The sequence below is a fragment of the Anabrus simplex genome, chromosome 1, assembly GCF_040414725.1.
Source record: "Anabrus simplex isolate iqAnaSimp1 chromosome 1, ASM4041472v1, whole genome shotgun sequence".
NCBI classification, from domain to species: Eukaryota; Metazoa; Arthropoda; class Insecta; order Orthoptera; family Tettigoniidae; genus Anabrus; species Anabrus simplex.
Genome location: NC_090265.1, coordinates 325,411,269 through 325,483,357, shown reverse-complemented (window position 1 = coordinate 325,483,357; position 72,089 = coordinate 325,411,269).

Here is a 72,089-nt window from a genome sequence, read left to right as displayed (position 1 = left end):
ATTTCAAATGTTATCCCATTAAGAATGTAAGTTGGCTTCTTAATTTACTGCCCTGCCGGGCATTGTGGCTCAGGTGGTAGAGGTGGTAGGTTGGCGTGTTCTACTCCGGCTCAGTCATTCGCTCTAGAACAGCAGGAAATCAACCTGAGCTGGTAGGATACTCCCACTGTTCCTTGCTGTATGGTTGTGAGGCCCTCAAACTCCTTATTCAAAATTACAAGTTTCCCAGAACAAGACGCTCAGAACAATGACTAATGCACCTAGACTGAAATCTAATAGAAAGATACGAACCGAACTTCGTATTTCGACTATTAGATCTCAGATCAATAAAATAGTAAAGATGACCAAATGTAGAATCCTCCTAAGCCATTCAATAGACCCTGGCATCCTAATCTTAAAACGGGTGGCAAGGACCAAGAAGCCGAGCACATGTTTTAAACACCACGGTCCTTGGCTCACATACGACCTGTTTTAATAGGAAATCGAAATCCTTTCGGCCTTTTCCAAATTAAATCCTCTCATAACTAAATTCAAAATTAAACCCCTGAAAGGGGCCGTTTGTTACGAAGGAAGGCCTCTCCCCTACACCCCTAAAGACTCTCCGTCTCAACATTTTAAATACAATGGCTCAGCGATGAGCGGGTTTCTTCTCTGACGGAAGGCCAGGTCGATTTTCCCCCGCAGTGTAAAATCAGAACTTTTCCCGACTCATCAGTACTTCTCGGAAACAGATGAGTACTAGGGCATACTTTTCGCCCTGGGACTCTCATTTACTCGCCCTCAACAAAAAATGCAGTGGCTGCCATGGCAAGCACATTCTTGATAGTCATCTTCCAGCTTCATCTATTTTGGACTGCTTTCTTCAGTAGTTCCATCACGACCTCATATGGTTTCTCTGCTTCTGCTTAGCTGATCCACGTTTTATTCGTTTCATCCATCCTGAAGATGTGTCCGAACCAACAGAGTCGCGTCTCTCTAATTTTATCCTTGATGATCGGTTGATTAGAACGTATATTTCTATCTGTGAATTTCGCCAACGGTCTAAAAGCGAGATGCCATGAATTGTACGTAAGCATCACATTTAAAAAACCTCCAGCTTTCGCAGGTCTACAGCAACAGCATCCAGGTTTCGCAACCATGCAGAAGGATTGAAACAACAGCACCATATTAAACTCTCGCTTTCGTCTTCAGGCTGATGGTTTTTCTTTTCCAGCTTAATATGGTGGTGTCTGAAGATACTCAAACACGCCAGCCTCGTATCGGTAGATGTATCAGCATGAAAAAAAGCATCCCTGTAGGATTATATTTCTGGAACCTCGCTGTCTCCGAAAACTGTCGAAGCAGTTAGTGGGATGGTTAAACTATTATTATTATTATTATTATTATTATTATTATTATTATTATTATTATTATTATTATTATTATTATTATTATTATTATTATTATTGTTATTATTTACTGCCCCTATACCATACTGCTTCTACCGTAAAATGTTAATTCTCGATGTTTGAGATAAGCGAGAGTGGCTTGACATTTAATCACTTAATCCACTTCATAGAATTGTGTGAGTGGAATCAATAATTGTACTTCTTTACGTCTAACAGCAGACCAGTTTCCAATTGCAATAACAATCGAGTAAAGCGTTCAGTCAGTGTCTATCCACTGAATAGTGTGTCTTATATTAATAAATAATCTTCTCTTGTCAGATGGCAATCCTGTAACCTTCAAAGAACAGTTATATTTTATATAACATGCTGGAAGAGGAGGTTTTGAACAGCAATAGTGATCCATGATTATACTCCCATACTCCTTTATATCGGAAGTTCAGTCAGTGGATAGTAAGAGGAACATTAAAAGTAAGAAAGGCCAGATAAAATGAAAAATATTATCTCTCCAACGGATGTATACTCCAGTTTTCTACCAGTATATTATTTGACAAGGGTTCTTGGTATTCGAACTGACAATCTCTTTACAACAAGAAATCGACAACGTTCAAAATTTGGTATTTTGTATTCAGCAATTGTAATGATTATACTGATTACTTTGATGTACTTTTGGATTACGCATCATTACCCATTTCAAGAACGAAGACTATTTACTATTATCCACGTGTGTGTTCAAACTCTGGCACTTATAACAGCCGTAATGATCCTGTTGCAGAATGCTACTGTGCACTCTCGCGTCTTGGGAAATATTTTACAGAAAATTGATAACATAGATCACTACTTGTTGAGAAGTAACCACATGTTCTTTCGTAAAACTCTGCATCATGTTATCCTTCAATTATTCGTCGTCATAACCTTGTTAATTGCATATTATATGTTTATAATAATTAACATTAATTTTCATACTTCGCCTCACTTTTCAACATACGGCATATACCTTGCACAATGTATTATTGTGATCAACAACGTCGAATTCATAAATTTGTTATTAGTTTTAAAAAGTCGGTATAAGCTTGTGAATTCTAGACTCCAAATGATGAGCGATTTTGAAAATATGGCTTCAAATTGTTATAGACAATCTTTTACTAAACCAGCAATAACTGGATCAGGAAGTTATAGGTTCTGTCACCAGCCTTGCAAGCTATTTCCTTCTACATCGACAGGAATTCTACTTCAATCTCATGGACTATCTGCTGCTGGAGAAACAGATCCATCTGATAATCCACCTTTTCCGCATAATGAAAACACTTTGGAATCCGAGTTCCATAACTTACGATTGATATACGCTATTCTAGTCAACGTATCTGATTCCATAAATAGCCTTTATGGATATAAATTATTCTTGTACATTTCCTACTCCTTCCTGACGATTCTTGATTCTACTATCAACGTGTATTTGAATGGAAAACTTGTTAATGCGAATCCTATGGACGAGACCATTCATCTTCTGTGGACAATTTTGCATACTCTGCAATTAATTGGTCTGGTTTCAAGTAGCCATCTGACGGTCAAGGAGACATCTCGTACGCTTGTTTTGGGAAGGAACTTGTTACTATTTCAGTCTCCTGGAACTAGAGTCGCAATCGAAGAATTACAACATCTCTGTCTACAAGTTCAAGAGAATTCCGTGCGGTTCACTGCTGCTGACCTGTTCAGTCTAGATCCACGTCTTCTTCTTGCTTTCCTTGGCACTGGCATCACCTACCAACTCATCATCATCAACAGCTTCTAACAGTCCAGTGATGTATATTATATTACAGAACCTTCTCTTTTTAAGTAGCAGACGGAGGAGCATTTTTGACTCTTTTGTTATGAACTAAGCACTCTAGTGTAGTGGTATATTATTACAGATCTTGCCAAGGCTATGTAACATTTTTTCATTTAGGTTGTATTTAAGATCCCTGTTGTCTTGATGGATTCAATATTTTTGGATGTGTCATTCGACAGGCTAGAGAAAAATGTAGTTTCCACTGAAGCCTCAGTCTCATTTATGGTTCTGATGGTATGGAAACTGTTGGGGTATGGGTAGTGCTGAGTAATGACATACTTAGGCTAATCACTAACTCTTGGAAATACAAGATTATTAGAAAATAAACTGTAATTTTAGTAGATTTATTATTGATATTGTGAATCTATATATCTATGGTTTCTGAAATTTTGATGTGTCTATACGATTTAGAAAATAATATTAGATTCAGAATATCATAGGGGCTTTCCTTCATTGTGTGAATACGAGTATATATAATGTGTACGGTTGCAGCCGAATATAGGACTGTCTATGCGTATATCAGGCGTACGTTAACGAGACATACTCTTGTTAAGAGTATTGTGCTCTTTTAGAGGCTCACAAACTCTCATGCACTTCAGTCCCCAGCTTTCCAGCACACAAAGGTCCTGATTTATACTCGTTGTGTTTATTAGTTTCCTTACGGAACAAAATAGAGGAACATAGAAAACTTTAATTAACGCAATATTATTATACATGTTCTTGTATTCGCAGCACAATCCGAAGATTGGCCAGTACTGATGCAGACGCCTTTGGAATGCCTCCATCATTGCGAGACGAAGCTTCGGACCCCCACCTCCAAGACGACGATGGTTAGACTCAGTTTCTAATGATTTAAAGATAAGATGTATGGAACTAAAGGAGGCCACAGAGCTAGTTACAAATAGAGGATTGTGGAGGCGTTTAGTAGGCCTACATTCATAGAGACTTGCCGACTGAGCGCTTAATGGCATAACATTCTTTAATGAAGTTGTATGTACGATGTCATATTATTATCATTTTTGAAATTTAATATGCTGGCGGAGGATATTTTGGCACTAGGAGAGATTTTTCATGTCCCTTATAGGGATTTTCTTTATCAAGCCTTGGCAGTTAACAGGCATCCGTCAGTGTAGGGAATTCAGTGTGAAAGTGAAGTAGCTGTTAAGTTCCTTTTTGCCTATGTCTTTAGGTTTAATTGTTAGACTATGTCGCAAGGACCGCCTTTGCTGGCAGGACCTAGTGTTTACAGTGCACTATGTCTTCTGGTATAGGCTAGAGCAATTTTGTTACTTTCATAGATCTGTCTCTGTCTTATCCTTGGCTTTGACAATATGGAAGTGACTGAGGTATGAGCGATGTTAGTAGTGCCATTCTTTATGAAGCCAGTCCCTGTTATGAATGGTGTGAAAATGTTGCTCATAGGGTCGGTTGGTGTTTGCATTTCAGAGGGCTTGGCAAACTGATATGTAATAGCAACTCTGGCTCGGTGAGGAAAGCAACGGGAAACTACCTCACTCCTCATTTCCCTAGGACGCCTCTTCAGTGATGCCTAGGCCATCTATGACAGCTGATGGCAGAGCTGTTGAGGATCCCACCAGCGGCATTGCTGACGGACTGAACATACATATATACATACATATCGCAAGGAAAGTGCCAATATAACAAAGTTTTTTAAGATACTTTTTCTCTACTAAAAATCGCGGAAAAATACATTTATAAAGCTTTCTGCTCGGTGTCTGGGAAAAAGAAACAAATGAAAATATGATGTTAAGCAACACATAGAATCACATATTGAATGTTCTTCAGTTTCTGTGGCAAGTAAATGGGACAGTTTCTTCACCATAAAAGAAATTCAGAGCTAGCGGTAATTCGATTTCATAGATTTCTGTTTTGTAAACTATCCAACCGCGCTCCCAGACAACGGGACTGCAGCGCTGAAGGGTCTTGGCCTACCGAGCGACCGCTGCTTAGTCCGAAGGCCTGCAGATTAAGAGGTGACAAGTGATGAGGGTGACGAATCCTCTCGGGCTTTATTCTGGTTTTCCAGACCAGGGCCGCTATCTCACCGTCAGATAGTTCCTCAATAACTGATCTCGCGTAGGCTGAGTGAATCTTCGAGGTAACACTCAGATCAGGGTAAATATCCATGACCTGGACGGGAATCGAACCCGAGACTTCCCAGTAAGAGGCACGCTCGCTCTCCCTAAACGATACTATAATAGTGGTAATTTCTATTTCATCTCCAAATGTTTACAATGTCTTATACAAGTGGCAAATATTATATTCTGTTTGATGTGAAGATATCTAGTTACCCTACTCAGGGGTCATTTTTGGTCCTTCCATCCTTCTACTTGAAGTGATTCACTCCGTCTGTCTAGTGCTAACCTATCTTGGTCCATTTTACATCACCTGCTATATAACATATAATTTTTTCAAGAATGTACTTTATTACTATAGCATTTATAAGAATGCAAATAAAATTGTGCCATCCCCCCTATACAGAATAATTATTTAAAACTGAGCTCCATAAAATATTTTTATTAATCCTAAAAATAATAATATAGGTACATTTTCTCTTTAACTACCGTTTTCAAGTGTAAATTTACTACTACTTACTCTACTGTATTCTCTGTGACAGTAGTCTATATAGTAGCTGAGAATGTATTGTTGCAGTCTGTAATGCATGTCAACGAATAAAATTACATTTTCTTGTACTTCCGTTTCATTCAAAATTATGTCACTTTGCTTAAAAATAATGTTGATGGATGGGTCTGTTTTCCTTCTTAATTCCTAATTCTTTTCATGCATGCCAAGACTGGATCTGCATGAACTGTAAATAATATTTCTTCGAATAACTTAAAATCAGGTGCTTACCATATTTGTTTCATGCCACTAATCATATTATATTATATTATATTGTTATATGTATTATTTACGCTACTCCTGTGCACTATCACTGAATAGTGTATTGTGCACATGTATTCTGCAGACTACTATTAAGGAATGCAGCATATGATTGTATAGAATATATATACGCGTTCCGGTTTTTGCAGAGATATTCTCAATTGAGAGGAGACCGAAAAGAGTGATGTAGAGGGAGGTTGCCGTATTAACCGTACCACTGACAGTATGTGTTCATTTGAAGCAACCCATTGGATACTACTTGCATCGAGCAAGCACATTCGAGCTACTTAGTGTACCTTTTCTATCGAGCAGGTGGCTCGGGGTTTGGGTCATGTAGCTATCAGCTTGCATTCGGGAGGTAGTGGGTTCAAACCCCACTGTCGGCAGCCCTGAAGATGATTTTCCGTGGTTTGCCGTTTTCATACCAGGAAAATGCTGGATCTGTACCTTAATTAAGGCCATAGCCGTTTCCGTCCCACTCCTAGGCCTTTCTATCCCATCGTCGCCATAAGACCCTGTCTGTGTCGGCGCGACGTAAAACAGTAAAAAAAAAAAAAAAGGTAAAATATTACTATCTTTTCTCTCTGAAAATCATTTTGATCTGCCAAAATTACGAAGAAACATTTCAGTAGTGATATAATTTGTAACCAAATTTAACCCTCAATTGGTGTGATTTGTTTTGTATCACAAATGGTGTCGTGGGGTCGAAAGTGATGCCACTTTGCGTGGCCCATAAAAACACTTTATTTTGTTACTAGCAAATGTACCCCTGCTTCGGTACGGTATACGGATATCGAAGTAAATGACTGTACGCGCTGTGAATGAGATTTTTAAATTTGCCATGCCACTTAGCGTTATACACGAACAGCACGGGGAGGTTCTCATACGTTGTTTCCAATGTAAAGTGCGAGTTGCAGAGTTGTGATGATAACGGCAGGCTCACTTGCCTACTGCCATTCACAATAGGGATGTACTGAAACACTACCGATAGATGTCTCACGTGTAGTATTCGGTATGCGCTTGTCGATCGTCACTTGTTTGTATGTGTTTTTTATGGAAGTTACCTAGTCAAATGCTAAAGTCAAAGATTTAATATATCGTTACGACAACAAAGACGACGAGAAAATTGTGATGCCTGACAATTGCTCTGTCCCAATGTCCCAAAATCAAGGTCGACCGTATTCATACCATCAATTTCCTAAGCAAGATGCTTTCCGTAAAAAGTGGTAGCATGCGATTCGTAGGCAAGACATACGAAATAAAAATAGGACTCCTAATATCAAAGTCTGCTCGAAACATTTTACAGTTGAAGATTATGTCATTACTGAAACTGGTAAGTAAGCTAATTAGTACTAATTGAGAAATAATTTTATAATAAGGTACCGGTAGTACATTCTTAAAAGTTAATATGACCTATTTCAATAATTGTAGGCGAAAGACGAAGACTTAAGGAGAACGCTGTACCTTCGATATTTTCATGGTGTGGCACCGGTACCTTGGAAATAACTCCGAGAGCAAGAATATATAGAAGTAGGAAAACAGCCATAACACCGTGTGCGGTACGGTACACTGAATCATACAGTGACCTATAATATGACACTGGAGCACCATCAATTTCAGACTTCCTGAACAGGAAATAACTCATTACTTCCAAATTTGAAATTTTTATACCGGTATTTGTCTTATGGTCCGAAACAAGATCCTGAAACTCGTGCGCTACACGGAAATGAAGTTAAGTCGTACGGTACTGGATATAGCCCCAGGCACTGCTGTCACACCAATGTCGTGCCTTATGTACGCCTATAACCGGCAAAGAAAAGAAAAAATACCGTATTAGGAATGTTTTCAAAATGCTATTTGTACTTTAAAAATTCAGTCTAAAAAAACGCTAAAAGAAGGAAATGCTGCATTTATTCCTTACTGGTACCTTTCAATCAACTCTTGCATTTTTCCGGATACTTTTTCGCCCCTTTTCTTTAATTCTGCGTCCAAATCCGCAATCACCATTGCACCTATAACATTTCCCGTCTTGTAGAAAACATTAGCAGAATATAGTAACTCCATTTTAGTGCATTTAAAGCAAAAGTTTCGTTTCGATGATCGCAAATGTAGGAATACTCCATATAAGTCTCATGTAAAACAATCGAGCAGCGGAAAGCGCATACCGGGTATTACCATTACGCTGCCTAGCGGACAAGTTTTGCGTGATACATCCCTATTCATTATAATTGGAGGTCCCATTACCTACTGCGCGGTCACAATCGATTTTGGGAGTTTTCGTTACAATGGAGGCGCACTTTCCTACTTCCAGACAGTTTACAGTTGAGGAGTTTTTATTATAAAATCAGGCACCTTCCCTACTGTCAGTCAAAATTGAGTTGTGCTGTTATCATTATAATGACAGGCCCTTTTTCTTAATGACAATCACAACGAGTTGGTAAGTTTCCATTATGATACTGTAGCAAGAACACTATGCCTAATGCCAGTCACATTTTAGATGGGTAAATTTGTTTATAATGGCGGGCACACTTGCCTACTCCCAAACACAATCGGTTAGGGGATATTTGAACAAAATTGCATGCTCTATTGACTTCCGGCAGTCAAAAATAGAAGTGAATTATTATTTACAATGGTAGTCACTCGTTACTAATGCTAGATACAAAGGAGTTGAAAAAGGGTCCCATTCCTACTGGCAGTCAAAGTCCATGTGGAGAGTAATGATTACAATAGCAGACGCCCTCCTGCTGAGAGTCACTATCGATGTAAAATATTAATTATAATGGCAAACACACCCTTTATACATCGCTACAAACCGACTTCATTGAATATGCCTATATATATATAGATCGGCATAGGAAGTATATGCATGTTTACATTACTGCAAACCTTCATTTACAGATTAATTGCTGCTTAATGATACATCATATCGGCAAACGGATTGTACTACAAGACGCCTCATTAAGCGGTCTAAATGGCTGATCTTAAGATATTTTCTCCTGTCTCATCTATTTATAGGTGAAATTGAGTTAGAAACGTTGAATAGGGTGACATTTGGGTAATGTTTTCTCACAGTACCTTACTTTTGGGTACTAATATGACAGCTACAAACATAGAATTTGGCTCACGTATGGATGCTGGGTGGGCCTTACTCGTGTATAATTAGATGATTCTACCTTTCATATAAGTGATTCGAACTACGAATTATACGTGTACAAAGAGCAAAATGTAGGTATAATCGAGAAATAGGGACACATCTAACATATAAGGAATAGAGATACATCGAAACGTCATAGGACCAAAGTTGTAGATCACTCCAAATTGGAGATCGTGCCATCCGTTTTGTGATACAACTTACGGTTTAGCTGCGAAATACCTCGAAACGAAGGTCTGCATCGTCATTAAAATTGCCTCAATATTCCGAAATTTTTCGGGGGGTAACAAATAAAATATTTAAAGATCTTGGAAGCTTTCCGTCGATTACAGGTTAAGGCATATAACTTCAATTTCAAATTTCAATTTTCTAGCTCGTCTGGCAGATTGTGCCTCAATCGTGAATTGGGGGATTGGGTCGGTGGGGGGGGGGGGAGTTAAAAATGAGGACTATAAGGAAACTACAGCTAACAAATATGCAGATTGTCATTATTACACTTGAAACAGACAGCTGTACGAAAATTTAGCCAGAAAGGTCAATGTACAGACACACGGTCTTTACGAATTTATTTATATAGGTAAGGAATCTGCTATCCGTAAACCACATTTTGGGCTATGTCCGCTGGACTAAGCTGCAAATCAGACCGTTCATGATATCTCCATTATTAATTCTCCTACCGAAAAAATGTACATGAGAAAAATTTTAGAAATGGATTTCCATCAAGGTTGGTCGATTTCCAGTCAGAATGGTCTTGTATATATTGTGGGAGAGTAAAATCACAGTTTCAGTTCCCTATAAACTCCCGGTTTATTCTGGGAATTTGACATGGTATGGACCTAAACTCTTACATTTCGACAGATGGATGCTAAATATGAAGTTTGGTTGAAATATCTCCAGTAGTTTTCAAGTTATAAGAAATACGCTTTACACGCACCCGCTCTTGAGTTAAGTCCGATGGGACTTGTACAGAAAACCGGTCCGTTAATGATATCTCTCTTATTAATCTTCGTATCGAAATTATGCACATGAGAAAAAAGCTTTAGAAATTGATTTCCATTAACGCAAGTCGATTTTAATTAAGTTTGGTTGTGTATATTCTGTGCGAGTGCAAAATCACGGTTTCGGTTTCGTATAAACCCCCCAGTCATTTCAGTGATTTAGAAACAATATTGGCCCTAAAACCTACCCAAGAACATGTGGATTCTAAATATGAATTTTGGTAGCAATATATCCAGTAGTTTTCGAGTTATAAACAAACAGACAAACAAACAGAAAAGCAGACACCAAAGCTAAAGATAGGCAGATGGTCATTATTACACCCGAAACGGATAACTGTACGGAAATTTCGCCAAAATAGTCAATGTACAGACACACGATCGTTACGATTTTATTTATATAGAAGATTACCACAAATCTTCATCAATAATCTTTTAATTTGTATGTTTTCCAAAATAAAACAATAATATAGAAAATGGTTAGATAAAATCACAAGATGACATTAATTTAAAACAGCCCTTTGTAACAATGAATTGAAATGGGATACTATTTGAAAAATCATGTTTGTAGATAAATGTATACGTTGTATAAATTGATCCTACGATTTATATCTTGCCGTTCTACCGGTGATGTTAATTTAACGAAAATTAATTCGTAACAAGGAGAGGAGGAGTAGTAAATTCCTTTTACACACAGACGGCCGTATTCATACTTTCAATAGAGCCGCGAATCAGATTGCCTTTCGCCATTTACCTCAACCAACTACATGGCCGACCTGTCGAAGACATATGCAATACCGTACGAAGCATTACCCGCTCGCTTCCCGTGAGATAGTTGCCCATGGCAGTTGTCTGGGTGGCTTAGCTCTAGATACAGAACTGAAAATAAGATATAACAGGATCCCTCGTAGTTGAACTACAAGTACAGATAACGCTGCTATTTTATTTATATAGGTTTATTTCGGGACGAGATTAATATTAGGGATCCCAGACGTTCCGTTTTACCCGGGGCAGCCCTGTTTATAGGAATTTTGTCCCAGTGTCCCAACAAAGTCTACCTGCGTCGAAAAATTTCCCGTTTTCGCTAAGGAGGTGAAATATGCAATGCTCATTTTTAAATTTCCACCATCTCTAGACCTTGCCCCGGTTTGCACACTTCTGCAACCTTAGGAAAGGAAACTTTGAGCAGTAATAGGGATATTCAAATGTCGTTCTCCTACCTGAGTCTATCTGGCTTAAGTATGCTCATTGAGGGGATTTTTATCACATACGATAAATATGTGGACCAGAGAGACTTCAAGTAAAGTGCCGAGTCCATTTTGTTGTTGAAACTTACAAGGAACTTACCACTGTACCAATCATGAAATGCACTGCTCTGTACTGACAAGAGTGAAGAATGCGAAGATGTCTACCCTTTCAGACAGAAAGCTAAACTCTTTAGTATTAATCAGCTGTGAGAAAGAAATAACCTTAAAAACTTTTTTTCAGAAATCATTGATAAATTTGTTAAGCTGAAAGGTACGAAAAATCTATAGCCTAATTTTTTCTTGAATATTTTGAAGGTAATACTTCTTGTTTTCGCTTATTGGAATTACATGAAAAAGAACTCATTAAAATGGATGTTTTTATTTCCTTCTTTATGGTTAGAAAAGGTATAATATTAACTTAACAAGTTGTTTCTTAGAGAGTAGTACATGTACATGCAGCACCACCTCAAATTTTGGAGAGGGTGGTGGTGGGGTAGGGAGGACACCTGAGTTAACTCTTGCCCAGGGCACCATTAACCTAAGCCCCGGCACTTGATGAAAGTCTGAAAAGGAGTGGTCTGAATAGCTTGAACAAAATAGTTGCCCAAATAACGTTCTACACATGGACAATTAAAAAATCCCCAAAACGCCACTGTTCTGGGTACCGCCGGATGGCTACAGAAGTATAGGAAGTCTACATAACACTTGCAAACGAACGTTTGCAAAAGATCTTGAACGTATGGACGTGAACTGAGATGAAGCCGGAAACCCAGCGGCTGATCAGATTCGCTAAAGGAAATCTGTTGCTCAATACGCTATTCAGTATTGGAGGTACTAGGAATTTCTAAGCGACTGCGTTGCAGTTATGTTACGCTGAATGTAAGTGAGCACTTTAAGTTATTTTCGACAAATGTTGTATTAATTTCTTTACGGTTGCTTTCATTAGGTCTATTTTACATTACTCGTATGTCAAATGGCAAGTTTTTGTTTCAATGTACTAATCTTTTATTCTTCTTTTTATTATCGTGTAATTCCTTCTTTCAATATAATTTTCAATATTTGTTGTTTATGTAATTGTCTGTTGTACTGTTGTTACGTAATACGTACATTTTAATTTCACTTCCTTGTTATATTACTATAAGTAAACATTTCCACCGGGATATCTCTCAATTACAATGCATTTGTTAATAATAATAATAATAATAATAATGAAGACGCGTGGCTTCCGAAGGGACCTGGGGCAGGTCTTTCAATTTGACGCCGTATAGGTGACCTGCTCGTCTATGAAGATGGGGCCCTAGCTATGATGAATTCTAATAATGAAGACGACACACACACCCAGTCCCCGAGTCGTCGCAATTAACTAATGAAGGTTAAAATAACCGTCCCGGCCATGAATCGAACCCGTGACCCTCTGGACCAAAATCTAGCACGCTAACTGTTTAGCCATGGAACCGGAAATAGCGATATTTTAAAGTTTCAATAGTTCCAAAAGGTATTTGTACAAGGAATACACCGTGCAAGTGGTTCGGGTCACATAACTATCAGCTTGTCTTCTGGAGACAGTGGGTTCGAACCCCACCGTCAGCTGCTCTGAAGATGGTTTTCTCTGGTTTCCCATTTTCACACCAGGCAAATTCTGGGGCTGTGCTTTAATTAAGGCCATGGTCGTTTCCTCCCCACTTCTAGCTATTTCCTATCCCATCGTCACGGTAAGACCTATCTGTGTCGGTGCTACGTAAATAAAATTGTAAAAAAAAAAAAAAAAGTACAATGCCGTACAGAATGAAATCCGTCAATAAATATTTACTCCATTGACCGTCATCTCTTGATGGGTTTCAATTAGTTAGTAGCAGTAGTATAACATGACTTCACATGATCCTGTCTGATACACAATATTTCGTCCCTTTGTTGCAGCCTTATGCTCGCATTGTGTTCTTGGTACAATGGTATCTCCACAGCCATGTCGAGTATGCGTATGCGATCAGTTTGGCTGGTTGACAGGCTGTCGTGACATCTGTACTCAGTCCACTTCAACTACTCTCATACCACCCCGCGTAGCAGAGCGGGATTTTTCATCAGAAGACAGTAGGTTAAAACCATGTCTAGACGACGCTCCAAGGGTACTATCTCCTGAAGAGAATGTTGCAATGTTCAACAGCTGAGCAGCAAAACAACGGATTCCTGTCCACGAAGTACAGTACAGCTGACCAGTAAGACACCGACTGGTCATGTGTGCCTACTGCACTTCCACCTCCCCTAGCGTGCCTGCTGCTCAGCGCTTTCACGGTTCAGACGGGCTTGAAGTACTTACTGGCAAGCGCAATAACCAATCAGAATGCTGCATTATTCTTTAATAATTTAAATATATACGGAAAGAAAGTTTTATGCTTTTAAAGACACTCTGCGTATCTACAGGCCAAGAGCTTTCGTTAGAATGCATTATGATATCAATCAGATCAGTCGTTCTCTCAAAATCGAAATAATCAACTCAGCCCAGTGTTTTAAATATATAGATAATACAACTTTGTTCAGACTATCCCAGGTATTTCTGGGGTTGTTGGAGCTACCCAGGCTCATTTTGGTTATGACTAGGGGTTTAAAGTCAGATTGTCTTCCTGAAACCGCGCTAATAATAATAATAATAATAATAATAAGAAGAAGAATAAGAAGAATGTGGTGTTAACTATAGAATTTTCGTCATTTGAAGACCAAACATGCAACTAGGATAAGTTATACAGTTAAACCTCTGTATTTTCAGGTCCAAGCTGATTGTATTGTTATATCAGCGCTATTGTTGTATTGAGGGAACAGGAAACTGCAGGCAGAATACTATTTGTACCTACAGGTTAATTCAAGGGAACACGGAAAGGGGCTAAAAATAAAATAATCACATTTATACTTACATGCTGTATCGTTTATCTCGGTCACTACTGCACCGTTGTGAATTGTGTATCGAAGCAGGAGGGTTGCATATTGAATGAATATCTACTGAAATTAAACCATTGGACGTATTTTTTCGTTCGTTCAGTATTTCATCCCATTTATAATGTTGTGAGTGAAGGAATACACAATCGTGGAGCGGCAGCGTTGCATCTTCGAGCATGTTTAAATAATAAAGAACGTTAGTGAGACCTAAAGACGTTAATTGACAAGCGTCTTAATTACAGTGTGTTCTTGTACTGTGTATGAAGTTATGGCTGTTTAGTAAACGAACTGTGGATATTGCCTGTAAGATACAAGGAGAGTTATCTCTCTTTCCATCATATTCCTCACTTCCCCTCCCTCCCTAAAGCACGGCTGCGGCTTGTGCTCTGGCATAGCAAATGCGGCGAGTTCGTTAATTTGAATCGCGCACCGGAAGTAACAAAGTACTATCTGCGCACTTTTTAGTGATAGATTTTTGTACTCGTTGGAGAAGTAAGAAGGGTTCCGTTAATACTGCCAACTGAATGGAAATGAAATCTGAATTGAATCGATAATAAGATCGATCGATATGAATTTTATAAACCTTTATTATTTTAAGCAAACAACTGTGTCACACACACACAATATATAATACTATATAACATTTCCCGTTGCGAAACGTGTTCCTAGCATGAATTCTATAGTTTGGCTTTGCTGTGTAAACAACAACAGTATGAGTACTTAAAGTGTACGCCAGATGTCGCACAGTGATGATAAGCGATTCTTAGTTTGTGTTTCAAAGGTTGCCAATACGAATCTCGAAGATAACCGAAGTCGACCACTTCAGCACTAGGGTGTAAATCTATCACTAAAAAGTGCGCAGATAGTATTTACCTCATTTCCTCGGAAAGAAAAATTTCTCCGCCAATCCCATTTCACCATCGTTCTTAACATAACACGAAAAAACATTGCTGATTTTTTTTGTCTGTGTAGTTCCGGATACGCCGTGTGTAATAAAGTGTAAAGTAGCACTAAAATGAACTGTTACTGCACTCGTCCATTTTGAAATGAAATCCGTAAGTTTTGTTTGTTTGTACTGTAAATAGCCTCTTCAATAAATTTTGATTTACAATGATTCCAAAACAATAACGTACTCCTTTGTAAAGCATTCAAGGGAACTTGCAGCACATTGAATTTGTTCTATTTGTCTCATCATTTCTAAATACCGGGCGAGTTGGCCGTGCGCGTAGAGGCGCGCGGCTGTGAGCTTGCATCCGGGAGATCATGGGTTCGAGCCCCACTGTCGGCATCCCTGAAGATCGTTTTCCGTGGTTTCCCATTTTCAGACCAGGTAAATGCTGGGGCTATACCTTAATTAAGGCCACGGCCGCTTCGTTCCAATTCCTAGGCCTTTCCCATCCCATCGTCGCCATAAGACCTATCTGTGTCGGTGCAACGTAAAGCAACTAGCATTTCTAAATATTGCCAAAGATAGAGAAAATCCACATTTTTTGTACTGTTGTCAGTTTCATTTCATCATCCAAATATTTAAATGCTACTAATTTCGTTTCAAAACTCGTAGACTTCCGTTGAACAGAGACCCATACCGATATTAACATCCACGCACTAGAAAATAACTGGGAAAACTCGCTGTTGTTTACACTTCCATTGACTCATAGAATTTCTCATCCATGGGTAGCTTACCAATTACCATCCGCAGGAATCAGCTTATCGCTCTCCGAGATCCATTTAAGGTCAATATACATATTGTTACAACAGAGTGATTATGACTTTGCGTCATCGCTGTAATGAATAACAAGTAACGTTATTAAGACAGAAAAGATGGCCCTGCTGGTGAGATGTAGTGTTTACAGTGCACTATGTCTTCTGGTACGGACTAGAATAAATTTGTTACTTTGACCTGTCTCAGTCTGACAATGTGAAAGTGACCGAGGTATCAGTTATGCTAGTAAGACCTTATGCTTACCGAGCTCGATAGCTGCAGTCGCTTAAGTGCGGCTAGTATCCAGTATTCGGGAGATAGTAGGTTCGAACCCAACTGTCGGCAGTCCTGAAGATGGTTTTCCGTGGTTTCCCATTTTCACACCAGGCAAATGCTGGGGCTGTACCTTAATTAAGGCCACGGCCGCTTCCTTCCCACTCCTAGCCCTTTCCTGTCCCATCGTCGCAATAAGACCTATCTGTGTCGGTGCGACGTAAAGCAACTAGAAAAAAAAAAAGACCTTATGCAGCCAGTCCCTGTTATGAATAAAATGAAAATACCGCTCATGGGGTCGGTTGCTGCTTGTATTTCAGTGGGATTGGCAGATTGATATGCAATAGCAATTTTTCTCTCGGTGAGGAAATCAACGGGAAACTACCTCACTCCTCATTTCCCTAGTGTGCCCCTTCAGTGATGTCTAGGCTATCCATGAAAGCTGTTGGCGGAGCTGTGGAGGATCAAACCAGTCTTCGGGCTGAATATCCACACCGAGCTCGATAGCTGCAGTCGCTTAAGTGCGGCCAGTATCCAGTAATCGGGAGATAGTGGGTTCGAGCCCCACTGTCGGCAGCCTTGAAAATGGTTGTCCGTGGTTTCCCATTTTCACACCAGGGAAATGCCGGGGCTGTACCTTAATTAAGGCCACGGCCGCTTCCTTCCATTTCCTAGGCCTTTCCTATCCCATCGTCGCCATAAGACATATCTGTATCGGTGCGACGTAAAACAAATAGCAAAAAAAAAAAAAGAATATCCACAATACACATACAAGATAGAAAATTCACCGGGACCGTTTAATGCGGGTTTATCGTTATATCGATCTTCGTTACACGGAGGTTCGACTGTAGTTCCTAATCTACCAACATGTAGGATATAGAGAGAAATTTTCCTACTTCCTAGACTGAAAATAAACCTGTGTCCCAGGAAGCAGGAAACATACTGTCTGACCCTGTGACAAATAGAAGCTCCATTCAGACCAGCATAACCTTCTTCAACCGCTTTTCCCCCAACATTCTGGTGGAGTTACGGGTACGAACTAAGTATCACGAGTGAATTTGGCTTTCTTTTACGGCCGTATGCCCTTCCTGACGCCAACGCCAAAGGATATGCTCACTTCTGCGTGTTTTTAAATTTACATTTGGCTTTCGGTCTTATTCGAACATGTGGCCAGCCTCTATTTGTATTATTTTTCTGGTACTTGTTAATGTATCATTTCTATACAATGTGATATTTTACTACTACAGTGGATGCTTTTATATGCGAACTTCAAGGGAATTTAAACACAATTAGAATTATTCAAAATTCGATTTAACCAAGAATTATTATTTTAACGAAAATATAATACTACTGCATAAATACATATAATAAATTCATTGTAATGAATAATTATTATAGTATTATGCATTCTGACGTACCTTAACAGCTGCCATAATGTCCTGTACTGTAGATGAAAATTTTCATACGAAAATATACTGTATAAACAGTAAACACAAGTGAGTCGTCCATTTTCAAAGTGGGCCAAATCTGTTTTAACAGGATGTTGGTAAATGAGGAAAAACTGATTTCTACTATCAGTTTCTTCAATTGGACGTAAGAGTTGCTGCCTTTCATTATCATTTAGTTGTTGTTCGATACAAGACAGAATGGTGGTTTGATCTAGCGGGGGAATTTTTACGGTCCTGGAACGTTTCTTTAAAGTATTTCTCAGTTTCATTTAGACAGTCTCTGGTAGAAAAGAGTAGTCTGTTGTCATCTGTATGAAGAGTAGATATTATTTTGCTCTTCTCGTTTCTTTCTTCATTGGCTATATGATATATCTGTGTTTTCTCTTCTGCTAAGGCTGATTTAGAACACAAAAGAACTAAGCATCACTTTAGGATGTTCTCCTGTAAGGCTGTTATTCTGCGTTTAACTACGGCTATGTGACTGTTTACGTTGCAACTTGCTTGTTGACGCACCAGAAGGTCATTTAATATAGTGTAGTGTCTGTCTGTCTGTCTGTCTGTCTGTCTGTCTGTCTGTCTGTCTGTCTGTCTGTCTGTCTGTCTGTCTGTCTGTCAGGTCATCAGCCCAGAGGCTGGTTGGATCCTCAAATAGTACCACCAAAGGTTATGCGGTTATAAGGAAACCGCAAAAACGAATGGCAGCACCATAATGAGGCGTACTAGGCAAGACGAGGAGTGAGGTAGTTTGCCATTGCTTTACTCACTGGGTCAGAAAGTCCTATTGCAGCACGACTGACCCTATGAGCAACACCTTGAATGTCATTACTCAGCACCACCCATACCCCAGCAGCTTCCATATTGTCACAGCCATGGATGAGACTGGGACTTCGGTGGAAGCTACACTTTACTCTGACCTGTGCCAAGAGATGGATACAAAAGTACTGTATCCATCATGAAATGGCAGCAGGCAAATAGTGTAGTAGGTGTGTAAAAAATTTCCTTCTGTTACTTGCTTTTCCTCTTCCATGTTTCTTAAAGAAGGTTTGAATCGCTGGTGTAACCTTATGCAACCATTTGTGAACAGTTACGGGTCCCTGTTTTGTGAGACCACTGAGCATATCCGACCAAATCTGTTGAAAGTTCTCTTTCACTCGCTTGTCATCTAGCAACGCATTATTTAGTTTCCAATATCCCTTCCCGATAGCAGGTATTCTCCCAGTGGTACTGATCTTCAGTAGGATACCGCGTGGTGGTCATTGAAGGGTATTATTTTAACATTGATGTCATGTTTATTGGGTGCTAGGTCTCTGTTTATGTAAAATCTATCGAGTCTAGCGTAGGCGAGCGAAGGGAACAGACGTGTTGTGTAGTGTGTGCCAGGTGAGTGGAGTAGGAGTAGGAGTGAGGGAAGTAGAAAAGAGCGCATATCCAATTGTTTTCGTACACTGTCCTATCAAGTATCCTTTTACCGCCTTATGCTTCCTGCTTTATAACAAATCAGGTGTTGGTCTCCTAGAGAATGGATTAGTCCATAAAATAACGACTATCTACATCAGGGCCTCTCAGGGTGCATGCACGGTGCGAAAGATGACTTCGCTTGGTTGACCAGAGTGCAGACCCCCACAACTCGATTTGGAGCAATAGCGCTGTCTCTCTCTTTCCCCACGCCTGTCTCGCTCGCTACGCCTGTCTCGCTCTTCCTCACATGCTCCGTAGCGCTCCAAATCCGAGCCGAGCATAGCCGAGTAGCCCAGGGACGAAGTGTTGGCCCGAGCCGAGTGGGACCGATGCGCTGTGCACAGGACCTCTGAGCCTCAGTTTGCTTGCGCGAGATTTTGGGCGTTTGAGAGGCCCTGATCTACGTAAACAAATTGGTGAGACACTTCACACGCACGCAGTTAGCGAGTGAGGGTGCTCTACTGCAGGGCCTCTCAAACGCCCAAAATCTCACGCGTGCAGATAGAGGTGCAAGAGCTCCGTGCACTGTGCATCGCTGCCGCTCGGCATGGCTCGGATCAACGCTTCGTCTCTGGGGTACTCGGCTAAGCTCGGCTCAACTCGCCTATGCTCGGCTCAACTCAGCCCGGATTTCGAGCGCTACGGCGCAAGTGGGGGAGAGGGAGACAGGCGGAGCGAGTGAGACAGGCGTGAGGAAAGAGAGAGTAAGCGCTATTGCTCCAAATCGAGGAGTGGGGGGTCTGCACTCTGGTCAACCAAGCCAAGTCGTCTTTTGCACCGTGCACAGTGCATGCACCACGCGCATGCACCCTGAGAGGCCCTGCTCTACTGGCACATCGCAGGTCAGTTCTAAGTGGTTGTGAGAGGAGAGTCAGTCTGCCCGAGGCTCATTTTATCCTCGATAAGAGATGCTACTGCCGGCTGTAGCGCATGCTATGGTACTTTTGCAAACTAACATTATGTAAAGATTCGCAGCTTGCAGGTCCTCTTACTGCATCCAGGGCTAGCCTGATCGAAAACATAAAAAATAAATAAAGATTCCGCTAATGCAAAATGTTTTACAGAATGTTATTAATTTGCAATTTTATATCACTCATAATTATTTTGTCCGGCTCCATGGTTAAATGGTTAGCGTGCAGGTCTTTGGTCCAAGGGGTTCCGGCCGGGTCGGTGTTTTAGCCTCGACTGGTTGATTCCGATGGTTCGAAGCTTGGGTGAGTGTGCAGTCTTCAACATTATAATTCATCATAGATAGGGCTCCATTCTCACAGACGAGCAGGTCGCCTATCAGGCGTCAACACGAAAAACCTGCATCAGACCTCTCCGGGCGCCACACGTCATTATTCCCATAATTATTTTAATCAATAAAATTGTGGGTGTGTTATAGCACAGTAGCACATTAGGTAGGGCTGCCCCTGATTTAGGCCTACCATAGAAACCGAACGCCTACCGAGAGAGCTGGCCGTGCGGTTAGGGTCGCGTAGTTGTGAGCTTGCATTCGGGAGATAGTGGGGGTCGAACCCCACTGTCGGCAGCCCTGAAGATGCTTTTCCGTGGTTTCGAATTTTTACACCAGCCAAATGCTAGGGCTTTATCTTAATTAAGGGCACGGCCACTTCCTTCCCACTCCTAGCCCTTTCCTATCCTATCGTCACCATAAGACCTACCTGCGTCGGTGCGACGTAAAGTACAACAACAACAAAAATAACTGAACGCCCGCCCGTGCTGCTACAGCTTACCGGTGAGTCCCCTGTATAGTGCTGTAACTTTTCGCTGCCTCTCCTTCTAGATACGATAGGTTGGCCATGGTATCAACCTAAGCTTACTCTAGACCAGCCGTGGCGAGAATGTGATTCGGGATTACATTTTGACTCGTTGTGCTGTTCTCCTTTTTCTAAACTCCTCCAACACCCATTCCGTCCATAGCTGGCCAGCGACCTCATCTCTGTTTGTGTTTGACGTTCTGCTAGTGGTCAGACCGGTGCTTCACTACCCCTCTCCTTGGAGGACACGTTACACGTTGCGTTACTTATGTGCACAAGGACTCGGGGCACGATCGCATCTTCGTCAGGGCTCAAATTCTCCTACCTGCCGAGCCGAATGGGTCAAACAGCAGAGCCCAAGCTGACTGGTTCACAGTACTTGAAGGAGCTCAAATATGTCAGCCATGAGGCCTTCGGTTCAGAGGGACCTGGATTCAATTCCAGGACAAGTCGGAATTTTAATCGTGTCTGGTTAGTTCCTATGACTTAGGAACGGGATGTTTGTGCTTGTGTCAATACACTTCTCTTCATACACACACAATACACGGCGCTACCAACCACCACAAACACACTCAATAGGGAATATATATCTCCAGTTAGAATTGTCAACATGAAGGGCATCCGGCCGTGAGAAAGGGCCAAATCCTAATGTGGGACACAGTTTGCACCAAGTGTGGGATAAGTGGTGGGATTAAAAGTAGATATCATGAGTAAGTATTATCTAGGATTGGAACTTAATACAGATAGTAGTATAAGGTTTAAGTAAGGTCTCTGGAGGTAGGAGACGGACATCGTAACTATACATGCACGGGTATCGGGAGACATCTTTCTTGTGACGTATTCTAGTTGCTTGAAAAAATTCTCGGGACTGTATCTCGCTCACAGACACAATGGTGAAGATGTTCAAGGCTATAACAACATAATTTGTTCGGCTTTTCTTTGTGTAGAGGGTTGCAGGAAATATTTTGGCTGAAGTAGTATTGGTTGTAGAGATTGCTGTAATAAGAAGGAAAACACAGAGACCGTTTTCCCAGATGGGCAGTGCTGAAGTTGGACTGCAACAGCCTTTTATCGCTATAGGCTATTACAAGTTACTCCCCAGAGTAATACACGAACATACCGCCAAGGTAGTACAACGCATGTTAAAGATAAATGCGGTAGTTTAATTAGAAACTTGAAGCCAACGTTTCGGGTATGTATTTTAGTACAAATATCATGGAGTACAATTGCGTGGTTGTAAGCATAAAGTAGTAGTAAGCCAAAGATTTTTGCAGCAAGACGAACAACTTTGTGACTTATAGTAACATCGGCGTTTTAATTACTTTGCCTATTCTCCGCCAACTATAGACTTGCCTTTCTATACAGGCTTCAGGTCATTTTGTGATTAATTAATGTTGGTTGTTTCTAATACTAGGTATTGCAGTGATGGACGAGTGAACTCTTAACGTCCAGGAAGTAAGCTTGAAGAGAGATTCTTTTTGCCTGTCCTCCATTTCAAGCGATTATCACGTGGTTTCTGGGATAGAAACACACAGTTTCATTTGGTAAACGTCAAACGGCTCGAATACTGCTTGTTTTTGTATGATTAGCATAGTTTTGGAAGAAAGGATTAAGAAAGCCCAGGACCCAAGTCAGATAGAGCAGACCTAGTTACACCGTTGCCTACGAGATACACAAGGCCGGGAAATACAGCACACTAGACTCGTCCTCGAGATACTTCCGGCAAGTGCCGATAGAGTTCTCTTTACTGATCTGTCTCGCCCGCTCATTGTAACACGTTCGAATATATAAAACTATAAAAAATCATTAAAACTATTAATTCAGAAGGCAGCAAACAGATATGAGATCAAAGATAGACCAAGAGCAATTGTTTGACTTATTTTCTACAACGTATTTCTTACAATATGCTTAAACGAAATAAGTAATTCACGAAAGAAGCAGAGAAATCTGATAGCGAGTTTGTCACTTCTTACCGATTCCTTTAATTGTGCCTCAGAGTATCCGATAAGCGGATCGAGATTGCGGTCATAAATAACTTTGGGTTTAATCGCCCCTTCACCAATTATCAGCGATCCAATCTTTCCCTCCGCACATCTGATATTTTGACATTCATATTGAAGCCGCTGTTTGGTGAGCGATGTTATGCCCTTTACTCAAATATTTAGCGTCGTTTCACCGTATTTCTCTTTTTTCTTCCCGTAAAATTAGTGTTCGCCTCTGTGGTGTAGTGGTTAGTGTGATTAGCTGTCACCCCCGGAGGTCCGGGTTCGATTTCCGGCCCTGCCATGAAATTTGAAAAGTGGTACGAGGGCTTGAACGGGATCCACACAGCCTCGGGAGGTCAGCTGAGTAGAGGTGGGTTCGATTCCCACCTCAGCCATCCTCGAAGTGGTTTTCCGTGGTTTCCCACTTCTCCTCCAGGCGAATGCCGGGATGGTACCTAACTTAAGACCACGGTCGCTTCCTTCCCTCTTCCCTGCCTGTCCTTTCCAATATTCCCATCCCTCCACAAGGCCCCTGTTCAGCATAGCAGTTGAGGCTGCCGGGGCGAGGTACTGGTCATCCTCCCCAGCTGTATCCCCCGACCCAAAGTCTGGTGCTCCAGGACACTACCCTTGAGGCGGTAGAGGTGGGATCCCTCGCTGAGTCCGAGGGAAAATCCGATCCTGGAGGGTATACGGATGAAGAAAGAAGAAGAAAATTAAATTCGTTCTAACAGGAATAAAGCTCCTAAATGACCAATTTTAGCATGCTTTTCAATTTGGTTTGCTTTTTGGTCAAGTTCAGATACCGTAAAACTTTTTTCTGATTTCATTACCCGTATCCTACTTTTCATTTTACAGATTATTTTCTGTAACCTGGTATTTAATTTTCTCATCCGCATATGTTTTAGATTTAACAGAGATACTCGTAGACTTTCCTTGATATAGAAACGAGACTTGTACTCCTATTTTCGTTTGTGGCTGATGTATGAAGATATGGTATGTTCATCGTTATCTGAATCGGAACGTTTCCTAAATTTTGATGACAATACATCATTTTTGGGAGCTGGACGCTTCCTGCGTTTGACATTTTCCTGTTTGTGAACAGGATACACAATGAAAACAGAAGGAAGTTCGATCTAGGTACCTAAAGAGATCCTACTATGTCACCTTGCCTAGAAATAGTCTGCTTCTATTTCTCCCTTAAACCGCACTCGGAAGGGAAACTATGGAACGTCAATTTTCATGCTTATTTAGTGTCATCCGAAATACAGAGAGGTGCACAACAGTGCACCTTCTTCTCAACCTCACAGACATTCACCGACAGAAACAATATTCAAAATAAATTGCACAAAATCAACACAGCATCACAATTACTCCGCATATCACAATGTTAAAATCCGCCAAGAACAGAACGGAAACCTGTCCCGGCCTTGTATATCTCGTAGGCAACGGTTACATTTCCTGTAGCTCAAGAAGTGTCTTGAAGGACATTGTTCTTCAACTCCCGCCCTTAATCTACCTTAATATTTAGGTGGAAAGAGGATTTCTAATCACCAAACACACTGTAACTGCTGCTGGTTTGTTTTTCTGATATGTTGGTGTTCCTGCGCGGACGATGTACAAAAAGAGTGTTAGCTTTATCCTTGTTTGTATAAAGATCACTGGTCAATGATTGTTTGAGTGGGTATCCTTTCCTCTCCTTTTATTATTATTATTATCATCAATTTAAGAGCATGTGGAAAAAACTATGGCACTAGGAGCTTTTAAAAGAGGAACTACCTTTGGGAGAAACTTTAAACAGAAAGCGTTTGCTAGCTAGAACCAACCCTAACATCATGTTATATGTGCATGACGGGCTGTTACCTGGATATCCTCCATATCTTAATTTTGTTCTGTTGCTGCTGCTGATGAACCCTTTCCACAGTACAAAGCAGCATATTTATTGCGCAGCGAATGTGATGCCACTGACGGTTCATAAAACTTGCAAACGTGTATCCACTCTTGAAGAACGCATATTGAATCAACGTGATGTATAAAATATACTTACCTTCCGTATCCAGGTCACTTGGAATGTTCCCAAAAGTTAGCGACCGAGATGGCCTTGTCATTTATTTCCAGTTTGTCCTGAGTTATTCAATATTCACTCTTCTACAGACCAGAAGATGTACTTATTCATGGATGGCTCCGCACTCTCAGTGTGTGCTGCTTCCAGCCGGGAATAGTCCTAAGTTTTGAAGATTTGCGTTGTACCTTGAAACTCCGATTTATGCCTGTTTAGAGATCTTCAGATGGTGTAAGGGAGGTCTCCTCCTTGGCCTGCATTTCTGGACCATTCAACTTCACCTTCCATAAGTTAATGCGAATGGTTTCTTGATATTCTTGAAGAGCCTGAGATTTGGTAAATAAGTTCTTCCTAGCCTTCAGGTGGTGTTGAGATGGGTGGTTGAGCCCTTATTAAAGTGCTCATTTCATTGCTGTACTATAATTTACCGAGAGTGCAGTGAACATTAATTTTATTAAGTCTTGGTAACTTGGAGTGACCAGGTTATATATTTCACAATTTGACAGGAAGTTTGGCGGAAGCCCGAAACGAGGCTAGAATGTCATATGGCATGAGTATAAAGTAAGCGTAGGTGTTGCGATGATTTGAACCAATGAAAAGGAAGCATAATTTCAATATTGGCAATACACTGGTTAAAACGAGAGCTATGCCCTGAACGAGCGTAGGACAACGGCTGTAGAGGCAAATTAATAAAATTGAGCAGCGCGTGGTTTAGCTTTCTATTCGGCAGGAGTCTTCGAAATAGTCAAGTTGTGGGAAGAAGTGTCTACTTACCGCGTATGCGAAGTTAGAGGAGTCAGGTATTATAAGTCTTGATCGTGTGTTGGGACATTCTGACACTAGCTCAATATGCTCAGACTGCACTTAGTTATTCATCATTAGAAGCGAGCTAAGAATATTCTGTAGGCATGGGGGCCTGTAAGAACAATGTTGAGATAACAACTTGATCATTACGCACGAACATTTCTGGGTGGAGAAGAACTTTATAAATTCGACATTTTAGTGTCTGCAAAATTTAGGTGGAGAGAACAATTCGATATGAACATTTGCACGTATAGTTGCTTGCCTATTTCGAGTCTTTTTAGTTGCTTTACGCCGCACCGACACAGACAGGTCTTATGGCGACGATGGGAGAGGAAAGGCCTAGGAATGGGAAGGAAGCGGCCTTTTCCTTAATTAAGGCACAGCCCCAGCATTTGCCTGGTGTGAAAATGGGAATCCACGGAAAACCATCTTCAGGGTTGCCGACAGTGGGGTTCAAACCTACTATCTCCCGGATGCGAGCTCACAACTGCGCGCTCCTAACCGCACGGCCAACTCGCCCGGTATATTTAAAGTTTATAGCCGGGTGGAGTAAAGTAGATTTTCATAGGACACGAACGCCTGCACGTGTTTTAATGTAGTAAAGGGGATAGGTTAGGGTTTATTACTTAATTTCAGTAGTTTTAGCTGTTGGTTGGGAGGACCACGTCCTATCTCAGGAAACTATAGGGAAGCATGTATATTTAAAAGTAAATAACTCTAAGTACTGTGGACCGATTGTATGAGGTCACAGTCTGCCTTTTCTTTTATCTTGATTCTATCGCTGAGAGGTTATTGTCATTTTTTATAAACCAAATACTTCCTTTCAGCCATGTTTCATAATTTGTTTTTCTTTGATGTTTGAGACGCAGAGAACGTCTCTGGGCTTAATTTAAATGTAATTAAAGTCAGAAAAGAATAGATTCATTAGTCAATGGGATTTCAAAGTGTGCAAGAACATACCGTCACGTATTTTCGATTTTTTGCGTGAAGTGTGGACGAGAATGTGTGTGTTGGTGTAGCTTAGACCCACGATCTTTGTTAGCGTCATCTTCATGATAATTTGAATGTAAATATGAGTGTACTTTGTGGCGTCAAGAGCTCGTGGTCATTATTTGTGTGAATTTGTGATTGGTTCACAATTTCCTCGATCGCAGTTTCGTATTTCAAGTTCCGGATATTAGAATCCGATTTCTTTAAAATCATTTTATTATTAATGCGATTTTTCGAGTTGAACGTGTAAGATATTTCAGTAACTTTCAGATTTTCGAACACGAATTACGGTATGTCTATGGTGGTAATTTCTCAGTTTTCTTGTTATTGCATTATAGCAGATTGTTAATTTTATTTCAAGTTCAACTTAACGAGCCCGGTATTGTGTTTTTATAGTGAAAGTACGACGACGTAATGTATATTTGTATCAGATTGATCAACTTTAGGACATGTGATATATTGTGTGATGATGAGTAAGGGGACGCGTTTCTCATTCTTAAAGACCTGCATTTTTATGTTTGAGTAACTTGCCTCGGGTAGACTTGTGAGCAGCGTGTATTAACGGCTGGATCCCGGATATTTTTGCTATTTGCTGCAATTTTGGGAGGCTGAATCTCCGCTTTCGAGTCATTCGGCCATGTGGTGGTCGAGGATGATTTGTGTGCCTACCGACGAGAGTTTTGCATAGGGGCCTATTTGTGGATTTTATTTGTATTTTATCCATGTCACTGCAGTTGATGCTGTTGACGACACTTATAAATGAAATTCTGAAGCGTGTTTGCACACCTGAAAGATGGCGCCAATTCACATTTTCGCGCTCGTCGACGAAGAGTTGTGCTAGTAGCGCCATTATGACCTTGCAAAACAAGTTTGCTCTAAATAGATGCTGTACACTTCGTGAGCGTTAGTCATCGTCCGGTGTTGACGTTGTGAGGTAAGTGTGAGACAAACATGCCTTTAAGGAGGCGAAGAAGGCAGTATCAGCAGCTTACTCAGTTTGAACGAGACCGTGTAATAGGGCTACGAGAAGGTGGATGTTACCGAGCTCGATAGCTTCAGTCGCTTAAGTCCAACCAGTATCCAGTATTCGGGAGATAGTGTGTTCGAACCCCACTGTCGGCAGCTCTGAAAATGGTTTTCCGTGGTTTCCCAACTTTACACCATGCAATTGCTGGGTTTGTACCTTAATTAAGGCCATGGCTGCTTCCTTCCCACTCCTGGCCCTTTCCTGTCCCGTAAGACCTATCTGTGTTTGTGCGACGTAAACCAGCTTGTAAAAGAAAGTGGATGTTCTTACCGCGATATTGCAGAAAGACTTAGCAGGATGTATCAACAGTCCATCGATGTTGGTAAGAATGGTCACGGGAAGGCACTGTCACAAGAAGAGCGGGGTCCGGCCACACACGGGCCTCTATGGTGAGGGAAGACCGTCGTATTCGTCGCATGACTGCGGTGGATCGTACTGCAAGCATCGACAGCAGTCATTAGAGCTTCATTTGGCACCAGAGTGATACAGCGTACTCGAAAAAATCGATTATTTGAGGGACAGCTCTGAGCCAGACATCCTGTAGCGTTCATACCACTAACTCCGAATCACTGCCGTCTGGTGTCAAGCTAGAACTCATTGGAGGACGGAGTGGAGACCTGTTGTGTTCTCAGATGAGACATATTTCTGTCTTGGTGCTAGTGATGGCTGTAGTTTGGTAAGGAGGAGGCTATGTGATTGCTTGGGAACAAGCTGTCTGCGGCGCCGACACAATGGACCTACACCCGGAGCGATTTCCTGTGACAGCAGGAGCACTTTCGTCATTATGCCAAGAGCCGTGACAGCCGATTGTGCTGCCATTCACTCGCAGTATTCAAGGGGGGTCTTATTCCAATAGAATACACTCGTCCTCACACCGCTGCTATAATCCAACGTGCTCTACGAAATATCGACCAGTTGCCTCGGCCTGCGAGATCGCTAGACCCTTCGCCCATTGAGCACAATGGAACATTATTAGACGACAAATCTCGCGTCATCCAATACCAGCATTAACCGTTGGACTGACCAAGTGCAAGAGGCATGGAATTCCACATGCGGTTCCTGTATGACAATGCGTGCACGTTTTTATGATTGCGTTGAAAATCGCGGCGACTACAGCGGTTGTTAATGTACCACCAAGTCTTCTCTCGCATACTTGAACATGTGACCTGGAAAATTTGGTCACCGAAGGAGTTGTTCGGTGCACAGCTGTGAGCTTCATACTGGAGATAGTGGGTTCGAGCCCCACTGTCGACAGCCCTGAACATGGTTTTCCGTGGTTTACAATTCTCACACCAGGCTGTACCTTAATTGAGGCCAAAGCCGCTTCCTTCCCACTCCTAGCTCTTTCCTATCCCATCATCGCCATAAGACCTATCCGTGTCAGTGCGACGTAAAGTCAACTGTAAACTTTTATCAAATCAATATGTTACCTAGAGCCAGCCTAAGTTGAATTCCTCTAAACTAATGTCATCTTGGTGTTGGAATTTCATTTTCTGCTAGTATATTACGATAAAATTCAACAACTATAAATTCAATACAACTTTCGCTAAGCTTCTGTAACGGTTTGGTTGACTTCTATTTATAGCAGGTAATCATCGTTACGATTAATGTCCACATTTAACGGGCCTTGTTTCCATAGAAATAATTATCATGCAACTTGAGCGTAGATATTTGAATGAAATCAAAAGCTCAGAAAGGAAGAATAGATCTTATACGAAGGTAAACACACACAAAGAAATTCGATATGCGTATCACAACTTCCTTCTATTCAAATTCGTCCTGTTTGTGATTTAGAGGTGTGTTTATAAGCTCATTGAATGTTTGTTTGAGAAGGTGAGTTAACATCTTAACACCGACTCTGATTAATTATTTGTATGAAGAAAACATTACTTTTCTATCTTCCAATTACGTCAGCACAACTTGACGACGAACAGTATAGAAGCAAATATTTTAAGCGTCTCCTTAGCAACGACTGGAACTTCATCGTCAATTTTTTAATTATTATATGAGAGCTTAATGACATTTATTCCTTAAAATGAATTGAAACCAGTGCTGCTAACCGTAAATGTTGCACGATTATTTTTTCTCTTTCGATCTACCTATATCAGTCTTTAATATGGTCGGTCATGGGAGGGAGAAAAGGGAGGAGGAAGTAGCTTCTGCAGCTGTCAGGAAAGATAGGGCTGACCAGGAGGGGAGGGGATCAAATGAGATGGGTAGGGTTGAGGCTCTGGTCAAGGGGCATTCCATTGCTAAACATGTGGGGAAAGTGTGTGGAGGAGAGGGGACCAGGGTAGAGTGTTATCCAGGAATTCGGTTGAGGCAGATGTTGAGAGAAGAGAAGGAGAAGGGAAAAGAGAAGGTGGTACTGTTTCACGTTGGTACCAACAACGTAAGGCAAGCAGGTATAAGTACCAACATGATTGGGGATATGTGGGATCTGGTAAATGCAGCACGGGTGAAGTATAAGGAAGCGGAGATTGTTATCAGTGGAATACTCTGTAGGAGGGATACCGACTGGAAGATGGTTGGGGATTTAAATGAGACTATGGAGTGGGTATGTGGGAAACTGGGAGTGAGATTTCTATATTCTAATGGGTGGATAGGAGATAGGGATCTGCGCTCAAATGGCCTGCACTTAAACCGCAGTGGTACGTATAAGTTGGGATATTTCTTTAGAAGGATTATAGGGCGGTACATTCAGGGAAACGGGGTGGTCTAGGGAGCGGTGATAAGGGTACAGGAATCTGAAAGTCAAGTAGGGATGACATGAAAATGTTAGTGTTGAACTGCAGAAGTATTGTAAAGGAAGGAATAGAATTAAGTACCGGTAACTTAATAGGTATATACTTACCAGATATTGTAATAGGAGTTGAATCATGGCTGAGACATGACATAAAGGATGCAGAAATTTTCTCACGGAACTGGAGAGTGTATGGTAGAGATAGGATAGGAATGGTAGGAGGGGGAGTATTCATTCTGGTGAAAAAATAATTTGTAAGCTACGAAAAAGTTAAAGATGGCAAACATGAAATTCTAGGTGCAAGGCTCATTTCTAAAGATAATAGGCAACTTAATGTCTTTGGAGTGTACAGACCGGGAAAAGGTAGCATTGACTCTGATTCAGAATGATTTGATAAGATAATCAGCTGTGTGGGAAACGATATGGAAAGGAATGTGACTGTAGCGGGAGATCTCAATTTACCAAATGTCAATTGGGAAGATAATGCGAACGACAGGAAGCATGACCCACAAATGGCAAATGAGTTAATATGGGAAGGACAGCTGTTTCAGCAAGTGACGTAACCAACTAAAGTTAAGAATATTCTGGACGTGGTGCTGGTGAAACGAGATGAGCTCTACAGAGAAACCGAAGTAATAGATGGTATTAGTGATCACGAAGCTGATTTTGTCGTATTAAAAATAAATATGACAGAAAGTTAGGTCTTAAATGTGGGACAATTACGCAGTACCATATGGCTGATAAAACAGGCATGAGCGTAATTTAACTAGTAAGTATGGTCGGTGGAAAACGGTAAATAAAAATGTAAAGAGACTCTGGGATAGGTTTAAAGCAATTGTTGAGGAATGTGAAAACAGATTTGTACCTTTAAAGGTGGTAAGGAATGGTAAAGACCCACTATATATTATAACAAAGACGAAAAGATATTAAGAAGGAGGTACAGATTATAGAGTTAGAAATGGCTATGGAAGTAAGGAGAAATTGAAGGAACTTACTAGGAAACTGAATCTAGCAAAGAAGTCAGCTAAGCATAACATGACGGTAAGTATAACTGGCAGTCATACAAAATGTAGTGAAAAATGGAAGGGTATGTATAGTTACTTTAAGGCAGAAACAGGTTCCAAGAAGGACATTCCAGCAATCATTAAGGAACAAGGGGAGCGGGTATGAGAGGATCTTCAAAAGGCAGAAGTATTCAGCCAGCAGTATGTGAAGATTGTTGGTTAATACTAAAGAAGTATTAAAATTTACCTATGATAACGAAATTTTTAATATGATACAAAAGTCGAAAACTAGAAAAGTGGCTGGAATTTATATGATTTCGGGGGTATACTAAAGACAATGGGTTGGGATATAGTACCATATCTGAAGTACTTATTTTATTATTGTTTGCACGAAGGAGCTATACCAAATGAATGGAGAGTTGCTAGAGTAGCCCCTGTGTATGAAGGAAAATGTGATAGACATAAAGCTGAAAATTACAGGCCAGTCAGTTTGACATGCATTGCATGAACGCTTTGGGAAAACATTCTTTCTTATTATATTAGACATGTTTGCGAAATTAATAACTGGTTCGATGGAAGACAGTTTGGGTTTAGGAAAGGTTAATCCACTGAAGCTCACTTTGTAGGATTCCAGCAAGGTATAACTTATATCTTGGATTCGGGACGTCAAATGGATTATATCGCGACTGACCTGATCAAGCCATTTGATAGGGTGGATCATGGGAAACTATTGGTAAAAGTGTGTGCAATAGGACTAGACAAAGGAGTGAATGAATAGGTGGCTATATTTCTAGAAAATAGATGTCAGAGAATTAGAATAGGTGAAGCTTTATCTGACTCTGTAACAATTAAGAGGTGAAATCCTCATGGCAGTATTATTGGACCTTTGTTTTCTTATATATATAAATGATATGAGTAAACAAGTCGAATCAGAGGTAAGGCTTTTTGCAGATGATGTTATTCTGTATAGAGTAATAAATAAGTTACAAGATTGTGAGCAACTGCAACGTGACCTCGATAATGTTGTTAGATGGACAGCAGGCAATAGTATGTTGATAAATGGGGTTAAAAGTCAGGTTGTGAGTTTCACAAATAGGAAAAGTCCTCTCAGTTTTACTTACTGCATTGATGGGGTGAAAGTTCCGTATGGGAATCAATGTAAGTACCTAGGTGTTAATTTAAGGAAAGATCACCGGGCGAGTTGGCCGTGCGCGTAGAGGCGCGCGGCTGTGAGCTTGCATCCGGGAGATAGTAGGTTCGAATCCCACTATCGGCAGCCCTGAAGATGGTTTTCCGTGGTTTCCCATTTTCACACCAGGCAAATGCTGGGCTGTGCCTTAATTAAGGCCACGGCCACTTCCTTCCAACTCCTAGGTTTTTCCTATCCCATCGTCGCCATAAGACCTATCTGTGTCGGTGCGACGTAAAGCCCCTAGCAAAAAAAGGAAAGATCTTCATTGGGGTAATCACACAAATAGGATTGTAAATAAAGGGTAGGCCTACAGATCTCTGCACATGCTTATGAGGGTGTTTAGGGGTTGTAGTAGGCCTATGGATGTAAAGGAGAGGTCTCTGATAAGACCCCTACTAGGGTATGGTTCCACTGTATGGGACACTAACCAGGATTACTTGATTCGAGAACTAGAAGAAATCCAAAGAAAAGCAGCTCGATTTGTTCTGGGTGATTTCCGACAAAAGAGTAGCGTTGCAATAAGGTTGCAAAGTTTGGGCTGGGAAGACTTGGGAGAAAAGATACGAGCTGCTCGTCTAAGTGGTATACTCCGAGCTGTCAGTGGAGAGATGGCATGGAATGACATTAGTAGACGAATAAGTTTGAGTGGTTTCTTTAAAAGTAGGAAAGATTAAAATATGAAGATAAAGTTGTAATTTAAGAGGACAAATTGGGCAAAGATTCGTTCATAGGAAGGGGAGTTACGGATTGGAATAACTTACCAAGGGAGATGTTCAATAAATTTCCAATTTCTTTTAAATCAAGGCTAGGAAAACAACAGATAGGGAATATGCCACCTGGGCGACTGCCCTAAATGCAGATCAGTATTGACTGAGTGGTTGATAGATTTTAATATTATTTTGCTAGTGGCTTTTCGTCGCACCGACACAGATAGGTCTTATGGAGACGATATTTTGATAGATTTCCTAACATTTTTGTCCACATTCTTAATGGAAGTTTTGACGATCTTTTCAACATCCCTATCCCGAAATAACCAATAAGAAAATCTTGAAAGTCAAATATAGAAAGTAGTATGTTTAATTCATACTTTGTGTTGCATCAGGCTTTGCTGTCAATACTGTCAGCCATTTGCTGGCAGTGCCACATGCTGGACAAAAGAAAAAAAAACCAGTGGAAGCGAGTAATGGCCGCTATGTTTTTGTAAAATGATGTGAGCTGTATAAAGAAGTGTTTCTAACATTAAATTCAGTGCAAACCAATTGTAAGACTTCCTTAAATATGTTCCTGCGTGTAATGGTATTACACAACATTTAGTGGCGACCGTGACAGGATATTTACGACTTGAAGAAGGAAGAATCATCGTACCCACGAGGAACATGGAGCGCGGAAGCCTCGATAAATTACTGAAGCATAGGAGAGCGACAAGGACTTCGTTTACGAAAATTGCTAAACAGGTTAGTGATTTGACTGAAGAGGAAAATGTTAATATTACGATGACGAGGCTGATATTGACACGGAAATGGAAGGGGCTGATGAGTATCAGAAAAAGTATCTGGACCTTAAATTGCGTATTTCGGGAATACAGGTTCAACAAACTGAATATGAAGCAGGTAGTGTTGCTAGTAGGTCTAGCAACCAACAAACTAAGAAATTCAAGTTGCCGAAGTTAAAATTCCGCACTTTTGGAGGAGATTTAAAGGAGTGGTTACCATTCTGGAGTCAGTTCTCAAAAATAGACGAAGATCCCGAAATAGCTGTAGAGGATAAATTTCAATATTTAATACAGGCAACAGTAAAAGGATCACGTGCTAGGCAGGTGGTTGAGAGCTTCCCCCCCAACACGAATAAATTACAGCAAAGCAATTGAAAGCCTAAAAATCTCGTTTTGGCCAAGAAGATCTTCTTGTGGAGGTTTATGTACGTGAACTGTTGAGTTACACAAGGCCTCGCAATCCAAATCCAGAATTGCATTGTCTCAATTTTATGATCAGTTGGAAACACAGTTGAGGTCACTAGAATCGCTTGGTGTCACAACGGACAAGTGTGCCTCTATGTTATTTCCCCTTGTTGAATCGTGCCTCCCCGAAGACTTATTAAGAATTTGGCAACGCAGTATTCCATTCACCTCCGCTACAAATGCGAAAGACCGTCTGGAGGGGTTAATGAAATTCCTGAAGTCGGAGGTGGAGGGTGAACAGAGAATAAACCTTGCTACATCTGGGTTGACTTAAAGTGTGAAGGGGCAAAAGAAAAACTGAAGCACAAGGGGAAAGATTCAGACGACAACATTCCTACAGCTATGGGGTTATTAACATCAAATCAACGTAAGGGTGACAAATGTGTGTTTTGTGAGGGTCATCATACCAGTGCAGATTGCTTTTCCGCTAGAAAAATGTCAATGGAAAGTAAACAGAAACTGTTAAGGGAAAAGGGGGTGTTGTTATATGTGTCTGAAGTCAGGGCATATGGTAAAGAATTGCAAGGCAAAAAACATAAAATGCAACTCAGGAAATCACATTGGCAAATGTTTCCGCTTCGCCCAAGGTGTTGTTACAAACTCTTCGTGTAAATGTAAGATCTGATAAAAAGACTGAATGTGTTCGTGCTTTAATGGATACAGGCTCCCAGAAGTCATACATTTTGCGAAAGACGGCTTTAAAGATGGGTTACATTCCACTGCGAAAGGAGATCATCTCACATTCTCTTTTTGGTGGTGTAACAACGCAACGAAATGAGCATGAAGTTTACAGGGTGCGTGTAGGGGACCTGAACGATGAATTTCGGTGTAATTTTGAGGCTTTAGACCAAGAAGTGATCTGTGGAGACATTTCACATGTTACGGAAGGGGAATGGATGAACGAGCTAAAGAAATTGAAGATAGATATCACTGATAATGAGGAAAGTTTGGGGCCTATAGAAATACTTATTGTGGCAGACGTGGCTGGCAAACTTTTAACAGGAAGAAGAGAAGTGCTGTCGTGTGGTTTAGTTGCAGTAGAGACATTGTTAGGCTGGACTTCGATGGGAAAGATTCCTAATACCAAGAGAAGTGAAGAAAATGAAGGCTTGCTTGTAACTTCCATGTTTATTAAAGAGGCAAGTATTACTGATTTGTGGAGGTTGGATGTAATAGGCATTTCGGACCCTGTCGAGAAAGTTACAAAGAAGGAACGAGAAATTGCAGTGAAAGATCATTTCCTCCAAAGTGTTCATCGCACAGAAGAAGGTCGACACCAAGTTCGGCTACCTTGGACTGAGGGGAATCCCGCCTTGCCATCAAACCTGAATCTTGCTGAAAGAAGACTGGGTTCGATGAGTAAAAAATTATCTGAAGACCTTTTTCGAGATTACAATGAAGTGTTCGAAGATTGGTTGGTTGAGGGAATTATAGAAGAAGTGCCTGAATCTGAACGTGTTCATTGTTGTCATTACTTACCGCATAGACCAGTTGTAAAGGAAAACACTGCAACTACCAGAATCAGACCTGTTTTTGATGCTTCAGCAAAACTAGGCAGTTCTCCATCTTTAAATCAATGTCTTGAAACTGGTCCAAATCTGATTGAACTCATCCCAAATGTGCTGTTAAGATTTAGAGAAAAGAAGATAGGAGTGGTTCCTGATATTAAAAGAGCATTCTTACAGATTGGTATTCACCCTGAAGACAGGAACTTCCTGTGTTTTTTATGGTGGAACTGTTATGAAAAACTGGAGGTTAGGGTATTCCGGCATGCAAGATTGGTTTTTGGTGTAAAGTGTAGTCCTTTCCTCTTAGGATCTGTAATCGAACACCACTTATTAAGGGAAGCGGATTCAAATCATTCTCTTAAAGAAAAGTTACTGCACAGTTTTTATGTTGATAATGTTGTTTCTGGTATGGACACTGAAGCTGAGCTCAATGCATTTATGTCAGAATCGGTCAAAGTCATGGCAAAGGCCAAATTCGAGCTTAGGGGTTGGGAATGGACAAGTGACAAGTGTCAGAGTGCTCATGATAACTCTTATTCTGCAGTACTGGGTTTGTTGTGGAATCGAGAAAGTGATGAACTCAAAGTTAACATGAGTTGGATTAGAGATTTTTCTTTTTGACACCGTTACCAAGAGAACAATCCTGTCGATCTCTCACAAAGTGTTTGACCCTATAGGTTTTAGTTGCCCTGTTATGATGTGTCCTAAATTGCTCCTGCAGAAAATGTGGAAGATGGAATTTGATTGGGATACAGAAGTTGACGATACTATCAAGAAAGAATTTCTGTCATGGTATGAAGAACTCCCTCATTTAGAAGAAATAGGCATCCCCCGATGGGTACAGACCCCTGTGAATATAGAGAAATGCACTTTACACACCTTTTGTGATGCCAGTCAAAAGGCATATGCTGCAGTAGTTTTCCTCAGGGTAGAGACAAGCGACAACGTTCAGCTTCATCTGTTGGCGGCCAAGACACGAGTCTCTCCTATAAAGAAGATTTCTATGCCTCGTTTGGAGCTTATGGCTGCAACTATAGGAGCAAGGCTTGATAAGTCAGTTCTGGACAGATTGGGATGGAAAAATGTGAAGACTTTGTTCTGGAGCGATTCTACTACAGTAATTGCGTGGATTACCAGGGGAGACAAATAGATAGTCTTTGTCAGAAATCGAGTTGATGAAATAAGGAAAATCACTTACTCTGAATCTGGGAAGTATGTCCCAGGGGAACTTAACCCTGCAGATTTACCTTCCAGGGGCTGCAAAGCTAAACAATTAGTTGCTTCTAGATGGTGGGAGGGACCTGTGTGGTTGAAGGAATCACCAGAAAAGTGGTTTGCTAGCAATGATGATCCCAAAGAAGATGAGATCAACATGGAAAAGGTTAGATCCCCAGCTGTTGTGAATGTTAACTGTTTGGTTTCAGAGAACCAAAAAGACTGGTATTTCAAATACTTCTCTAATTTTATAAGAATTGTCCGCATGTTGGGGTGGTTGCTAAGGTTTATACGTAATAGCCGCTTACCTACAGATCTGCGTCAGAGAAGTGAATTAACTGTGGAAGATTATGCCACTGCAGAAAGAAGAGTTGTTCGGTTTATTCAAGAGGACTCCTTTTCTGGGTTAAGGGACGACAGACTGCCAACGCTCAGAGTGTTTCATGACCATGAAGGAATAATTAGGCTGAAAACTAAGATCACCTACCGAGATGACCATGAAGACTTTCGTCAGCCTGCTGTACTTCCATCACAACACGAGGTAGTGAAGAGGTTAATCATGACGGAACACAAGATACAAGGACATGTAGGATTGCAAATGCTGCTAAATAACCTCAGGGAACGCTATTGGATTTTAAACGGTCGGAAAGCTATCAGGTCGGTTTTGTCCAAGTGCGTCATATGCAAGAGACACAGTGAAAGACATCTTGAAGTTATTTCACCTCCACTTCCATTCAGTCGAGTACGGGATGCTGCCGTGTTCGAGATTGTTGGACTGGATTTAACCGGGCCCTTATATCTACAAGGTGGGATTAAAATGTGGGTGTGCCTCTTTACTTGCGCAGTGTTTAGAGCTGTCCATCTGGAATTGGTATCATCAGTCTCGACAGAAGCATTCTTGCAAGCACTCCGTCGATTTGTGGCTCGCAAAGGAAGATGTTCTGTTATCTACAGTGATAATGGGACGAACTTCACTTGGGCTTCTAATTTGCTTCGAACTTTGAACTGGGAGGATATATCTAAGTACAACACTGCTAGGTGTATTGAATGGCATTTTAATCCCCCCAGTGCACCTTGGTGGGGTGGATGGTGGGAGCGCTTGATACGCCTCCTCAAAGATTTATTGAAGAGGATATTGGGTAAGTCATGTCTTACTTACGAGGAGATGATGACTACATTATGTGATTGTGAGAGTTTGATGAATTCTCTACCTTTGACTTATATCATGGAAGAAGGTTCTGAGCTAGTGCCTCTCTCCCCTTCTTTATTCCTGCAAGATATAAGGGAGATTGGTGTTCTTGATCTCGATACGATAGACACTCAGAGCCTCAAAAGGAGGTATAGGTACCGACAAACTTTGAAAAGGGATTTGAGGAAAAGATTCAGAAGTGAATATTTGGGGCAGTTAGTGTCACATCGTGAAAAAGAGGGCACCCGTACTGTAGCTGGGGGGGACGTTGTGTTGATTGGGTGTGACAATCTCAAGCGTATAGGCTGGCCATTGGGATACATAGTTGAAGTTATACCAGGTAAGGATGGTGTCATCCGAACAGTGAAGCTCAGAACTAGTCAGGGCGAGTTATTACGTCCAATACAAAGGATTTATCCCTTGGAAGTGTCTGCTGATGACCCTATTGTGCTCTCTAGAAACGATGATTCTTCAGGATGACAACAGTGGTGATCCAGTTGTTACTCGAAGTGGTCGAGCGGTGAGAGTTCCTGACAGACTTGATTTGTAAACAGCAGGTTTGTATTTGTTGGTATTGTTGAGTAGCCTTCTGCTACTCAAGGTGGGAGTATGTTGCATCAGGCTTTACTGTCAATACTGTCAGCCATTTGCTGGCAGAGCCACATGCTGGACAAAAGAAAAAACAGTGGAAGCGAGTAATGGCCGCTATGTTTTTGTAAAGTGATGTGAGCTGTATGAAGAAGTGTTTCTAACATTAAATTCAGTGCAAACTAATTGTAAGACTTCCTTAAATATGTTCCTGCGTGTAATGGTATTACTCAACACGTTGAGTAGATGAGAATTATATCTGTAATGTGACCCGATGTATTTTCTCTAATATCTTTATAGGATCAGTAGTTGTTTAGCAAGTACAGCATAAAATTATAAATACATAAGCCAAAGAGTTCAAGGTACAGATTTAGAGACCTGTATAACTTCAATTAAAACATGTGCTCATAGTGAATTTTACTAAAATAAAGTTTGATAAGAAGGCACTGTCCCTAATATCAGGTGAATGGAGAATCATTTCAAATTTCACCTCTTATTTAGTTTTAAAAAATACTTTTACTGCAATATCGTCTAGTAAATCCTAGCACATACATTAATTTAAACCATTAGGGAAAGTTGTATAAGAAAATAAAAAAGTATTTCGGTAAGTGGAAGTTCTCTGTCGGGTAATTTTCGATCGTGCAAGTGGAAATATAATTAGAGATAATTGTGAAAATTATCATGGATCAGAAAGATAACCTATTATTTCTTTTCATGGAGAGCGTTCATAGACAGCGAAGCCACTAAAAACTTCAGGAGCATCCGACCGAATTTAGTGTCTGCTACCATCTCGATGTGAGGTCTAATAGGCCTATTATTCGACGACTTATCGTCATCGTTAAGATCTTCAGAAGTATCCACTTCTGGTATACGAATGTAAGGCCTCTTAGAGGTTGCATGGTTACGATCCCTATCAAAATCTCCAGAATCTTGTATTAGTATGGGAATGTGAGGTCTCGCAGAAGTTGCAAAGTTGTTGTCATTATCAGGTTCTTCAGGTTGTTCATTTATGTGAATTAAGGGTCTCTTGGATGTTGCTAATTTGGTGTCCTCATCAAGAGCCTCAGGTTGACTTTGAATGTAAAGATGGGGTCTTATGGAAGTTGCTATGCTGTTGCCATGATCAGGTTCTTCAGGTAGTCCTGGTGCTTGGATGTGAGGTCTTCTGGAAGTCACAACGTTTTGGTCATGTTCAAATTCCGCAGGTTGCCCTGATATCCAGATGTGAGGTCTCATGGAAGTTGCTAAGTTGTTTTTATCATCAGGTTCTTCAGATTGTCCTGGTACTTGCATGTGAGGTCGTCTTGAAGTTGAAGCGGTTTGGTCATCTTCATATTCTTCAGTTTGTCCTGGTAATAGAGAATGGGGCCTCCTTGAAGTCGCAATGGGTATATCATCTTCAAGTTCCTCAGGTTGTTCTGATAATAGGATGTGAGGCCTCCTTGAAGTGGCAATGGTTATATCATCTTCAAGTTCATCAGGTTCGCCTACCACAGGGAAGCGAGGCCTCTTGGAGGTCGTATAGTCGTGGTAATCTTCATCATCAGATTCCTCAAAAGTTTCCCATACGTCTTCCTGAGGCAAAACCCTAGGCGGCTCATCGAGACAGGGCTTTAACACATTGTTTTCTGATAGAAAGACTGGCTGTATTCTAGTTTGCGGTGGAAGAGTCGTTGAAGTTGACTCTGTACAGGTGTTATGGCAGCCTACCACCCACCCATTACGATCGCATACACAAAGTCGACATGGCTGCATATGTACCATTGTGCCTGGAACACACTGCGTGCGAAATGCTGCAACAAGTAGAAACATCTGCATTAGATGGAAGAAATAATAATAATAATAATAATAATAATAATAATAATAATAATAATAATAATAATAATAATAATAATAATAATAACAATAATAATATCAGCTAACAGTATCTCTAAAACATGACCTCTGGTGACTTAGGTGTTAAACAATCTGTTTCGCTATCACTGCCACATAGCGTAGGAACTTGAAATTAACTGTCTAGTCTAATAACTCGAGATGGTCCCTAACTGGGTAATCTGGATATTTCTTTAGTGATGGCCAGGGCCAGATTTTGAAGTAGACTGAATAGAGCACCACAATGGGGCTCTTACCACGACAAATAAATAATTTAAAACATTCACAATGTAAACACGTTCGAAGTTAAGAACATTAACAGCAATCATCAACACCGTATTTATAGGAGGCTAAAGATTCGTACATTTTATACCTTCATTTCCAGAGTACTACTGGGCAGATTTTAACAATTTTTATGTCATTTGAAAATTCGTGTTCACTGGATTACAAAAAAGTCTAAAAGTGATACAAATTCCATAAATTACCTCATACTTTTAAACAATTGACTAAATTCCTCCGCTACACGGAGAAGCGCAGACGCATTGATATGGTTTTTCCTGTCCTAGTATACATAGATGATGTACACTGGTTGACATGATTACCGTAGTGTCGGAAAATTGTCGACACAAAACTGTTCACACCCTAAGTTATTCGTGTTCAGATATCTTTATGTCCGACTCGTTGGCTGAATGGTCAGCGTACTGGCCTTCGGTTCAGAGGGTCCCGGGTTCGATTCCCGGCCGGGTCGGGGATTTTAACCTTCATTGGTTAATTCCAGTGGCCCGGGGGCTGGGTATTTGTGCCGTCTCCAACATCCCTGCAACTCACATCTTACATACAACACTACCCTCCACCACAATAACACGCAGTTACCTACGCATGGCAGATGCCGCCCACCCTCATCGGAGGGTCTGCCTTACAAGGGATGCACTCGGCTAGAAATAGCCACACGAAATTATTATATTAGATATCTTTATTAGTGACGGTTGATTTCAAAAACGCATCTAAAAACACTCCCGCTCTTGTTAGCTAGCAGCAGAATCAGATACTACGGCGTATGACATGATATCAGATATTTGTAATGTAACATCCCATGTTTTGCATGATTGCGACGTAATATGAAGTATTAGAGGCATTATTCAGTCAATAAGGTTACAAGGCACTTAGAATGTGCGGTTTAAGCTGTACTTATAGCAGGAATTGATTTCCATGTATTTCTGTTAAAAACTTAAGAAACAAGAAAGAACCAAATAGGGCCTAAGTCATAAGTTTAAAAAATTAAATTACTGTAAAATTTGAACATTGTAACGGAAAATCTCCAAAGGGGATCCACACCGTTTCGTATTATGAAATCCGACAACCACTTGCACAGTTTCAGTTCAAGAACATTTATTTTTCCTAGAGCACATCTATACTTCATTGTAACGGATCATTTTCCTTGTTAATAATTATCTTGAATGTAGAAATTTTTAAGCACCTCAAGATTATCGTACACTAAGAAAATACTACATAAACAACAGAGATGAAAAGTAATTGAGTGAAAGTAATATTAGCTTGCAATGATTTCCCGGTTTTAGTGAAAGTCGGAGGTTCATATGATAAACGATGTGTTGATTTCAAAAATACCATCCGTTTTGCCATAACACGTACAGATTTATGTGATTGGATATTATATACATTTCGATGTTCGAGATTTAATGTAAATTTAAGGAAATTTGAATTCATTTCATCATGTTTCAAAAATTTTGCCAGTGGTCAATATACTTGAACAACGCTCATATTAGTGTGTAGAATTCAGAGAAAAAAGCAGAAATGCTTTATCGTGGATTACAAAAATCTAATAGTGATGCAAATGCCATAAATTACCTCATACTTTTTAAAAATTAACTAAATTCCTCCGCTACACGGAGAAGCATAGAAGCATAGAAGATATCAATAAAAATTAACCTAAATTTTTTATATTGTGCTGAAATATGAAAATAATGTTATCACACACAAAACAAATATTCCAGTCATAACAAATGATGGAAAACATAATATTATGACTTACTATCTGGATAAAAAATTAATTCTACGGGGGTAAGGCACCCCTAGTACCTGTAGGTGAAAATATAGTACAACCTCAGTGATATTTTCTATTAGATATATTGGATGGTTTGGAAAATGTATAGTGTACTAGCAAATGTAGCCGTGTTTCGCTACGGTTTTCTACATTGTGTACGGATTTCTCCGTAAATTACTGTAAGAGCAGTGAGTAAGATTATATTAAACTGCATGTCTCTTAGCGATATCCGAGACACAAAAGGGGGAGAATGCGATACGTTGTTTTCGATGTATGGTAGGCATTGGAGAAGTTTTGTCGATAATGGCAGGCCACATTTACTACCGCCAATCACAATCGAGTTCCGGAGTTTCTGCTATAACAGCAGGCTCACTTGGCAACTGACATACATAGTAGAGATCGGGAGTTTTCATTATAAAGACAGGCCAGTCACAATCGAGTAGGAGAGATTTGATTATAATCGAGAAATGCAGCGTTACCTAACGTATCAACGATCGGGATACGACAACAAATAATAGGACCAAAGTTATAAATCTCTCCAAATCGAACGGCGATTGTGCTATCTGTTTTGTAATACGACGTACCGTTTAGGCACCAACTACCCAGAAACGAAGGTCTGCACCGTCATTAAAATGCATCCATATTTCGATATTTTCCGGGACCAAAAGTTATACATTTGAAGAGCTTGGAATTTTTCCTCAAAGAAAAGAGTGTCCAGCTTTCGGGATTAGTACTCGAATGCATACGGGGTAAATTAATACAGTTAATAAAGTTGAAATTAATAGAAAATAGGATTATAACTGTGGGCAGCCGGATAGGACAAATATGTAAATACCAAATGGATATATCGAAAAATGCTATTTTTGCTATTTTGCTTAACGTCGCACCGACACAGATATGTCTTATGGCGACGATGGGACAGGAAAGGTCTAGGAAGTGGAAGGAAGCGGTCGTGGCCTTAATTAAGGTACAGCCCCAGCATTTGCCTGGTGTGAAAATGGGAAACCACGGAAAACCATCTTCAGGGCTGCCGACAGTGGGGCTCGAACCTACTATCTCCCGATTACTGGATACTGGGCGCACTTAAGCGACTGCAATATCGAAAAATAAAATGTTCCTAAATAAATTGAGATGTATGAGTTACGGATACAAGAAGGCGTTAAAAGAGAAGAAATTTAGGCGCAGGGATTCTTAGGTAAGCAGATGAGTTATGGTGTTATTACCTAAGCCTAAAGAGGTAGGAAATCAAAGCGGAAAACAGAAGTAGAATGTAAATACAGTAAAAATTAGCAAATGTCAGAAAACACCTTACGGTATGAAATAATGGGCTACACTCCGCGGTTCCGTTTAAATATTAACAACGCCCCTTAGTGCTATTCGAGGACGATTGAATTCTCCAACGGTATTCCGCCAATATCCCGCAGAGTGGCCAACTGACGTCTCTATTGCTTTCTACCCAAGGAACAACCACGAGTTTACAGGAATGATGATGAAAATGGCAATACGTCACTTCTCTGATGGCAAGCAGTCAGAGACGTTGCCATGGTAACCTGTAGGTTCGTTGTCGTTCTGTCAGTCACTCAGCGCAGAGCAGCATGACACCAGCAGAAAGTAGTAATTTTCTCCGTCATTTGAAGAGTAAGCGAAATTATGGACATAACAAAAGTTGTTTATAATGAAGGGACGTTTCACATATAGCCCACGGATTTTACAGAAAATCAATAGTATAAGAGAAAAATAGAAGAAAACTGTTCTGGTTTTCCTGTAAACGCCCCGTATATTCAGAGATTTTTAAATTATATGCATATCGGAACCTTCCCCGGGCTGAGTGTACTCTAAATATGAAGTTTGATCGAGACACATAAAGCCGTTTCTCCGTGATGATGGAACAAACATACAAACAGACACGAAAGATAAAAACCAGTCATACGGTCTTGAGTTGACATAAAATGGATAAACATCAGAAAAATTAGCAAAAGAAACAAATTACAGACAGCCGACCTCCTAAAAGTTTATTTATATAGATTACATAACAGCAAATAGAAGCGAACCTACGCAGAAAATGTTTCCGTCAAATCAAACACTGTTTTACCCTCAGTTCTATTACCTTTGGACGGCCACGTGTTAAAATTCTCGGAGGGTTGAGTGATTTGACAACGCAAGATCAACACGGTAAATGGAAGTAATCTGTGAGCATTAATAGAACTGAAGAGAAGAGTGCCAAAACACGTTAGTTCATACAAATATCTGAGGAAAGGAAAGAAAAGACAAGATAAACACAGCTCTTAGATAAATGTATCTTCGCATGGCTGTCTTTCCTCGTTGTCGGAGTGTGATATTCGCTGATTTTTAAGTGTTACTTAGTGTTGTGTAGAGTGATATGTTAATATAACAAGGCTTCAGTCTCTGGAGCACCAAAAAGGCAGTGTGTGAACAACCCGAACAATTTCTTCCGTATGCGGTTCATACTTGTTACGGAGGCAGACACAGATTATTACACGCTTTATTAAGGAAGTGTACCTTGCTTATTTCGAAGTTGATCTGGGAGATCAAGACAAGAAGTCGCCACCACGTGCTGTGTGTAAAGCATGTTTTGTAGGAGTAAGACAGTGGTTTAGTGGAAAACAGAAATCCATGCTGTTTGTAATTCCCATGATTTGGCGTAAACCAAAAAATCGAATTTTCGAATCAGCTATTAAGCCTGTGCCACATAGTCCAGATATTTACGTTCTAGCGCCACCAAAGCAACTAGAGGATATGGAACAATCGAGTCTACATAACGTTTTGAAGTGGATGAGGATTTCTCCCCACACACGTCAGAAGACAAACCACAGCTTTCTACTCAGGCAGAGCTGAACGATTTCGTTCGGGACTTCAGTATTACCAAGGAAAAGAGTGAGATTGAGGGATCGAGATTGAAAGAAAAGGAAATCCTGGCACCAGGAGTTGTCTTTAGTTGGTACAGTAATCGGAAGAATTCCGTAAGTTTTTCAAAATGGAAAATCAGGTAGTTTTTTGCTGTGACATATCATAGGCCAACAAGCAGGTCACACCAAATGTCCTTGCTTTTTGTGTCATTGAGATAGTAGAAATATAGATAAACATTGGACAACGAAATAATGTCCTAAGAGGGAAAGTTTAACTCATGAGAAAAAAAATGTAATTCGTGATAGTCTGGTTGATAAAAATAAAAATGCTACTTCTCACTTTGCTTATCAAACTTCTGATCACTAAGCACTGGACAAAAGTGGTATGTGCTTTGAGTATTTAAACTAAAGATTTCCACTCTTTTCATAAGCTAAGATGAAAGAGGTAGTATTCGATGGACCGCAGATTAGGCTCGTTAGGGAGGACACTTCATTTTTGGGCACTATGAATGACGCTCAGTGTCAGGCATTGTGTGAGAAGTAGGCCTAATCAATAAATGTTTGGGAAACGTAAAAGATGTGAACTACACAGTATAAGACATTTCTGAAAAATATGTTGAAACGATTTCAAGCTCTCGGCTGCAACATGAGTTTGAAATTCCATTTCTTGAACAATCATCTGGACTATTTCCCTGACAATTTGTGAGCCTTAAGTGGTAAGCAAGGTAAAAGATTCCACCGAGAAATAACGGAAATGGTACCAGGGATGGTGGAACGTAGCGATGTTGTTGACTACTGCTGGTGTTTGGAAAGGGAAACTACGCAACACGGCTATAAACGTCGGTCAACACAACCCTCCTTCCAGGCTAAGAAAAAGTGGTGCTCTCTGAAGGTATGTTTATGTTGTATAAGGTTTTCATTTTATTTTACAGTGCACTATAATATGTAAAATCTATATTTTATGACATTAGTTTTGTATACTGTAAGAAAACTGGACTCCGGCACTAAATTCAGTGTGTCAAAATTACAATCACCTATAACATCTCAGACCTGTGAAAAATGTTTATTTTGCTGTCAAGTCATTTACGGTCACCTATTAAATTTTTTTTTAGATCCTTAAGAGGTGTCAACATTTAGAGAACTGTGATCAACATTATGATATTAAAGAAAATGATGCGGTTGTTGTGAAAAATCCTTAAGTGATATGAAAAAAAAACGGAAAGCATATTAGAAATCAGCACACGAGTTTTCTTAATGTTCGTTTTTAGAATATTTTTTTCAGCAGATCATTAAGGCGTGTCAAAATTTAGTTAAATGAGATCAACATCATAATGTTAAAGGAAATGATGAGCCTACTGTAAAAAATCCTTACGCAATACGGGAAATCGGAAAGCATATTTGAACCCGGCACGCATCTTTGAACTTGCATCCGGGAGACAGTGGGTTGGAACCCCACTGTCTGCAGCCCTGGAGGTGCTTTTAAGTGGTTTCCCATTTTCACGCCAGGCAAATGGTGGGGCTGTACCATAAAAAAGGCCACGGTCGTTTCCTTCCCACTCCTAAGCTTCTCCCATCCCATCGTTACCATAAGACCTATCTGTGTCGGTGTGACGTAAAACAAATTGTAAAAACACAAAACTTTACCGGAGGAAATGAAAAATATTTTGCAGGCTAGTTTAATCGGACTACTTGTAACGATAACATTCTTAGTAATTTTTACTTGTAATCGTTACTTTTTACAAAAGTAATCTTTAATCATTTTCTTCTTGAAATAAAGCTGTAATCATTACATTCTCGTAAATGATAAAAAATAAATTATGATGACGATAACTTCAGTGGCTTCACAAGTGCTCGATGATGTGCTTTCTTACCTTTTCAGTACTTCTAAGGACATCATAGTTATCGCATCGATTCTTAAAAATTAAACCTAGGTATTCCTTCACGTGCTCCTGTAGGGCGTGTTTTCAGTAAATTAAAAGATGTACTTTCTGCCAAACAGGTCGAGGCTTAGTAATGATAATCTTAAGAACCAATTATTTTATTTGTAAATTAAATGAGAAATTAGTTGAAACACTAAAAGTCATTGACTAAATAAAAGTGGTAGGAAAAGATCACTTCGCAAGTTTCAAGGTCAATGATTATGAACTTCATATTGTTGGTCCGTATTGAACTGAGATTACATATAAATTATAAACAGAAAAGTTTTCCACCTATTCAATACAGAGTTGTATTTACAATACATCTATTTATATTACATAAGACTAGTTTCAACCCTACTCGGGGTCATCATCGGATATATTTACACAATACACAATCTTTGACGAAATCCTAAAACATGTTTCTAAGTAGTAAGAACATTATGAATATATAATTAACACTATGATGTGTGGTTGAATTAGGTAAAGAGCTCAAAATGTTGCAAATGAAAGTGTAATATTGCGAGTGACATAGGTGAGCAATATATAATACAAAGTTCACTAAACACGTTAAAAAGTCTGGGTATCAAAGTACAAATGAGATGCTCTGTGTTGTAGATCAACTTGAGTAAAATTTTAGACACATGGTGTTTCAGACAGAATTAAGTAGGTCCTGGTAATATATTACAGTTGTGGATCGAGTGCTATGGTACTAAGACTGAACAATATAACCCGGTCTTCACACAAGAAACGACGTAGGCGAATTACCCGTCGTGTTTCTGGGGTATCGCTAAGAGCTATGCAATTTAATACAACGTGTATACTACTTCGGCTAGAATTCTGTATACAACGTAGAATTCCATAGCAAAGCACGGGTACATCAGCTACTGTGTAATAATTTAAGATCACATTCAGACAACATTTTTTTACATGGTACTGACAGTTACTGTATTCGATTATATTATATTCGTTGTTATTCAACACTTGAACAAGTCTGTCGCCAAACTCTCAACAGGATCAGTCTGCAGGTGCGGTGCTAGGTTGGTGCATAGCTTGGTACTAAGGTAAGTGCGAAGTGCGGTGCTGTGTTATGACCGCTTCCGCTTGACGACACGTCTCATTTCCTACTTCAGTGCGGGACTAAGTTTGGTGCTAAGGATGGTGCAAGGATTGGTGCTGCATTTTGGGTGCGTTATTAGCCCTTGGAGGGCAGTGATTCTTAGATGTTTTTTTCACTTCTGTTCTTTACTGTGTGGATTCGTAGTTTAGCTTAATATTTATTTGTATGTATGTTATTTTTTATTTGTAGGCTGAGTCAGACCAAAGTCTGGTCGTATCCCCAGCAGTTATGGCATCAACTGTATGTTAAAGTCCTAGAATCAATGAAGAGGCCTACTAGGGAAATAAGGAGTGAGATAGTATACAGTTGCTTTCCTCACTGAGCAAGACGACGTTATCTCGTGTCGGTCTGCTAATATCTCCTGAGGTACCTGCGTCAATCTTCTATTCATGATACACCTTCACATTTTTCATCATACCGAGCTCGATAGCTGTAGTCGCTTAAGTGCGGCCAGTATCCAGTATTCGGGAGACAGTGGGTTCGAATCCCACTGTCGGCAGCCCTGAAAATGGTTTTCCATGGTTTCCCATTTTCACGCCAAGCAAATGCTGGGGCTGTACCTTCATTGAGGCCACGGCCGCTTCCTTCCCATTCCTAGACCTTTCCTGTCCCATCGTCGCCGTAAGACCTATCTGTGTTGGTGCGACGTAAAGCAAATAGCAGTTTTCATCATAGGGACATGGTGCATAAGAAATCATCTCATTTATGTTGTTCAGACATTTGCCACTTCCATACGATCAAAGTCAATAATCAGACAGATGAAAATAACAATTTTTAAAAATCGAATACCAGAACATAATATCTCACCAGAGATGGATCCAGGCAGATGCGTATTAGTAGACTGAACTAATCAGCAAGGTAAGGTAAGGATGTATTTTGCCCGAAGGCAGGTCCGAACCTCGGCAGAGGTGTGCCTCAGCCGGAGTTTACGTACGGTAGGGTGGCCAGTACATTTCCGCTCCTCCATTCCCTTACCCCCACCAACAGCGCGTGGCAACCTATCCAAATCTTGACCACGCCCAATGTTGCTTAACTTCGGAGATCTCATGGAATCCGGTATTTCAACACGGCTACGGCTGTTGGCAATCAGCCGAAATACAATACAATTTGATGCCGACCTTAAATCAGTCATCAATGATCTCAGTTTAGTACTGTCCCCCAGGTGGCAGATTCCCAATCAATCGTTTACCATGCCTTTTCTAAAAGGTTTTCAAAGAACTTGCAAATTTATCGAGAATTTCGTTTCATAAATCCTTTATGCCTTGTCCTCTAAACGGATATTTGTCCAAATTGTCCTCTTGAATTCCAGATTTATCTTCATATTATGATCTTTCGTACATTTAAAAGCTCCACTCAAGCTAATTCGTTTAGTAATGCCATTCCACGCCATTTCTCCACTGTCAGCTCGGAACATAGCTCGCCTCCTTAATCCCAAGTCTTCCCAGCCTAAAGTTTGCAACATTTTTGTAACAATACTCTCTTGTCGGAAATCATCAAGAACAAATGGTGCTGCTTTCCTTTGGATCTTTTCCAGTTCTCAAATCAAGTAGTACTGGTGTGATCCCAAACACTGGAACCATACTTTAATTGGGGTCAAACGCCCTCTCCTTTACATCCTTATTGAAACTCCTAAATACTCTCACAACCATGTTAAGATATCTGTATCCTTTGTTTACAAACTCCTTAGTGTGATTAGCACAACGAAGATCATTCCCGATATTAACATCTGGGTATTTACAGTGGTTCCCATGAAGTACTATCACCCAATCAACACAGTAATTAAAACTGAGAGGACTTTCCTTGTTTATGAAACTTACAACCTGAATGTTCATCCCGTTTACCACCGTACCATTGTCTGCTGTCCATCTAACAGCATTGTCGAGGTCTTCTTGTAGTCGTTCACAATCCTGTAACTGTATATTAAAACATCATCCACAAGTGGCCTTATCTGTGATTTCACTTCTTTAATCATATCATTTATATGAGAAAACAAAAGTCCAATAATACTACCCTGTGGTACCTTGCATTTATCAGTTAATGCCTTCTGTTCTCTTTATCCACCTGTTCAACCACTACTTCATCGGTAGCCTCCCATGATCTACCCTATCAAAAGCCTTGGAAATCAGTGCAGCTCTTCCTCAAGACAGACGCTAAATAGATCAATATATTTACACGGTGTGAACTCGAAATAGTTTTTTCTTCAAGTTGCTTTACGCCGCATCAACACACTGTCGCACTGCACTTACACTGGAAGAATCTGGGTTCTCCATCACGAACGCCTGGTTACACCATTGGCAGCAGTCTTCTGTTCCCAATCAACATCTTGTGACTCTACCTCATGTTCAACCTCCCGGATTCCATCTACCCAGACGTCAATGCAGGACTCTAAACAGGATAAGAGTCAATCAAGGAAGATGCGGCTATACTCTTTATAAATGGGGCTGGCAGAAGTCTTCTGGGTGTGATTGTGGAGCTACCTCACAAACCATCCACCACGTAATTGCCGAGTGTCCACAGGGAGCATTTCAAGGTTCTTTGGAGGACATTCATAATGCAACTGAGGAGGCCTTAAAATGGATCAATGGACTTGATTTGGAACTATAGGCTTCTGCTTGTATATATTGTGTATATATTGTATACTTATTTATATAATCTATCTGTGCACATCATACGATAAATAAATAAATAACACATATAGTTCATACGGCGACGATGGGAAAGAAAAGGGCTAGGAGTGGGAAGTAAGTAGCCGTGGTCTTAATTAAGTTACAACCCCAGCATTTGCCTGGTGTGAAAAATAGGAAACCACAGAAAACTATCTTAAGGACTCCCGACAGTGGGGTTCGAACCCACTATCTTCCGAATACTGACGAAATGCTTCACAAAGAGTGATACTGTCCCTCATTATCCCCACAGGTAGCGTGCTTTCCATAACACTGACTAAATTAGACAGGCAACAATATTGTTCAGAAATATAGTGGTAACCTACCTGTAACAGTTGTGAAAATCGCACAAAGAAACCACAGAATCAATCTATAAGTCTGTTCCATGTTCACGTTGGCACGTAATCTCGCATATTGGTCAGCATGGTTGGTTAGAACATTTTAATAAGCATTATGTTAAGAATAGGAACACCCACACTATGAATTTATACGGCATTCACATTCCCTATTGTGTTAAAGAGTTAGCTTTCTCATTGTGTACTTGAAGGAGTTAATTCTCACCAATTCGACAGTTTACGTGATTAAGCACTACATATATAGCCGGAACTGCATTGCATGCTTGCTTGCTTGATATTCTACAGTTCACATTCAAAAACTCCAGATGGCATTCTCTTAACGGCGTATTCACTCAGCCAAGCACATTCATCCTCAAGTGGTATCACACGTCTTTGATACGGCTGAGAATCTTTTCCATAGCCATTCCTTTCTCCTTTCGGGCCCTACTCACTTTATAGTTATTTACATAAGAAAAATAGTAGCGTACGCTACGACAAGGGACATTTTGGATTTTGGACATCAAACCATAAGATTTCCAGTAATTTTGGTTTCTTTCCCGATTCTATACAAAAGACTAACATAGCCGAGAAATTATCATAAAAGGTTATTTACTAGATTAAGAAAAGGAAAGACTGCATTTTCTGAAAGTCATTTTAGTGTTGTTATATTTTATTTTGTTTGTGTATTTTGTCTTTAAGTTTTACTCTGACGTGATGAAAAATGTATTTTTAAAAGAGTAAAGTTCAATAAACAAATTCAGAAAACGCTATATAATTTAATATCTGGGATGTGACAGACACCATTATACCAGTTGAGTTACAGAAACGTAGGGTTATTAAGCTAAGTTGTTCACCTAAATATCTTGTAATCTTTTAAGATAAGAACATTCCGTTTTCAAATTCGTAGTTGTTATTAAGGAGCTCATAAAACACTATTCAATTCGTCTCCATCACTGACGTAATTACCGAGAAACCTGTAGCAACTTCGTGTTTCTAAATAGGACTATACTAATTTCACTCAGAGAAAATCTAAGAATCGAGCGGCAAGTTCATTGATGTGCGTAGTTTGCAACTCCGACGAGTATTTTTGGAGATATTACAGGGTTTCTTACGTATAGGTATTAAGCGGAAAGCGATGTGCAACTTGCTGTGATGTAGAGGGCATGCAGCGCGACTCTCGCCCTTGTCTCGAGCAGGCCCGGAGAGCCAAGAGCGTGATGTACACACAAGCACAGAAATGGAGTACCGATATAAACAAGCCATGGAGTACCCCCACCTTTTCGCTTAACACATTGCTGCAGGTAGACACCTACAATGAAATGGGCACAGTGGTGGATGTATAACAAAACACACACTGTGCCTTCAGCGCTACCCGTTCATTCCCTTCTCCTCATTTTCAGTACTGGAGTGGGGCATGTTGATTGTTTACATCGAGACGCCATTTCTGTGCACGAGTATACAGCATTTCGGAGTTACAAAACTTGTGTCATTGATGTTGAATAAGAGAGAAACGAGATAATATAGTGAAATCGTAATGCTTCAGGTGCTTTATTGTCCTTATCATCAGTTTACAGCACATGAAATGAACAACTTCAAAATCTAATGAATGACATGGTCATTGAAAGAATTAATGCAAAAATTAACGGATAAATTGTTGGTCTCTTTCGTCATTGTTAATGCCAAATTGTGAGATCGATGAACCTTTGCAACAGGCAGTGGTCGAGCTGAAAATGAATTACCGTTGGTATGCTAGCATACTCCACTGTTTAGACAGAAATGGTTCAGGTATTTTAATTTTTAGGAGCACTATTTCATTCTCCTCCTTTTCGATCACTTCCATCGCCCAGGGAAATGTACAGTTCCTCTAAAAGTGGTTGAGTCCATGGTATTATTTAAGTCTCCCAGGCAGAAACTATCTTGCTTGTTGTACATGTTCCTGAAAAACAACGCATGTTCGAATAAACCGAGAGAGATGGTTTATTTTTTTTTTTTTGCTAGGGGCTTTACGTCGCACCGACACAGATAGGTCTTATGGCGACGATGGGATAGGAAAGGCCCAGGAGTTGGAAGGAAGCGGCCGTGGCCTTAATTAAGGTACAGCCCCAGCATTTGCCTGGTGTGAAAATGGGAAACCACGGAAAACCATTTTCAGGGCTGCCGATAGTGGGATTCGAACCTACTATCTCCCGGATGCAAGCTCACAGCCGCGCGCCTCTACGCGCACGGCCAACTCGCCCGGTAGAGAGAGATGGTTTAACACAAGCGCAGATATGCCGAGAAAGACAAAATATCATGCACTCTACCACGTTATCAGCAACTGTATAGGCTATTTTCCTGCGCGATAGAAGTTGTTGAAAAGGGGATAATGAAACAATGCTCATAAAAATTAAAAATAGCTGAACCATTTTGTCTAAACAGTGGCGTATGCTAGCATAGCAGTAGTAATTTATTCGCAACTCGACCACTACCTATTGCCAAGGTACATCGATCTTACACGTTGGTTTCAAGGAGTACCAAAGTGCCCAAAAATAACATTCTCAGTTAAATTTTGCATCTACTCTTTCCAATGAAAAAATGAAATGTCGTATGGCTGTTAGTGCCGGGATATCCCAGGATGGGTTCGGCTCGCCAGGTGCAAGTCTTTATATTAGACTCCCGTAGGCGACCTGCGTGTCGTGATGAGGATGGAATGATGAAGACAACACATACACCCAGCCCCCGTGCCATTGGAATTACCCAATTAAGGTTAAAATCCTCGACCCGGTCGGGAATCGAACCCGGGACCCTCTGAACCGACGGCCAGTACGCTGACCGTTCAGCCAATGAGTCGGACTATTCTTTCCAATGATCATGTCATTCATTGGATTTTGTTGTTGATTTCATTTCATGTACTGTGTACTCATAAAAAAACAATAAAACACTTGAAGTATTACAATTTCACTGTTATCTCGTCCGTTTCCGATTCAACGTCATTGAAACAAAAGTTCTGTAACTCCGAATTGCTGTACATCATACTATTATTTCTCTGGGCCTGCTCGAGATAAGGGTGAGGTATGTGTTCATCAACAAGGCGTGAGTCACGCAGCATACTCTCTACACCACTGCTTTCTGTCTAATGCCTCCACGTATGAAACCCTCTAATACCTCCAAAAGTACTCATTGGATTTGCGAAATAATCACATCACTGAACTTATCTCTCGATTCTTAGTTGTTCTATTAGATAAAATTAGTATAGTTCCATTCAAGAAAGCGAAGTTGCTATCGATTTCTTGGTAAATGCGTGTGAGATGGAGATGAATTGGAAAATATTTATGAGCCCCTTAATACATTTTAACAATTTGGAAACAGAATGTCTATATTTTTAACGGTATATAAGCTACTTGAAGTGAACAACTTAGCTGAATATATGATACCAGTTGAGAGTTAGCATTTTTGTACCATCGCGGACAAAGAAAATCTCACTGCAGTATCTCTGTTTGTTGAACGTGGACTTTTCCATTCCTCCTCTCTCTCACTGACTCGATGAATGCACGTCCACAGTGAGGAATGCACCAACAGCTTGGAATGAGGTTAAGTTACACTTTTACTGAATGTCACACGAGCAGGACGCGTGGTTACTCTCATTTGATATTTAAAATCACATGGTATATTTCATTTTTATTTTTGAACAGGTTTCCTTATGAGCAAAAAAATTGTTTCAGCTGTTATCGCTATCATATATTCATTTTTCAAGGAATAAAGATAACATCTAATCGTCAGAATAAAATACTTGTTTTAAATACGTAGGAATATGTATTTTATTTTCATTATTTGGAAATATGCATTAAATAAACACCTGCATTTGTTTCGTTTCTTGCTATGACGCAACGATAAATACTGTGAAGAATACAAATACGGAAAATATAAAGATTGGTTCTACAATTCTGTCGTCCCCATTCTATTGTTTAAGTGTAGGGGAAGTCCGGGCAAAGTGAATAAACTAATTTTATATCAGTTTATTTCTGTAATTACGAAAGACAATGACATGAACTTTACTGTAATTGTTCCTTGTTATATTTCCATTTAATTGATATAAAAACAGAATCAATTGTTAAAAAATCATATTTAAAATTCGGTATTAAGTAATTCTGTCAAATTATTCACTTTACCCACATAGCCGGGCAAAGTGAATAACGAAATGAGTTGTTTAAAAGTGGGAATGTTAATACTAATGAAAGATATATTTGATATCTGCATACAAAACAAATTCAAAAATTTGTTTCAATAGTTTTTATAGCGTTCACAGCTTACCTGTAATAGCTAATTTAAGAAAAAAAGAGAGAAAGTAAGTACACATTCAATACACTGAAAATTAATAATTATTACTTCGTTCCTTTAATTGAAATATAAACTTTATATCACAATGATTTTATTGTTCAGTTTGTTTATTCACACTGAACACAATAATATTGACCACGCCCAGAATAAGATGTGCAGGACTCGTGACTGCTAGAAAGCTGATGTCCTTACAAGCACGCCGGTAAAAGATCAGCAGAAAGCTAAAATCTCTAAGAAAAGGATCTTTTACCAGCGTGCTTGTAAGGACATTAGCTTTATGGTAGGTCCGTCTCCTGTTCTTCATTTGAGGTGTCATCTTTGGAAGTGGCCTCATTTATTTCGGACTGCAGTGTTTTGGATTATCGCCACTTGCTGATGGTTCCTCAGTGAAGTGTGTGGTTCCTTCAGCTACATCAGACACTTGAATCTGCGATGTGATTGGATTATCCTGATCAACTTCACGATTGGTGACGGATGCAGGAGCAAAGTCTTCATCCCCAAACACATTTGGGTTATAAGGCCACAAGCCAGCACTTCTGAACCCATTCACAGGATTCTGGGCAGCGGCTGCTTTCAAATAAGCAGGTACAAACAGTCCAGCGACGTCAAACTGGTTAATTATTCTCCCAGGATGATTCGTCTGGAACGTGCTCACGTCTTGCTCGTAATATATCTTCAAAGCGCCAGGGGTTGTATTTTATTAGTCGTGTGAGGAGGAAACGACACAAACACAACATTGTTCCTGGATGCAAACTCAAGGGCAGGGTAATATTTATGTGACTCACGACTGTCAAGTAACTGAAGAACTTTGTTATTAGGTCCAAGGCGAGCATGCTCGACAAAAATATATAGCCATTCCAATAAAGACTCACCGTTTATCCACCCACTTTCGGTGGTTGTTGCTTGTGTTCCTGGTAGAGCGTTATCAAGTAGTCTCTCTTACATCGTTTTTCTGGCAAAAATGAGGAATGGTGGTATAAAGCCTCCAGCAGCATTACAACAACAGATTGCCATAGTCAATGCTCCTCTTTCTGTGATGGAAATTACGCCAACTTGCTTCTTTCCTACCAGAGATAACACTTTTGGGGACTTTTTTGTTGTTGTAAAAATCGCAGCTTCGTCCATATTGAACAAAGTACTTGCCGTTATATTGTTTTTGTCTATTTGTTCCCATAGGATACTGTAGAATCAATCCACTTGAGGACGATTAAACCCGCGAGCCCTTGCAACTAATGTTGGTTCTGGCATCCGCAATACAATTTCGGGATGTCGACTCTGAAAGCTCTTCAGCCGGTCAGCTCCAGCACTAACATTTTTTCCAGCTTTAAGGGCAAGGCATTTTATTTCTATTGGCAAAATCATATGCCAGTTTCATAAATTCCCTTCTTGAAAGTCCATTGTAGAGACTGTCAATTTCTCTCAAATAGTCAACCATTTCGAGTTCTTGTTCCTCACTGAAAACTATTCTAAACCTGTCTGCTTCTTGCTTGAGCCGGATTTGTAGTGTCGGTACAGCGTAGAAAAAGGCAGACCATATTTTGTAGCAACGGAGTTAATAGGATTTGTCCTACATTCCTCCACAGCTTTCTTCATCGTTTCTTCGAACCAGCTTCTCTGATCACTGGTTCGTTTTTAATTATAAACCATCTGCAAACAAAAATTACAATATTCAGATTATTATTGATACACTTGATATGTTCATTTCTTCATGTTATTTACTAATGTTAAAATTAATCTGCTTTGAACAGGTTACAAACGTACTGGACCTATTATTTTACACTGGTCTGCATGTCAAAATAAATAAATAAATAAATAAATAAATAAATAAATAAATAAATAAATAGTTTGGTATTTCTATTAAGATAAAATATTATTCACTCTAAAGTAATTATGGACAAAGTATTCAACAACATTAACCTGCTCGGGCAAAGTGAATAAATATCCGCTTTGCCCAGCTGTGCTCCATTAAAGAAATCGAGACTGACCGCTTAAATGTAGGCCCTCTAGGGTGTGTCTATCTTTCAAAAGACGATATCGTCTGTGTAGGTTGTAGATGCCACTTAGAGTTCAGAAGGCATGTGATTATCTAACTGTACAACCCATTGGACAAGTGATAAGTCATATACACACATCAAAAATAGTTTGCATCATCTTGGTTTCAAGAGTTCTTGTCTCTTTACGGAAAAACGAAAGAGTGACATCAGAGGTACCATATTACTGACATTTGTTACCAACAAAATAACAAATAAGAGCCTCTACAACGACAGAGCTTTGCTTTCTCAATTCTAGTTTCTGAATACAGCACACACCAGTACCTATAATACCTGGTAGCATGTCCTCATGCATTGATGCATGCCTGAACTCGTCTTGGCATACTGTCTACTAGATAACGTAGGTCCAAATGGTTCCACTCCTCAAAGGTGATTCGGCGTAGATCTCGCAGAGTAACTGGTGGGTCGTGAAGTCCCAGCCTTCTTGAATTTATCCCGAACATATTCGATGGTATTCATATCAGGCGGACACGACGGTCACTTTAATCGAGTGGCATCGTGATCACGAAAGAAGTCATTAACAATAAACGCACGATGGATGCACGCATTCTCGTCCATCAAGACAAACTCTCCTCTAAAATGCTGGCGATACGGTGTCATTATGGGTCGGAGGATATCATTTCTGTATCGTAAAGCCCCACATAATGCTACCCTAAAACATCAGGGAACCACCACCTTGCTCACGTGCTGGACAATGTGTCTGAGAAGTGAAGCCTAACCAGAATGATTCCAAACACGTTGCCGACCATCGTCAGGAACAAGACTTATGAGACACTCATCGGTGTAGAGGACTTTATGCCAATTCTGAAAGGAACATTCAGCATAATGTTTGGCCCATCTATACAGCGCCCCGTGATGCCTAGGCCTGAGAGCTGGGCTTCGCCTTGGACATCGAGAGTGAAGATATGCTTCGTGCAACCCGTTTCTTACAGTTTGAGATGAAATGCGGCAACTTGTGGCTGCTCGAAGATAATTATTCAGCAAGGTGGCATTGCGTTCAGAGTTCCACCGATCTGAAATTCGAAGTTAACCGTCATCATGTGGCCCTTGGACGACTTGTGCGAGGCAAGTCATCAACAGTTCCTGTCTCCATGTACCGCTTCCATGTTCGAAACACATCACTTAGATTACAACTCAAATGTCGAGCAGCTTGTTGACATAAAGTGATTATGCGTACATGTTCACTTATCAACATTGCACGTCGTGCCATCCTCAATACACTGCTTAGAGCACATCTCTTTAGCTTCCATACTAGTACTACAACTTCAAATTGAAATACTGCCTCCCATTTGAGCGTGGAGTTCTGCCTTTGCATTGGGTACGTGTAGTTGTGAGTATATTTATAATCATCCTAAGGATCGTCTTTCTAGTCTACGTAGGACAGAGAAAGATAGCAACACAGTTAAATGACATACAGGGGTCATATAATACTTCGTTTCGTGTGTATATTGACTTATTTACTTGCCGTTGCTCTTACGCCGTCCCGGCACAGACAGGTCTTTTAGCGACGATGGGACAGGACAGACTGAGAAGGAAGCAACCGTGACCTTAATTAAGATCCAACTTATTATGCAAATGGCAATCCACGGAAATCCATCTTCAGGGCTGCCGACATTGGAGTCTGAGCCCACCATAGACCGAATACAATCTGATAGTTACGTGACTCTAGCCGTGGAGCTAACTCAGTATATTCTATAAATATTGACTTAAGTATTCTTCTTTTTTATCTAGTTGCTTTACGTCGCACCGACACAGATATGTCTTATGGTGACGATGGGACAAGGAAGGGCTAGGAGTGGGAAGGAAGCGGCCGTGGCCTTAATTAAGGTACAGCCTCAGCATTTTCCTGGTGTGAAAATGGGAAACCAGGGAAAACTTTTTTCAGGGCGGCCGACAGTGGGGTTCGAACCTACTATCTCCCAAATACTGGATACTGGCCGCACTTAAGCAACTGCAGCTATCGAGCTCGGTGACTTAAGTATTCTAGCATAGAGGCGGGTAGTAGGTAAATTAATACACGACTGGTAGCGTTTGACCTAAGATTTATTAACTAACTCTAGTAGCTTACACAACTACACACTGGCAGGTTCGATCCTGGCCCAGTCCGGTGGTATTTGAAGGTGCTCAAGCACGTCAACCTCGTGTTAGTAGATTTACTGGCAAGACAAAGAACTCCTGCTGGACTAAATTCCAGCACCTCGGCGTCTCAGAAAACAGTAAAAGTAGTTAGCGGGACGTAAAGCCAATAACATTATTACAACTACACCCAGTCTCGCCAGTTCGCGCTGTCTGTCTCTTTTCACAATGTTCAGTCAAACTAGTTATTCACTGTAACACTTACGAATTAAAACATTAACGCCACGGCCACTTCTGCGACTGTCACTTGGACCTTAGGGCAGTTTACGATTAAACTCACAGTACAACAATGATTGGCGGCCGCACAATTACAGTTCTTGCGCACATAAACATAGTATCACAAGTCCGTACGCGGTACACATTCGCTCACATACGGCAGATTTCTTCTGTCGTCCTTCATCACTTGGCTGCACGGTTGTCCCTCGTCGCTCAGCTGCGATGTTCCCTCAGTTCACACGCAGCACTAACAGCACTCGGGCAACAATGTCTTCAGCTGCACTCTACTGAACCCTCTCAATCGCTGGCAGAACTGAGCCCACACTGAACCGTCACAATCTAGTCCGGCCTGTCTTATATAGGGAGGTCGGTCCTTCCAGATACTTCGGATGAGGAGAAATCCCTGGAGCTGTCTGGAAATCTAATGCTCTGGTTACACATTTGTGGTTGCTTGTCATACCGCCGGAAAATACGGGTGATGATAATTGTGGGAGCAGTTGGGCTGACCATTACGCGCCAGACTCGTCTCTGAATGTTTGCCTACAGCGGTGAGAGGGCGGAGCCGTAACTCGGTGATGTTGCCCACCGTTTGAACCAGGCTAACTTGCTCTTCCCAAGGCCACCTGTTAAAATGCCGGACAGTGTCGCAGTATGTTTAGTGACAAATGAAAGCCATGTGAACCGTACGCAATGAAACAGGTCAATAGCTAGTTTCATTCATATTATTTAAATATAGTCACACAATATCTCTCTGTTCTTTTACCATGAAACAATTCTAAATTTTAAATATTTTTGTTATTTGTGCTTTCATGTCCTGGAAATCTAGGAAAGGTTTTTTCCCGTATGAAACAAAAGATAAGTTTTTTTGAAAACCACTCGACGTTTCACGAAAATCTTGCTCTACATCCTCAGAAGAAATCACGGCTGATGCACGTGTTAGTAATAAAGAAAACGCATCATTAGATGCCTAGTATTGTTTATTTACAGACTTGTAACATTTTAAGTATGTACTACGCAAAGAAAGAGCAAAGCCGTTTAATGGCTCCATGAGCCCTGCAGGTTTAGAAAAGTTTCCACTATACATAACCTCGAAATTAACGGGGAAATCGAAAAGCAAGTTTCACTAATGTTTTGTAGGTGAACAGGTAAAGACTGCACCGAGCTCGATAGCTGCAGTCGCTTAATTGCGGCCAGTATCCAGTATTTGGGAGATAGTAGGTTCGAACCCCACTGTCGGCAGCCCTGAAAAATGGTTTTCCGTGGTTTCCCATTTTCACACCAGGCAAATGCTGGGGCTGTACCTTAATTAAGGCCACGGCCGATTCCTTCCCACTCCTAGCCCTATCCTGTACCATCGTCGCCATAAGACCTATCTGAGTCGGTGCGACGTAAAGCAACTAGCAAAAAAAAAAAAAAAAAAAAAGACTGGTCAAGGTCCTTGATTGATTTTGGTATCATTCCCTTATTTCTCGACATAATCATTTTCAAGCATTGTCATGGCGTAAAATGAGCGCCTCCTTATCCTTAACGATAGATAGTAGGGTCCTATACGCAGAACATCTCCAACTGATTCTTTCTTTTAATGTTCATTTTTAGAATTTTGTTTTACGTCGCACCGACACAGATAGGCCTTATGGCGACGATGGGATAGGAAAGGCCTAGGAGTAGGAAGGAAGCGGCTGTGGCCTTAATTAAGGTAATTGGCAATTTTCCTGGTGTGAAAATGAGAAACCACGGGTAACCATCTTCAGGGCTTCCGACAGTGGGGTTCGAACCCATTGTCTTCCGAATACAAGCTCACAGCTGCGCACCCCTAACCGCATGGCCAACTCGTCCGGTTCCAACTGATTCAGTGTGACACGTCTGTTCTCTCGAATTATTTCATCAGTGACATTAAACGAATGCGTCTGATGTTGATCCACGGCCCTCACCCTTCGTTCGATCCTCTGCAAATTCACAGCACCATTTCCCCACTTGTCCGTATATAGAAAAAAAAAAATCCTCCTGTGAATGCTGAAAACAGATCACTATATGGGCCGCCTCCCTTGAACACTCGTACAGCCATATTGCAACTGTTTGGTTTATCGACTTTGCTGTCTATCATTGTGATTACTATCGCATGAGTGTCAGCGAGCATTGTTCGCTTGTATCTGAGTAAAAATATGAAACTTAATTATTGACTCGATTGATGTGACAGACTGGGTGAAGCCCTGTGTTCTTCTCAAAAGAAATGGATGTTTCTACGAGTTGCAGGCACATCCCATGGAGGAGTTGTACTAAAACAGTATTATGGCAGCAAAATGCGAGTTAGTTCACATTGTTCATGTTTCCTTCAACTTTATTTTATTGGCTTAGTCAATTTGAAAACTGAGCCTTTCCGTGTCGGCATCCCGGAAAATAGTTTTCCGTGGTTTCTTATTTTCAAGCTAGAAAATTTCAGGCTGTGCATTAATTACGCGCTGTCTGGCCGAAGCGGTAAAGGCTTGCTCGTTTCACCCGGAAGGACGTGGGTTCGACTGCTCGTCAGGAAGTCGAAAAATTTAAGAAACGAGATTTCCACTTCCGGAGGTGCACTTGCCCTGAGGTTCACTCAACCTACAAAATGTTTACCAGGTTAATTCCTGGGGGCAAAGCGGTCGGGCGTAGAGCTAACCACTGTACGCCTCCAGGTGCCGAGGTTACGGATTGAGGAAGCCCTTACCTTCCACCCCTCCAAGGGCCTGTACGGAGATAACTTTAGATGTTTTTAACCTTAATTACGCCCACGGCCCCCTCCCCAGAGCCGCAGAAAAGTTGTTTAGTTAAAGTGACGTTAAGATGGTAGAGCAACTGCAACATGACCTCGAAAATGTTGTGAGATGGACAGCAGGAAATGGTATGTTGATAAACGGGGTTAAAAGTCAAGTTGTGAGTTTCACAAATAGGAAAAGTCCTCTCAGTTTTAATTACTGCGTTGATGGGGTGAAAGTTCCTTTTGGGGATGATTGTAAGTATCTAGGTGTTAATATAAGGAAAGATCTTCATTGGGGTAATCACATAAATGGGGTTGTAAATAAAGGGTACAGATCTCTGCACATGGTTATGAGGGTGTTTAGGGGTTGTAGTAAGGATGTAAAGGAGAGTGCATATAAGTCTCTGGTAAGACCCCAACTAGAGTATGGTTCCAGTGTATGGGACCCTCACCAGGATTACATGATTCAAGAACTGGAAAAAATCCAAAGAAAAGCAGCTCGATTTGTTCTGGGCGATTTCCGACAAAAGAGTAGCGTTACAAAAATGTTGCAAAGTTTGGGTTGGGAAGAACTGAGAGAAAGAAGAAGAGCTGCTCGACTAAGTGGTATGTTCCGAGCTGTCAGCGGAGAGATGGCGTGGAATGACATTAGTAGACGAATAAGTTTGAATGGCGTTTATAAAAGTAGGAAATATCACAATATGAAGATAAAGTTGGAATTCAAGAGGACAAACTGGGGCAAATATTCATTTATAGGAAAGGGAGTTAGGGATTGGAATAACTACCAAGGGAGATGTTCAATAAATTTCCAATTTCTTTGAAATCATTTAGGAAAAGGCTAGGAAAGCAACAGATAGGGAATCTGCCACCTGGGCGACTGCCCTAAATGCAGATCAGTATTGATTGATTGATTGATTGAAAACCGAGCTGAGTGGTTCAGAGGATAGTGGGCTAGCCTTCTGCATCCAAGTTGGCGGGTTCGAACCCAGCTCAGTCCGGCGCTGTGTGAAGGTGCCAAAACACATTAGCCTCGTGTCGGGAGATTTACCGGCACGTAAAAGAAATCCTGCGGGAGAAAAGTTCTGAACGTGAGTCCAACACAGGGTACTATTATCAGAGTACTGTTTATGAATGTCAGTTTATATTATTGATTCGGTAATATGTTCTTATCAAGTACCTACTTAAACAAATTGCTTCACCTGCGCTTGTCATTCGTTATCATTCCCTTGGCACTGCATTCATGAATATTGATGTTAATTTCTTTGTCGCAAGAATGTACCTTGGTCTAGTCACGTCCTTCATTGATCGATTTTCTCCCTTAGTTGTTCCATTTTCCTCCTATATCTTGTTCCTTATTAACCCGTTGGCTGCCAAGTGGTTGTGTGTAAACGCACCCTATGGGCCATATTTAAAAATTATCATTTGTTGTTTTGTTGTTTAGTTAGTACACATACCATATATTTTTATTCTGTTTTTTCAAGCGCATTTACTTTTTTTGCAATGCTGTTCTTACAGGATATTATGTGGTTATTAAATACGTATTTGTTGTCGATTTTGGAACAGTTGGCTACGTCATTCACACGCGAATGTCTCGGTACTGTTATTAGGAACGGAGGTGGTCAATGGATGGGTTATAAGCTTATAACCATAAAAAAGTTATTTTACCCATCATTTAACCCAAGGAATACATGGAAATGGCAAAAAAGGTACATCAGAAATGATCCCAACGCTCTGCTAAACTGCAAAGAGAAAAGAAGCTGTGAGGAACCCAGGAAGCATGCAGTCTACAATACTTGCCTCAGTGTGTTTCACTTCTGTGCAAAGATGGGGAAAGGAAGGTAGTGGCCTTAATTAAGGTACAGCCTGATGAATGGGCAAACACTGAAAACAAATTTTCAGGGCTGCCGATTCTAGGATTTGTACCCACTGTCTCCCGAATGCAAACTCGCTGTTACAGATCTTAACTGCATCGCCGACTCGCTCGGTACAAACCGATGTTCCACTCGGGAACTGATTTCTCTCTGACAAACTGCCTTTGGTCGCAATTGTTAGCTCGCTGCATTAGCTTCGCTGCACCTTGATTCAATTTCACATGATAAAACCTACTGCTACCTTTGAAAAATACATATCCTTAATACCTGATGTGAGCCATTTCTTCCAGTTTCGTATTTCCTACCTGGCATTCAGTCCTCTTACTTTACCTACTTTCTGACGTCTCTTTAATCTTGGAAATGCTAATTACGCTTCACCCCTTTTCAAACTCCAGTATATTCAATTGCAAACTTGCAGCACAGTCTGCGATCAAGAACAAGTCATCGGCATAGGCTAACTGCCTACTGCATATTTATTTGCACCCAACTCAAACCCTCAGTGCCATGCTGTACCTTATGTATACTATGAACAAGAAAGGTAAATGGTTACAGTCTTGTATAAACCATGTAACTATGAGAAATGTGTACCTGGGAAGAAGTTATTCAGCACCAAGCGCTCATTCTATTTTTGAGGGACTGTACGTAACATATTGTGTAAAGTAGTCTACTCGGAAAAGTTAAAGCTGTTAACAAAAGGGAGTATTCAACATGGGAACTATGGGCCTACTTCGCCATTTAAGGTAAAATCTCATCTATTGTTGTTGCTTTATGATAATGCAGTAGATGAACTATGTAAGTTCTAAAACAATGGGTGCTGAATCAGCATTTTCCCACGAGGTCATTGACTCCAAGTTGTTTTTCTTGCTATTTGCTTTACGTCGCACCGACACAGATATGTCTTATGGCGACGATGGGACAGGGAAGGCCTAGGAATGGGAAGGAAGCGTCCGTGGCCTTAATTAAGGTACAGCCCCAGCATTTGCCTGGTGTGAAAATGGGAAACCACGGAAAAACCATCTTCAGGGCTGCCGACAGTGGGGCTCGAACCCACGATCTCCCGATTACTGGATACTGGCCGCACTTAAGCGACTAGCTATCGAGCTCGGTACTCCAAGTTGAGTAGTAAGGCAATGCACATTCTAACGCGAGGTCACTGACCCCTACTTGAGTAGCAAGGCAATGTAGCTTCTAAACCATTGAACGCAGAATAACGTCATAACCTTGCGTACGAGAGCAAGCCTAACCTTACAGACTCAATTGGAGGGGCCTATTTGGTCAGGGAATGATCTGAGGCACTTTTGAACCCCTAGGTGAGTTTATGACGTCATACCCTTACGTTCGAGGGCAATGCTAATCTCACGGGCAACTTTGGAGAAACCGAATCGGACGGCCCCCCTGGAGGATTCGAGTCAGAAAGGTCACGGACCCCTTTGGAGGAGCCGAATCGATCGAGCGCCTATGGAGGAGCCACAAATCGGTTAGGTGACCTGCAGATGAGCTTAAGATGTCATTATGACGTGTTAACCTAACTTTGCGCACGAACGCTAACTAACCTCACACACACAGGCTCCCCATGGCGGAGTCCAATCGGTTAGGTGACTGGTAGTTGAGGTGTTAGCCTAACCTCGCTACGAGGAACGCTAACCTTACCTCAGACGGGTTCCCCTTGGAGTAGCCGAACTAGTGCGGTGACTTCTAGGTGTAGTTAACGCGTGTGTTAACCTAACCTTGGCCACGAACGGTAACCTAACCTCACACAGGCTCTTTATCGTCTCCCCCTCGGAGTAGTGACGGAGCTGTGACGTAATAAGCGCGGGCGATTTAAAAATGCATGCTTATCTTTACATAACCAAACGCACAGGCCTTCTCCTGACAGAGCTGTGACGTCACAGTGTGACAAATTACTATCAGATCCCGCTACAGACTTATCAGTGCGCTTTCGCGGCGACTTTGTAAGTTACCGGGCGATTTAAAAATACATGCTTATCTTTACACAACCGAACGCACAGGCCTTCTCCCGACAGAGCTGTGACATCATAGTGTGGGTGATTTGAAATGCGGAGTGCTGGCTAAGTGTGCATGACGTTATAACCTAACGTGCGTCCATTCCTTGTCTCTACGGTGTTGGGTTAGTGGTGAGATGAATCTGTTAAGATGGATTTTTATAACCGGATGCTCTTCCTGACGTCAACCTCATCAGGGAAGATAATAATATGAATGAATGACTTGATATATGGCAGTAGGAAGGGAGAGGCTAAAACTCGGCAGTGACACATAGCCTTCTCTTTTAGAATAGCATCGAGAAGTCTGCTCAAGGTTGTACGTCTCCATCCGGCGGACAAATAACTATCAACAGCGTTATATGCCCTCACTCCGTATGAGCACTGCGGAGAGGATTGTAATTTAATCAAGGCTTTTTTGGGACACACAATCTAGTAATTATAGATTGTATACCACCATCTAATTTACCATGCCAGGCTAAATGGCTCAGACGGTTGGCACACAATCTAGTAATTATAATTTGTATACCACCACCTACCTTATCCTGCCAGACTGAATGGCTCAGACGGTTGAGACGCTGGACTTCCGTCGCAAACTTTACAGGTTCGATCCTGGCTCAGCTGTGTGGGAGGGGGTAGGGAAGACATATCAGCGCACTCACGCGGCGTCTTCGTGAGTTACTGTAAACAAATACTGTGTGTGTTTTCTTTCTTCAAGTCAGTCTGTTCTATCCTTTCTTACATAGATTATTTCTACTGTCTTTGCTGATTAATGCCACCATCCAGTAACAGTTTTCCTTTCATTGCACCAGCAACGACAAGTGCTGCTATCTTCTCAGCAACAGTAGCATTATGTGACGTAGCACGCTGCATAGATTTACGAAGCAGATTTTCATCAGCTACACGTCTTAGTTCAGGTTTGTTTCGACGAAATGCATTGTCATGCTCTTTGCAGGCGGCATCTAACATATTAATACCAGGATCACCACGTGCCAAGCGGACGTCAAGTCGTGTTCCAGGTACACAGCACTAGTGAATAGGAAGATGAAGTTCAAAAGGAAGAAGATCAATCTCCTTATTGAGGAGTCCATGCCCAGCAAGCTTCCTCACCTTTCTTCCATCACGTTTCTTTATCGTTTTCTGCGACAGCTTGCTTACTCTCTTCGCAGCCATGGTAAGTGTTTGTAAGCGAAGACAACTCGTTAGTTTTGGGTTCGTGATACAGTTTAATGAGTTGACATGTACGGCACTGTCTCACTGAAGGTCTCCTAGCTAAACTCACTTGTTCATGATGTAAACTACACGTTTGAAGCTCTGACAAAACAGTATCTTGAGTCCACTCACGAGACACCTTATCTCAAGCCCTCTTTACAGCATTCGCAGCTACATTGACCAATGGTAATGCATTTAATTCCTCTTCAGTAAAAGCGTCTTTCTTTCTGCAAACATAAAACTTTACGATTGCCTTTTCAACTGCGTTACACTTAGTATCAGATAGAAATGATATGATGTCTTTACTCTACAAATGTTTCTTTCTCACTGTCGCCATTTCAACACTGCAATTTAGATATGTTGTTCACCTCCCGGCATGCGCTGTGACACAACCAATCAAAGGGCATGCACACATGGCGTGAAGACTGTTTCATTATTTCTCCACTATGCTCCTTGAGAATAGTTTTAAATGATGGACATCCTCATTCATGCATGTCGATAATTTTACATGTTGATGGTAGATACTCACCCAACCATTCCTTCTTTTCACAACCCTTTTAAAAAACACGATCTGTTCTTGACAAATGAGCGTTCATGATCATAGCTAGAGAGCGATAAGGTATTCCCTTTTCTTCCTACTGCAGACCGAATGTTTTTCTATCCATTGTGTCTGCTTTTTGTCTTCAGCAGTTTGCAAACAGTAAGGGAAAAGTGGGCTAAATACTCAACTGACGAGTTTTGGCGCCCACAACACAGTGCAATCCAACACAGCCACTTCTTTGAACACAGATTTGTTGCCGTTCACTTTAAAGCCTTATACATCAACCATTAATGTTCTTGTCATGATAGAATAAAGCGCTCTACTCCCTATCACAGCGCCTTAGAGACTAAATAAAATATTCTCACTTATAACATGTATAAAGACTTGAGTTTACTAGGGAGTGACTTTGATAACGAAGAAGTCTAAACATGCATAACCATGTCGACGTGATCGCTGCATGCTAAAACACAGTGAACTTAGTATGGCACATGCTCACTCGCGTTATTATAGAACTGCACATAAAGTATTGTACCAGGAAAGCCTATGTCCTGGCCCATATCAATCGAAAGAAACGTTATTCCAGCATAAAATATCCGTCCGACGTACGAACATCTAAGTAAAGAATGTTCCAGTATGTGCCAGACTCCACGAGTGCACTAGGCGAAGTCAAGTGACGTCACCTGTCGCTCGAAGCTCACCTCCCCTAGAGATATTTCTCGAAAAGAATTTTCTTTTCGCAAGCTTTTCAACGCCTTAACCAATTTCAACGGGACAAACGCTGAATCGTAGCGGACGTCATAAAAGTTAATCCCTGTGAATTTCTAATTAATTCATCCCATGGTTGTTGAGTTATAATAATTTAAAGTCTAAGGAATTTAAACACTCACGGTCACATGGCCAAGAGAAATCACCCCTCCCAGCACAGCATATATATGTCAAGGCTAACAGGCAGAGCAGCGCAGTACAAGGACGAGTATACAGATGTGTGTGAGTGAGACAGGGGAGAGACCGACCCGCGTACAGTATGTTCGCGCAGTCACGGTGAAAGTACTTGCCGTCGCGTTTCCGGAACACGAAGTTATATCGCCGACAGAATTATAAAAGACGTCGCACTGTATTTCGTACGTCGCGTCGCGACTACAGTCTAATTCTAAAGACATTTGAGAATATAATACCAGTGAACTTATTGAAGTGCAAATACCAAATATTTAACGTTCACAGAATATATCATTACGTGTAGACTTAGGTTAGTTCACATGATATTGAACTTCTACAGAAACTAATGTGTAGAATCACCAGAACTCATTTCTTTTCGAGTATTGAACTGTATTTCTTTATTCACGCCATATTAGTATACGACTTACAGTAGTAATCTGGGTGAATACTAAGAACTTTTTCTGAGGTAATGTGACGTTATAATAACAAGATAAGCAGAAAATCATCCTTAGTGACTTAATGACTGTGTTCAAAGACTGTGATTATAGACTATGATTTGCCTTTTCAAGTGTGAACTGTGTAATTATGGACGTTTCAGTAACGACTTTAAATAGTATTTCATACAGGAAGGACTGTGATTATTCATTTAACGCCTTGAAGTTCAATTACGCCATAAATTGTGAACAAACAGTAAATGACAGTGTCAGTGATAACTACTCGCACTAAGTGATTTTTTTGTGTGCGAAAAATCACCTTAACAAGCTGCAATTCTACATGATCCAGTTCCAACCGTCATCACCTCATCGGGAACGTCAACATGGTGTGTTAAGGGAACATCGGCGATCCTGATTCTCCACGGAATATTCCAGATGTCCATCTTTCAACATTTGTAGCAACATTTCTTTCATTAAGTGAGTAGTAACAAACTGACTAAAATTTTCTCATTAATTTTGAACAGTGGAAACTTCAGTGCCGCGTGTGAACAAATATTTCAGAGTTCTCATAGTTCCTCAGAAGTGATTAATTTAATTATTTCAAATTTCATGTTCATATCTCAAGTGTGCTATATATCAAGGTTTACAAAACTGAAAACTGAAAACTTTTAACAGAAATTTAATTTCTCATATCAATTTGCAATTACAAGTGTGTGCTTATGTTTAGAAAGACTTTAGGTGGAAATTCAATACCTCATATTCTCACATATGAAAACTTTGGAATCAGTGATATTTATTTAATTTTCATGAACAGAATTCAGGAAGATTACGTTCAAACTTTTAATTTCAATGCCAGATTTGAGTCAAATAATCATATTGCAGGGTGAAGAATTAATAAATTGTTTAAAACAAATTTTTAACCATCTATTATTCGCTCTGCGAGTCTATCCTACTCTGTATCGGCTCCAAAACCAAGTTCCACTCCCTGATGTCCTAATCATCCCCTTTACCCAAAAACGTTTCCTGGTTCAGTATGTATTATGTGTTTGATTCGCAGCTCTGTTACGAAATTTGAAAAGTGGTACAAGGCCTGAAACGGAGCCAGTTCTGGTACAGGTGCTCAACTAAATAAAGATGCGTTTTAGGAGGAGCAGGAGGAAAAGGAGGAGGCGTGTTGATAGTTATTTGTCCGTCGGATGGAGACATAAAGCCTTGAGCAGACCTCTCAATGCTGTTCGACAGGAGAAGGCTATGTGCCACTACCGGGTTTTACCCTCTCCCTTCCTGTCATGTATCATGCCATTTATTTCATATTCTTATCTTCCCTGATGAGGTTGACGTCAGGAAGGGCATGTGGTTATAAAAATCGATCTTGACGGGTTCAACCCTTGTCCCGTTCCTCTGTACTCTTGTGTATGAGGTGAGGTGAACCTGCAAAGTTTGCGACGGAAGGCCAGCGTCTC